Source organism: Thalia democratica, chromosome 5, assembly GCF_965202585.1.
Source record: "Thalia democratica chromosome 5, ktThaDemo2.hap1.1, whole genome shotgun sequence".
Lineage (NCBI taxonomy): Eukaryota > Metazoa > Chordata > Thaliacea > Salpida > Salpidae > Thalia > Thalia democratica.
The window spans coordinates 38,180,509-38,245,490 of record NC_139169.1 but is presented as its reverse complement, the minus strand read 5'-3'; the positions used below and the strand labels follow the sequence as shown (position 1 = coordinate 38,245,490).

General features: G+C 26.9%; 2 protein-coding genes across 2 annotated transcripts; one reads left to right on the top strand and one right to left on the bottom strand.

Moving 5' to 3' along the window:
• Window positions 1-4,320: 4,320 nt before the first annotated feature.
• Window positions 4,321-26,729, bottom strand: LOC145835519 (protein virilizer homolog). Its single transcript, XM_082943163.1, has 18 exons — window positions 26,498-26,729; window positions 18,757-18,897; window positions 16,468-16,724; window positions 15,918-16,255; window positions 15,259-15,512; window positions 13,036-13,641; window positions 12,568-12,712; window positions 12,198-12,299; window positions 11,365-11,591; window positions 10,587-10,906; window positions 10,109-10,312; window positions 9,401-9,787; window positions 8,551-8,921; window positions 7,976-8,148; window positions 7,212-7,522; window positions 6,684-6,860; window positions 6,031-6,205; window positions 4,321-5,638 (listed from the first exon to the last, which is right to left on the bottom strand). Exons 1-18 carry the CDS (start codon window positions 26,662-26,664, stop codon window positions 4,465-4,467), a joined length of 5,529 nt encoding a protein of 1,842 aa, XP_082799289.1. The 5' UTR covers window positions 26,665-26,729; the 3' UTR covers window positions 4,321-4,464.
• Window positions 26,730-37,204: 10,475 nt separating this feature from the next.
• Window positions 37,205-53,618, top strand: LOC145837113 (2-oxoisovalerate dehydrogenase subunit alpha, mitochondrial-like). Its single transcript, XM_082944879.1, has 8 exons — window positions 37,205-37,291; window positions 37,608-37,781; window positions 42,476-42,671; window positions 43,368-43,528; window positions 44,291-44,436; window positions 45,132-45,335; window positions 51,137-51,311; window positions 52,837-53,618. The coding sequence occupies exons 1-8, from the start codon at window positions 37,211-37,213 to the stop codon at window positions 53,011-53,013; spliced, it is 1,314 nt and encodes a 437-aa protein (XP_082801005.1). The 5' UTR covers window positions 37,205-37,210; the 3' UTR covers window positions 53,014-53,618.
• Window positions 53,619-64,982: the final 11,364 nt, after the last annotated feature.

The window sequence follows — 64,982 nt, the reverse complement described above, 5'->3', positions numbered from 1 at the left end:
TATTTAAACTAATGTATTAAAGTTTTTTTTTAATTCGTTGGTTTTTCTTATATTGTTTTTAACATTTTCATTTAAACTTATCAAACTGGGGAATTTTTTTATTTAACAATGTTAATTTGCAGCACCCCCTAAGAAAAAGACCACACGACGCCACTGGTTATAACTATTTAATATTTTTGAGAAATTTAATACAAGAAATTTTTTTTTGTAATTGTTATATTTAGAGAGAAGCTTTATTTTTAATGACCAATTTTGAAACCAATGCAAATTTGACGGTGAACTTACACACAAGCTAAAAAATACTTTTAAAATGCTATGAAACAAATATGTTTTAAAAGTTTAGAAAAATAAGTACTTGAATGAAATTTTTGTAAACATTAAAAAAGTTATAAACATAATGCCGGCAGCTAAAAAATGTTTATTAGAGTGAGCAAGTACTTAAAAAAACTTTAGCAAAAAATAGTTTTCTAATCATGGATCGATTTAAGATAAACTAGATGTAAAAAAAAATTCAAACTAACTTTTAAGGTACAGTGGAGATGCTAAGGCCTATAAAAAATTTAAACAATTACGTTTCTCAATTATTGCGTTTTATAAAAGTAAACTGGAAGTAAAAATAGTAGAAAACAGCTTGCCACTAAATCTTGCTACCTAAGGTAAAAAAAAAGCTTAATTATTAAATTATCCTCAACATTTTTCTTTAAAAAAATCAAACGTTAACAGAACACGACTGAGCTGCTTTTGCGAAAGTTGCATAACAGCGTTTAGTAAGTGAAATACCTAAGTACTTTAATCTGCAAATTTAAGGCTTTACAGAAACCAATCAAGGTGTATCTTTTGTTTATTTTCTATTATTAATCTACTATATAGTTTATTGAGCGACAAAAAAAGCGCTTAAAGTACTCGGTCCTTGGACGAAAAAGTGAAAAGAAGTGAAAGAAAACGACTTGAGTGGTAATTATTGCGATTACGAAACAATTTCCGTCAAAGACCGAGTTGCACCTCATTTTTCCTGTAAAAAAATAATCGAAAAAAAGTCAAAAAGAAACGAAATTTCCCAGTCTGAGATTAAACAAAAGTTAGCTGACAGCAAACATTTGAAGTTTTTTTTTCAAAAAATCAGTTTTCTGTGTGTTTGAGTAGCCACAAAGAAATCATGGATGACAATATACATTTAATTGTTACCGCTTGCGGGCACCCGCTGTGTTGCAAATAAGCCGGAATGATTCTGGTCAGCGAAAATAATGTGTGTCCACGCTGTAGAAAGAATGCAACTGCTGGTTCTATTGATCTCTTGAGGTTCAATGCAAGTAGTTTTTTGTAGCGTTATAAAGTATACATTAATAAATTATAAAAGGGTTGGTTTACTTTTAATAAATTTTAATCAAATATAAATCTTGCTTTGTTTATTAAAAAGGGTTTCAATTAGCTTTAACATTTCAAGTAATTAGTTTATATTTGCCGTAGTGATGCTTTTAAAAATAATACGCTAAACGTAAAACTTTTTTTCATTAAAACAAAAAAATCTAAAATGTTTTAAAACTATAAAAAATATAAGAAATTTGCTTTAAATATCAAAAAAAAAATTTTTTCTATTTTTTTGATCTGTTCATCGGTTTATAAGTGTTTTTAATGTTTATTAGTACTTATAGAATGATAGACTATTTTAAAACTTCGCAAATAAAATTTTTAATTTGTGTTTTATTTTTAAACTACATCTAATTTTTAATACAACAAACTAAAAACTAATCAGTAGTAACATGCGTTTTAGTGTAAAACATTAAATTATATCCTAAAAGTATGACTCGATAACGGAAAAGTTTTTTGTATACCAGGTTTTTAGGCCAAACTTTTTTAGCTCTTTACTTTGTCGTTAAATAAAAACAAACTAGTTAGTTTGATTATTTTGTTTTTAATAAAAAGTAAACATTTGTAAAACTTTTTTTTTTGTAAAATTAAGTTGAAATTCGTAAAAAATAAATAATGGTAAAAGCTAAACACTTAATAAAATTTTGATTTGTATCATGAAAAAAATATGTTTAAAGAGAAAAAAATAGCATAAGAAAAAATAATTCAACCAAAAAAAAACTATTCATAACATGTCATTTTTTTGCACTAATATTAAAAATAACTTTTAGCTACAATTCAGTTAAAAATAGATAATAAATAAAAAATAGTAGATTTAAGGGTTTTTATTATACTTTTACTGTATTAACATTGTATTTAAAAAAAAAATAATGTTTTTTTTTAAAGCTCTACTTATTTTATAGTGAACTTTAACTGTAACTGTTTCTTTTAGTAATTGATAGGCAAAAACTTTAAAGCTATAGATAAAACGTTAAAGCAAAGTTATTAAAAAAGTGTTCCGTAATGTTAGCTTTGATCTTTATTTTTACTTACTTAACTAAATAAAAATATAGATATAGTTCAAGATGGGAACCATAAATTCGTGATTAGTAGATAAACCTTCAAATTAGATATTTTGTTTTGTTTTTCAGCGTAAAAAAGTACACTTTAAATTTTATGAAGATATATTTTTCTTTCTAACTAAACATACTTGTTGGGGGAACGGTTCAAATATGCACGAAGGGACATTTTTGCACGAAGACATTTTTGCAAAAAGGTTCATTTTTGCACGAGAGTAAAAAAAAATATATAAAAAAGTATAAATAAAAACTAGAAAAAAAAAAAGATGAAATATAAAAACATTTAAAAAGAATCAATCTAAGTTACTGAACGAGAGTAAGGGTTGAGGGTAGCAGTGATAATAAAAACGAAAATTAACAGTAAAAACAACTAATAAAAAAACAAGAAAAATAACTAAAACAAAAAAGAATTGACAAAAAGTTACCGACCGAGGGTAACAGTGATAGTAAAAATAAAATACAATCACCTCTCGCGAATCTACGTCGACAGCGAAATTGAGTAATTAAACAAGAGAATGCAACTAAACGAGAAGTAGCAAATATTCCTACTATATTAGCTGTTTTCTTGTAATGCATTTGATAAATACGGTTTAAAGACATTCCCACTTTATCTTTTTACAAAAGTATTATTCAAATAAGTAGTACACAAATTTGATAATTTTTTTTTTACCTTGTTCCTTGGTCACCAAAGATTAAACTTGTCTTACATAGTATAATAAAAAAATATTTCTCTAATACCATGTAAGACAAGTAAAATCTGTTGTGGGTAAGGAAGAAATTAGTTAAAAATAAGATATTTATTGAGTTGAAATAAAAACTTATGCCATAAATATTGTGGGAATTGAACAAGGTATTAATTGACTAAAAAGAATAAAGGGGGGCTAAGACACCTAAGATATAAAGATCAAAGTTCAATACGTTTCCTTATGGAAGCAAAAAGCTAAAAATGCAAATAATTTTTTACCAAAGTATTTACTTTAATTAAATATTAATTTTAACTTTCAATACTTTTGCCAAAAAACCTGGAATGCTGTTAAAATCAAAAATAGTTTTCAAGTTATAATTTTTATATTTTTGGAAAACTCTTTAAGCATAACTAAACGAAAGTGTAAATTCGCGAGAGATGACTGTAAATAAAAAATCAAAATTAGTGAAAAAATTATATATAATAATTTTTTTCAAACCGTGCAAAAATGTCCCTTAGTACAAAAGTGACCCTTAGTGTAAAAGTATCTTCGTGCAAAAGGTCCCTTTGAGCATAATTAACACCTACCCACTTTTTAAATGGTTGTAATGTTTGTTTAAAATATATAGATACATTTCAACCTTTCTTCTATTACAATAAAGCAGCAGCAATACTTATGTTTATATGTCTTTGGATTATATCAGTTTATATGAAAACATTGTAATGAAAAAAATGTTAACAAAAGAGAATTCAATAATATAGGCTAGCATTGTTTAATTTTATACAGAATATGATGATATATATTTAATTTCCGCTAAACAAGATGTTTAATGTCTCTTTAATCTTAAATTTAACTGGTTATTTAAGCACTACAATTGTTTCAAAACTAATTTGCTAAACTTTGTATTATTGTTTTCAGTAGAAAATAATTTTGATAACCGAAATATTGACAGCCTAATACTCATAAGTATGCTTTCAATGTCTTATTAAAAGTCTTAAAAATTATAGACATTTTAAAGTTGAAATAAGTGTTGAAAGTATTCTTTTATTTCTTAACCAATTCTGTGATTTAAAACTGATATATTCAACACAGATTGATTTTTTTTAAATGTTTATGTTAAATTTGAAAAAAGTACTATATATTACTGAATTTTCTAATAAATTAATAATAAAGTCCAAAATTTAATAGTCTATTTTATTATTACGCATTGTATAAGCAAAAAGAAATTAAAACTAATTTTCTAAATTTGACACAAAAACACTCAAACGAAAAACGAAGTCGGAAAATAATGGAATATTGTCTTTTTTAACTAATTAAAACAAATTAAATTATATAGTCGATTATCATTGGTTTTATCTGGTGAAAGTTCTAGAATGCTTGTTTTTCATTAGCTGTTGGCCTCTCTGGTTGCCAGGATACCTCTGGTGCTGGGAATCCCCGCTGCGTCGCGAGTGCGGGAAGTATCCCTTGGAGTTTCCGTGGTAATTGTTGCGGTGGTCCGAGTGGAACTTGTTGTTGCCATGAAAGTGCTTCTGGGGGCCGCCAAACCTCTGATGCTTTTTGTTGTAACTTTCAGGGGATTTTTCCTTGTCGAGTTTCGAGAAGGGGTTTTCCCCCGTTTTGCGCGCCGAGTCGATGAACTTGGAAATTTGGTTGAAATTTTCCCTTTTCTCCTGCTCCTCGTGGTCGGCCCGGACGAAATCGTCGACGTGCATAGAAGGGGGTCGGGACGTGTTTTGCTTGCGGTGGCGAAACAGGTCGAACGGACGGTCGTGACCCATTCCCTGGGGGTCTTTGCGGGTCACCAGGTGGTGAGACCTTTTGGCGAAAATGGTCTGCTTCTTCTTGGCTCGGGCCGAAAACGTGAGGACCTCGTTTTTGTTCGGTGAATCACCTTTTTTGTGGTCGTTGCTGTTCTTGACGGACGCGTCAAAAATCACGGTGATTTCGCTCTTCAACACGAACTTCTGATTGGTCAGGTTCGTCATCAGCTTTTCGCCCAACTCCTGCAAATCCACTTCGGCGTCGCAGTTCTTAGTTGGGGGAATTCCGGTGTCGAAGTTGTGTTCGGGCCGCTTGGTGGCGACAAACTGCCGCATCTCGTGCTGTACGTGGGATGCGGTGAAGGCGGGCAGGCACAGCTTGACGTTGGTCGTCGTTTTCTCCCCTTTCAGCGACCTGCTGCACATGAGCTGCCTCAGCGAAGAAACCGAATCCAGCAGTTTCTCCAAGCACCTCTCGTTCACGGGGAATACCGGATTTTCGACCAGGCCCCTCACCCGCTCCTCGAGCTTCTGCAACTTTTCGCTGCCGAAGTCGGCCAGCAGGTACTTCATTTGCGGCAGGCCGATGTTGGAAACGCCGCAGCTGTTGTAAGCGAGCGCTTCGACGGCGTTCAGCAAATGTACGAGCGCTTCGATTGTTACCGGGTTGTCACCCATGTTCTGGCTGAAAATGAAGTTGAAGCCGCTCGTGAGATGCTGACGGTTTTCAAGCAGGCTGTTGTGGAGGAAGGGCAAAGTGAGCCTGTTGAAATATGTAACAGTTGTTTTATCTGCAATGTATATATTAACTTATCTGTAGTGTAAAAATGTTAAGTTGTGTTTAAATCGGTTTTTGTAAGTTATATAAATGTTTAATCGTAACATTATCAGCAAATTAAATTATATTTTTTGTAAATTTTACTTAATTAAGAGCAATATTTAAAATGAAAAGTATATCTATAATCTAATACACAGTTAGCCGCTTATCTTAAAGCAGTCAAGTTGCGTTTATTTAATTAAAACAACAAGTGTGTTTGTAACCTAATTACAAGAAATACAAACTGATTAAATACAACAAAAATCTTTTTTTTTCTATTTTGTATGATTTTTTGTAAACAAAAAATAGTACATTAATTATAATGCGATAATACAAACTTGTCACTTGACAGAAAATCTGCCATCTTGCATAGATTCTTCATCACTTCGCACATTTGAACACTAGGTGGCCCATCGCAGGGAGATTTTCTCACCACCTTCCACAGCATGTTCATCTTGCACAGCGTTATTGTGGCAATCTTTTTGAACACTTCAAGCGGAGGAAGATTCGATCCTGTTTTTTGAGGTAAGAATTGTTAGAAAGTTACATATGAATCTCAAAAACAATTGCTTTTAAATGCTATTTCGATCGCTTATTTTTCAAAACTTTTTCATACCATATTTTAGTGCTAAATTTTATTTGTAATTTAAATTTTGCTAATATACCAAACTGTTAAAAACGCTTAGTAGAAATTATAATTTATATAATAAGAAAAGACCAATTGTATTTATCAAACTAAGAGGTTTTATTTAAACAATTTGTAAGCTATCTCAGGGCTAAAAATATTCGTTTTTGTACAACATAAATTAAGTAGTGATAAAACTAGACGCTAGTTTCTAAAAGCTGTTATAGATAAGTACAAATTTAGACTTATAAATGCAAAGTTTATAAACACATGTGTTCAACATAGAATAAAAACGTAACAAAGTTAGATAAATTTAAATCAACTTACTAAAAACTTACTTAAATAAAACTATATTATTTCACATACCTATCCATTTATCTGCTTTCTTGCATTTTGATTCGTCAATGAGACTGGTTTGCACGTCGATGATTCGCTCTATCAAAACCAAGATGCATTCAAGCGTGTTCAAGCATGAAGTTGAAATTCCCGCGCTCAATAGCTCGCTGAATATTTTTCCCACTTCTGCGCCCTCTTTACTGCCACCTATTGAAAATGCTATTGCAAGAAAAAATATAGAAAATTGTTAAATTGAAATAAACTGTAAATTCATCAGCAAAATGTTTTCAAGAAACTGGAATAATGCTAACAAAAAGTATTTAAATAGTGTGAAAACTATTTCTATTGATAACCACTGTCCGTATAATTAAAAAAAACCAAATTAAGTAATAGTTACAACAAACACACAAAAATTTTCTTTAAAATATTTTGTTTTATTAATATTACAGTATCTTATAATACAGAGTCATTCAAAGTTCAGAGCGTTTAATCTGTAGTATATTTAATTTAGTTAACCTAAAACTTACCTAACAAAAAGGTTTATAATAAATTCCAAACCTGACGAATATTTATCGTGATGGTGGTGCATGAACTCCAACGCGGCCACCCTGCAGCTAGGAAGTCCCATCACCATTACAACGCACCCAATCAACTTGCGGGAATCCCCTGTAAAAACCCCCTTCTCCTTCAAACTGGCCTTGAAAGCGTGCATGAGCAGCGACACGACTTCCCCGCTGATTTCTCCCGAAACGTCAGACATTTGCTGGAGAACGCAGACTGCTGATTGGACCGTTTCGTCGCATTTTGACGTCATAATGTCGATCAGAAGCGTCGTAATTGGTTTGTGGTTATCAATGAGAATCGTTGACCTGTAATACAATTTTGTTAATGTTTTTGATATTCATGTATATTTCAAAACACTCTATATTGTTTGCAAAAAACTTAAGCATTCAAAAAAAAAAAACTCTTAAAGCCACTTTATATAAAGAACAAAATATTTAGTTAATTCATTAATAACTACATTTCAAACAAAAACTTCAAGTATTAAATAAAACAAATATAGCTTTAATAAAAATAGATTCTACATTCAAAAATTTTAGTTCTATGCTATTCATGTATATCATAAAACACTCAAAAACGTTCACAAAAAAAATTAACCACTCAAAAAAAAACTAACTCTTAAATTAAGGTACTTTAAATATTTTTTTTAGTTTCTTTTACACTTTGAATAAAAGTTTTAAGTATTAACTAGAATGAATAAAGCTTTAATAAAACTTGATGCAAAATATCGAACTAGTTAGGTATGTATAATAAACACTGACCAATCAAGAGCGGACTTGACAGCGACTTTTTCAAACTCTCTCTTAATTTTAACATCTAGTCCTTCTCTGAGTTGTATTGGGAGTGGGACTGGTAACAAACTGGAAAGAAGGTAAAGGGTGGGTTGCCACGTTTCACAGCGACATCTAGCGTGAGAAACTATACTGTTGAACACCTGCAAAATAAATAAATCATGTTTGATAGTTATATTGTTGCAGTAAAAAATAAAAAGTTTTTTTGTTCTACCTGTACAGATGATCAATTAAAGATTTACTCTAAAAAGATTTCATAAAACATTATAACTTTTACATAATAAAGCAAAGTTTTAATGTTTTCAAACTTTTTATGTCAGGAATTTTTTTTATTTAGTTTACATTATGTGACTTTTGCTTTTTATATATACAAACTGCAGATATACAGAACTAACAAAAGTGCAAGAAGAAAAACCGTTTGATGTTTTAACGACTTATTCTAACAAAATATAATGTAAACAAATAAGTTGTAACATATAACGACAAGCTCAATTTTATTAACGGATTAAACTACATTACTAATATTATTATTCATCAACAAAAACCTCTTTGTGTTTCCCGGAGTGGCACAAAATAGACAAGCACGAAACGCAATCAACTGTGACCGTGTTGTGGAAACTGGCGGGGTCGTCCCCTAGCAACGCGCTCAGCAAAGAGTGCATCTCCATAACGACCTCGCAAACCCTCACCGGGTTTACGATGTAATCGGCAACATCGGCTGCCACTAGATGGCTAAGCGAGCACTTTAGAAGGCGGAGGAGGGACATGAATGTTGGGAGGAGAACTTGCAGTGAGGATTGGGGCGGTTGGAGGCGCAGTTGGGAGAAGTGGAGATGTGAGGAGGTGATTTTCTCCATGAGGAGTAGAACGCACGGATGCCCTCCGCTGCTTATGAAGTTCATCACTTTCGATTCGTCTGAAAGAATAATGTCTTATTGTATAGTTTGAAAAGCTAAATTTAGTCAGCAATGTTTATATTATCATTCAAGTTTTTTTTATAGTACGTATAGGCAAATAAAGAAGTCCTTGCTGTTTTTAGTTGAGTCAACAGCTGTCATAAACATTGTTAGTAAAAACAACACAAGTTCAAACAAAATTTAGTTTTAGTTCAGCAATTATGTCAACTTAAAATGTATTTCTGTATTTCAAACACGATCAGGTTTTAAATAAGGTGTTTGACTTTATACTAGAAAACACTAGTTTGTACAATAAATATCTTAAATGTCAATTTTAGCTGATTTCTTTGTAAATTTAAACTTACTGTTCTGAATATGGAGTAAGCTGAACAGAAATTCAAAGGATTAAAATTGTAAAAATTAGCTTAGTTAAGTAGGCATAAAATATTCAACGAAATATGTAATAAAGTACTCATGGACTAATTTTAATAAAACTTACTTGCCACAACTTTGCTTTTAAGGATTTTCAATGCCGTACAAACAGTAGGCAAATTAGTAATGACTGAAGAATTTTTCGAACAAGCTTCCTTCAAAAGCAACACAACTTCTTTGAAATCATCACAACTCATACTGATTTTCTCCAAAGGTTTCAGCCAATCTTTAAGTTCATCGAAACCTTCTAACTTGAATATTTGTCTCAATTTTGTTGACTCGAAAACAGCTGTGATATTGTCGCCGTTTCGAAGCATATTGACCAATAAGATTAGAGCGTATTCGTTGACTATTTCAAACTTAGCAACCTTTTTGTCTTCTATTTTATCCGCTTTCATATCTTTTTTGTCTTTCATTTCTTTTTTCACATCTCCAGTTTTTTCCACTTCTTTCTCTAAAGTTATTATTTACATTATTATGCAGAGAAAAGGAAAAGCATTAATAAAACTAGTTTTACATTTTATTTGCAGCATTGAATTTAATTTAAAAAATTAAAAATATCAATAAACATATCAAGCGAAATGATTATTTACTTTAAAAAACTTTTATAACAAATCACACTTAATACATTAAATTTTGTACTTTTGTCACAGTACGTCTTCGTAGTTTTTGATAAATCAGATTAAACATATATTTTTAAAAGCTTTTTCAAGTAATTTATTATGATACTTATAATACTCAGCAAAAACAAATTTATTACAAATTATAAACTCACTGTTCTCAGTTTTAACTTTCTTTGACTCTTCCTCAACTTTCTCATCCTGTTTTTTGTCTTTTTCAAACAGCAAACATTCAACAACTAATTCAAAATTTTCACTCATCGATGTAACATCAGCAATCAATTGTTTACCCCAAGGAAGCAACATTATTGAATGCAAACTTTTCAGTGCTTTAACTATTTCAAACTCATTTTCGGCACCTGATAGTTTTTGTAAATAGTATAAAAAGCAAAAAAATACTCAAAATGTTTTAATCTTTACCATCAATACTAATTAAATTAACGTATTTAAAATACTTAATAAAAGGTAAAAGGCTGTTTATTAAACACTATTATACGTTTAATAAACCAATGTTTAAGATGGTTTTAAAGAAATAATGTAAATTACATAGTTTCTTATGTAGAAACTACTATGCTATTAGTTTTAAGTCAACACAACATGGAAGCGCAAAGTTCAACAAAAAAAGCATCTTACTCTTTTCATTCGAGCACCGGCCAATCACGTCGAAGCACTGCGTCGCCCGCATACCGCAGCTCATCAACGCCCCCATGTGGCCGGCAGTATTGGGCGTGTTGACGTTCAAAGTGGGCTGGGAACAGATGAGGTTGCGGAAGAGCTGGTCCGCGCACATCCGGGAGTTTTCGGTGGTGAAGAGGTGGAGGAGGCCGCGGTGAGTGGTCGCGAGGTGGCGCAATATGCGGTACGATGTGGAGAAAATGGGCTTTTTGGCGGAGAGGTGAGGGATGGAGGTTAGGAGGAGCATGGATGACATGAACTGCGTGTTTGATAATGATCTGTTGAAATATATTGTTATATATAACACTTTTAAGTAAATGTTGAAATTATTTACACTAGTATAGTTGTATTAAAGTATGTGTTTTAAAAGTACAAAGTTCTTTATTTTTAGTTTACTTGCGATGATACAGCTACCAAACAAAATTGGAGCTTCAACGATACTTAAATTAAAATTTAATGCAGCATTGAAAAACATTATAACTTAATAATTTTAGTAACAAAACTACATAACTTAATTAAAACCTCCAGACATTATTTAGTAACGTTTCCAAATTCTAAAGAAAAACAAATTAAAACGTATACATTTTTCAAGTAGACCTATTTCTACAATCTTCAATTGGCAAAAGTCGTCTTAGTATTGATTAATCTATGATATATATCTGTCATCAAATCAAACACTTCAAGCTACTTATAACAACTTACTAAACTTAACTTAAAAAAAATAACAAACCCTTACCTGAAAATAAACTTAACAGTTCTGTCTTTATCAACACCGAGGACTTCTTTTTGTTCCGCCTGATCGGTTTTGACGATTGGCAGCTTTGTGATTGGCGGAAGACAAACACGTGACGGATCTTCCAGCACTTCCCGGATGTTCTTCATGTTTGCCGCCAAAATTTGCAGCTCTCCGTTTGAAAAGTGCAAGTTTTGCCAGTCGGGCTGAAATTCCGGTTGATCCATTGGCTAATAAAATTCAAACGTTAGAAATATTACAAACGATAAATTAAATGTTTTTGACAATGTTTTTAATTTACAACTACACATGTACTTAATTATAATAATTTATTAACTGTTTTTCATAACCTTTTTCAGCGATTACAATTAATTTTACATAATCAATCTAGTAACTTAAAAGAATTATATTTAAAATATAAGTTTGTTAAAAAATCATTGTTGAGAGCAGCTTAATGCCATATTTCAAAGCTTAATACCTTTAGTCTAGCTATCTCTAAGTAAGTAAAACACTATTAAACTGTTTTGCTATTTATACTTTATAATATATTTTATACTAAATTACAGCAGTGTTTACAAAAATATCTTTCTGTGCACCGTAGTTTGTCTAAAAATAAACTATTTTCCTTTCTTATTTGTTTAAGTTTTATATTAGTAACAATCCTAATAACTTTTTTTTTTATTGTGAGAGACATTTATCAATAACAACATATTTCTTATTAAAATAAACCATGCTAATCTAGTTTGATTTTAACTTTTGATAAAATTATTTTCTGTTCAGATTTCATTTAGAGAACCACAGCATTAGCGTAAAAACAAATAGCTAGAAAAAAAAACCTCATGAGTTCCATTAGTTTGATGTTTAACTTCTTCGTTGGGTGCTTTTCTTTTTCTTGATAACTTATCAGTAGAATCATTTGAAGATTTTGATTTATTGACCTTAATTTATTACCAATTCAGTCAAAAACTACCATAATTTGAAAGTATAATATTTTCGCTAACTAAAACAAATATGTGTACAACTTAAAGCAGCCTAGCTATTAGATTTTAATAATATTTAGCAATAAAACTTTTATCTAACTTCAAAAGTTTGCTAAATAGAAGTTAACATAATAAAAAAACTACAATTTAGTAAAAACTAACAAAAGAAAATTGTAAATTTTTGTTTAAAATACTAAGAATTAAATATGTTAAATAAACTACAAACCTTTTCAAAAACTTTTGAATTAGCTACATTTGAAGTAAAAGTAGCAATTTTAGTGAGACTTTCATAGAAGTGAATTTTACAGACTAATTTTTCAACTGCTTGGCAAACCCTTGCATTCTGCTTTTCACACATAAAATCCACCAATCTTGAAAATATATGCACTTAAATCTTTATAATAATCAAGTAGGCTTTTTTAACTATTGACTTAGTTATTTAAAAATGTCCTTAGAAAAAAGTTGGAAGAAGTTCTACAACAAATGTGGTAAAAATGTTGTTGGTTTCTTGAAAAGTTTTAAAAAATATTTTTATTCTTAAACTAACATAATTTTCAAAATGTAATCATTTAATTATTAAAAAAAAAATTTTGTTTAAAAAACTTAATTTTATTTTTAGTCTCCAAAATGCACTATGTATTCATGGTTATAAGTGCTTTTATATGTAAGCAATCAACAAATACACTAAATAAACCTCGCATATCCGTTCCACCCTTGTTTGCTGAACTCGATTATCGGACCACACCAGTCGGTTATCGCGTCCAAGCAGTGAACGACGGCTAACTTGACGGTTGACGCAGTAATCTTGGACCGCAGCCACGAGAACAGTTCGTCCAGGCAGCCGAGGACCAACAAATTGGTCACGTTCTGCTCCGTGGTCCGCGCCACCGACATTGTCAACTTCAGTCCGGCCTTCAGAGACCTGACGTTGAGACCGGCTTTTTTGGACAGCGGTCCGTTGTGCAACACAGCTGCCACGGACCAAAAAGCCACAGTCAGTCCGTTTTCTCGTCTCATATCAGCTTTGTGGGCGGGAGAAGCGTCTGGGTTGAGACCCGAGTGAGCCAGAAAGCAGTTGATGTTTTTGGCTACTTCTTCCAAACAGGCGACCCATTCTATTTCACGGTCCTCGATGGTTTGGTAAAAATGGACAAAATTGTCCTCAATGTTGTCGGGATCAATTTGGTCCACACTAAATTTTTGAAGGAACTCTTCTATGGTCACCACTGCCTTTTTTTCTTCTGAGGTCAGTTTTTGTGGATTGTTGCAAATTTTTTCGTAAGATGATTCTTCAGGAGATCTTTAATTTTTTTTATGTCAATAACTAATCTATTTTAAGTAAATAATGGAACAAACGTTTATTTTCTATAAAGTTTTATAACTGAAAGCCTTATAAACAAAGATATTTCAGTAAAGTTCACCCAATATTTTTCTAATACGTTAAGTGCACAAACTAAGTTTTTAACTTTATAACATTCTTACAAAATTTTGTTATAAATATTTCTACGATTGAAGCACTATTTTTAATGGTTTGATAACTAATAAAAACATATAAATAATTTTTTAATGATTGAATTTTCTTAACTACCACTGTATTAAATACTTTCTGATATCATTACTTATGCTCTAATATTACGCTTTTTGTATTTTACTAATTTTTTTATGTTTATTTAAATACTAACTAGTAGTTATTTAATTATTATTCTACTCTACTAGTAAAACAATGAGAAAAAGTAGTGAAGTATATTATATGAAAAAAAAGAGTTTGGTTATAAGCGATTATATTGAAAATTAAAATAGTTAATGAAAGTATTCTGTTAATTATTTTTGTAAAAGCCACCAACAAACTACTTCATTTAATTAAGTGTCTTTACTTTAAAAACAATGTAAAAGAATAATATATGGCAGTAGCACTCAAAGCTTACATTTTCAGATAGTACAGGTACCTTTAATTTTTTAGTGGGTAGCTATTGCTTTAAAATCTTGCAGAGTAAAATTACCGGTCTCGCGATTTTAACTCAATAACCAAAAAACTAATGGCTAGAGCTTTTTTTAACAAAAACAATTACACTAACCTCTCGCATCTTTACGCACTCTATTTAGTTACGCATTTTAGAATTCTAATAATCCAAAATATAAAAAATTTAGTCTTTTTTAATATTGCACAAATTAGGTTTATTGTATTGTTTTATTTTGAAACATGTTTTTAAATGCTATCTCAGCTCTCTATATCTTTAGACTTTGTAAACATATGTTCCTTGACTGGTTAATAAACATTTAGTTATATCTCAGTATACAAATATTATGTTTAAAATAAGGGATTAAACTAAAATTCTCAAAGAATAATGTAAGTGTAATGAAATAATGACAGTATAAAACACAAATAAATAATAAAGCATTCTTGCCCTTTAAAAAACTAAAGCAACACAAATTTTAATTTAGACACCACACCATTTCTTAATTGTCAACAAATACTTAATTATAAATTTAATTTGCTAAGTAGGATATAATATAAATGTTTAGTATCAAATAAGTCACATTTACATAAAAATAATATCTACTTATTATAAAAATTAGTAAAATTTATCTACAAGTATTATTATTTTAAATAATTTTAAATACTTTTTTTTTAATTTATGTATAGTTTTATCATTTCTTTTCATATTTATAAATAAAGTAAACAAATTGTCAAAAGTGTGAAATACCAAAGTATACTTTTAACTAAAAGCAATATCAAAAAACAGCCATTATAGTAAGTATATTTGGTATCTCTCGTATCTTTACGATCTCTCTTATCTTTACGCACTTTTTCGGTGGACACAATGTGCGTAAATAAGCGAGAGGTTACTGTAATTATCTATAAATTTCAAGTAACAGACGCCCCTCCTCAAAGTCTGTCAAGAAAAAAAAAACTTACTTAAAATACTGAAGAGGCTCAATTTTCATTTCAAAAGGATTAAAAGTCTCGGAAGATATCGGAGTGAGCATTTTTGCTGATGTCTTGACAACCTTTTCCTCTCCTGCGACGTCATCTTCTTCTAAGACGTGGATGTGGTCGTACTCCTGAGCCTTTTTCGGTGCAGGTTTCTTAGGTTGATTGCCATGCAACTTGTCTGGTTTGTTGTTAGGAATTTTTTTGTTTTCTGGTTTCTTTAGTGGTTGCTGTTTTTCCTGGATATTTCAATTTGGTAAAAATGTAAATTTGATTATCAACTCTGTTAACAACTTACTGAAATGCTTGTTTTTGAGGATATAACATAAAACCCGATGAAGCAGTAAATACTTAACAAACAGTACTTCATCAAATTGTATATACTTATAAATATTACAATATATACTTTTAACTACGTGGTAGTAAACAGTTATTTAATCTTTAAGCTTCTATCACTTTTTAAATTTTAAACCATATCATTACTTACCAATTAATTGTCTTACAATTTTTTTTTCTATTAAAATGTTTTGTGTATTGCGATGTCTACACGTTTTTAGCTTCAAATTATTAGTTATTTTGAAACGCTCTTTTAGATTTTTATTTATGTGTAAATACTAATACAATATTCATACTAGTAAACACACTTGTTTAATCTCTTTTTTTTCGTTTCTGTTCAACTGGGGCGGCGGCATTCTTGATGAGTTCCAGCCTCCGTGACTTTCGCCTCTCATCCCACTAAAAGGTACCTTGAAGTCCATCCTTGGCGGGAAATTGTTGAAGTTGCTTCTCGGTGGCGGCCCCTGGTGGCGGGGAGGAGGCATGAAAGGGACATTCCCCAAACTGGGAGGAGGTCCTCGCATCATGTTGGGGGGTGTGGGAGCCCTGATGTTCGGAGGGGGAACTTGTATATTAGGCGGTGGAATTTGAGGAGGTGGTATGGAAACTGGAGGAAGCCTTATTTGCGGAGGTTGAAGCATGAAAGCTGTTAAAAAATAAATATGTTGTTAAAAATAAGAAAATTGAAACCAATACTGTCTTAAATTTTTATTCAGCATCTAAAAAAAATTATTTTATGTATCAAATCTATAAAAATGCTATTTAAAAAATATTTTTAACATCTAAATTTAAAAACTAGTTTCTAGTTAAGATGTTCTTAATGCAAAAACTTATGAACAGTTAGTAATATTGTAATACCTCCACCAGGAGTCTGTGGAGGAGGAATCGGGATCTGCGGAGGCATGGTGACGTCATTCATCATGGTGACGTCATTGCTCGCCCTCACCAGTATCTCGCTGGCGAAGTTGTGGCCGTTGGACCTCCCCTCGTGTATGAGGTGCAATCCCTTTGTGTCGCTCTCCGCCACCCCAAATATTGCGATCGTCATGGACTGGTATTGACCCTTGCACACGAGCCGTTGCAACTTGAAGGGCAAGCGGGGAAGAACGCAAAATCTGATAAAATTTGATTCGTTTAAGTTTCGTACATAGATAATTATTTATTTTTTACATACAACAAAAACAAAATATATGTTTTTATGTTTTAGTGTTCTATATATGTCAATGAGTTTGAGTCAATCATATTAGTATAAAAAAACTTTATAAATTTAAAGAAGTAAAAAAAAAATGATGAGAACCTATCTAAACTGTTTACTTAGGGTACAATATACAAAACAATAAGCTTACAAATAAAGTTTTTACAACATTTAAAACAAAATAAAATTGGTTTAACTTAGTTTACAACGTTTCAGCACACTAAAATGTATAAAACTGCTAGAAAATAAGAACTGCTTTATTCAAAAAATATATTATTTGAAAAAGAAAAATAAACATACTTTACAAACTTGTTAGAAAGCTTTGGAAAATAAATTAGTTTATAAAATGCTATAGCACACTTAAACAACTGTTTTTTTTTAATATACTATGTTGTTTGTTTTGTAATGTATACTTAAAATAGTAAACTACGTAAAGCTGACCATATTTTATGGGCAGTAAAGCATCGTTAGAAAAATAAATTGTTTGCATACAAAGAATGTTTTGACTTTAATACAGACTTTGCTTATTTGGACCTTAAGGATTAAATTAGGGTTGTCACTCTTTAAGTCAAAAAATCTTCCCTGAGTGACCAGAAACTTCCCTGAGTAACCTTAAACTTCCTTGAGTTTCCCTGAGTTTTTTTCAAATCTTTAAAAATTTTATTATTCATCAAAAAAATAAAATGTTAATTCTAAGAATATTAAAGAACCAGCCGCAAGGCTTAAAAACTACTAAATAAGCACTTAAAAATAATTAAAATTAACTTTTTTGAACAAAATATTGAAGCTGGATTAAGGCCATAGGGGGGTCCGACATTTTTTTTTACAAAAATTAACTTTGTCTTTTATATGAAAGCTTTAAATACAAACTACAAGCCTGTTTTTATAGAATTCAAAATACCATTTAACTTTTGAGATATTGTAACTTAAATACAAAGTTTCCAATACAAACGTATGGACCGCTAATTTTTTGGGGTCAATTTTCTTGGAAATTTAAAAATTCACTAAAAATCTATCTCTTCCTTCATTTCTCAAGCAATCTTCTTCAAATTTTCAGGAAATGTTCCTTATATTAAAAGGAAAAAACGTTACTTTAGAATTTTAATTATGTAAAAAATAAAAATTTTATCACAAAAATTAAAAAAAAGTGTTTTTTTTTTCAAAAAAAAAGATTTTTATAATTTTTTTTATTTAACTTTAAAGTAACGTTTTTTTGCTATTGTATAAAGATTAGACTTTGAAACTTTGAAGAAGATTGCTTGAAAAATGTAGGAGGAGATAGATTTTAAATAAAATAGTCTTTTTTCGCTGCTTTAGTTTTCCCTTTCCATAGGGAACCTAATATGCGGCCCAACTTTGACTAGTCATATCTCAAAAATAATTTGATTTTTTTTAAACGATAAAAAGCATATTCAAGCTTAGAAAAAACTCTATAAAATAAGATCAACTTGTAAAAAACATGGTTTACCCCCCCCCCCTAAGGCCTTAGAAAAAAAAATCCCCGAGATTTTTTTAAGAAATTTTTAGAAAAACCAAAACTGCCCTGAGTTTCCCTGAGTTAAAAAAAAAGAATCAAAATTCCTTGAGTTTCCCTGAGATTTTCTATAACTTAAAAATTCCCTGAGTTTCCCTGAATTCTCTGAGTGTGGGGCAACCCTGTTAAATGCATAGTTATTACGCTATGTCTGATTTAATTGTGTAAAATTTTTTTTGACACTGATTGAAAACAAATCCTTGTTCATAACTTCACTTGTTATAACTTAAATATATGTGTGACATTTTAAACTTAAGCTGTAGTTACACTGTTGTGTTTGATTTATATTTATTCAGACTACGTATTAAACAAAATGTTAAGTTTTGACTTTTTCTTCTATCAAAGCTTTGTTTGAAAAAGATTAAGACTAAAACAACATTTTAGACTATTTCATTTTTCAATCTATAGATTTACTAACCTGTTTTGCATTTCATTGTACTCGATCTCACACAACTTCTCGTATATACAAGAAGGCTTATCATCAAGTTGCTTGCAAGAAGTGTCAATTGCAAAAAAATCAACTCGAAATTGTCTTGGTGAGGTCCAACCATTTCGTTCTCTGTTTAGTAAGTTTACATACAATTAACAACTGATTTCAAGTTTGCCAGTTTTCATTTTTTTTTTTATTGAACTTTAAAGTGTAAGAATAAAAAATATTAAATTAGGGTCAATACTAAATAAGTAGATTCAATAGTAATTTATAACAACTAAAAAATGTCTTAAAACAAAATCAATGTAGTAGTTTATATTAAACGTTAAGACAGACAAAAAAACAACTTTTAAATTAAATAACAATTATCTGAGCTTGTAGAACTAAAGAATACTTTAGTAAAATTTTGTAAAGTTTGCATGATCATAAAACATTATTTATTTAAGAAACAGTCACCAAAGTGATGTGAGTTTACAATATAGAGGCATAATAAACTTAAGTTCTAGTTTTACTTTAACTTATATTTACAATAACATAGTTATACTATTAAATAGTTTATTCAGTATGTTGCTCTCTTGTACAGTGAAAAAAAACATAATACTTGTTAACAATACTAAAACTAAACAGATTTATCTTAAATAATACTACAATTCTGCTGGTTAAACTAAACGTTTTTATTACTTAATTTATACAGCATTTCAAGTAATATGTTGTTTGTTAAAAGTGTATAGGCTGTGATTTAAATGTACAGTACCTAAATTTCTATATTAGAGTAGATTTAAGGTATGAACAATAAAGTTGAAATATGTACAATTTAGTTTATATTTAACTAACACCAAACTTATTACAGTATATTTTTAGTTAATCTCAAATTTACAAATATCAAAAAAGTTATCAAAAAAATACAAAGTATTTTACATTTTAAACGAAAACTGTGAATATACTTAAAAGTAAATTTTAAAGACAATTTTATTTACAAGTCCAGTATTATATTTTTTAGAATTTTAAAAATCTTAATTTATTTGATTGTGATGCGATAACTTTTGGCTATAAATCTGCATTATGTGGTTCTTAAAATGATTACCTTTTACTCAAAAAAAAAGTTGTTTTAACTAAATAATTTTAAACAAATTTTTTGTTAAACCTTTATAGAAAAAATTAATAATATAAAAACTGATTGTTGAAGTATGTACTTTTATAGTTATTTAGAAACAAACTTAGGTAAACATAGTTAAAAATTACATGCTTTTTGATAAAGCATAAGTCAAATATATAGCTATAACTTAAAAACAAACAATTATAAAATTTGTAAACAAATATGTACAACGCTAAGTCTTACAATTTGTTATATTATAACAGTTATTTTTGATTAAAAGCAAGTTTAAAAAATATAATAAAATAAGACATTGAAACATATAGTTTCTTCGTTGAATAAAAATAAATTGATTTAAGTAAAAAACTAAGTATTGAATGAGAAAGTGAAGAATTTATTACAAAAAAGTGAGTGACAAATTTCATTTATTTGATAAAATGGTGATCTTAAAACAATAAAAATATGTTTAAGTTTTGTTAAGTTTTATTTCAACTTTAAGCACTTGAATAAGTTTTACACTGGTAATACACTTACAATAAAGTTTCTTTGAATATAAAACTTAGAGTCACGTTAGAAAACTTTAAACAAGTTGTGGTTAATTATTTACTTTTAATTATTTACTATTTGGCTATTATTTAATTAATTGAAATTGTAAATAAATCTTATAATAAATTAACTTACTTTTAAATATTTGTAAACTAGTTGCGAAAATTATGGTAGAAAGTTATTACATATTTCCAAACGAAAAATGTACAACTTAATTATAATTAATAGTTTAATTTATAAAAATAACTTCAGTTGCAAATAAATAAAACATATAGTATAATTTACTTTATAAATAACACTTAATGTAGACTAAATACATCAAAATAATAATTCTTTTGAAAACTATAATTTAATATCTACAATTTTTTTTACTTCAGTAATAAACAACTTTTATTGTATAATTTATTAATTATACATATACTTAAACCTACCTTTAAGTCTTAAATGTGTAAATATTAGTTATAGTGTTATTTATATCGATAAGGATCATTATTTATAAAGCAGGTATTCAAGTTTCCTTATAAAAAGATCAAATGAAAGCCATATAGAGGTTCAAAATTTTATTTACATATAGTAAGATGACTGTTAAAAATTAAACTTTAAATAATTCCTACAGAATGAGAAACTTTAACTAACTTTTGAGATCAGTCGATTTTGTAAAAGTTTTGGACACAAACATATAAACTGCATTGTTTTTATTATAAGTTTTCTTTAAACTTACTAAAATTTATCTACTTACTTTTAGCTTTAAACCTCAAACTTGTATAAAACAGTACTTAAAGATAACTAAAACTTTTTTAAATGCCAAAAAATAAAAATTTACAGTAAAATATTTAAAAACAATGGTTTTTTTAAATTTCTGGTTGCTAAGATGAAACTTTACAAAATAACATTAACTTGGAGAAACAAGGTGGACTTAAAAACCAATAAATAAAAGCATTTTTGGATATTTTTCTTAAATAGATAGTTTAGGTTACAAACAAACTTAAGTACAAGAATTAATAAGTAATATTTAAAATCAAGTAACCTGAATTTTAAGTTATCTTCATTAATTAAGCATAAAACTTGATAATGCATAAAATAAGTTTAACACATCTTAAAATTTAATTGGAAAACAAAAAATGTGTTTTAAAATTTATTAATAATAAACTGACGAGATTTACTACGAGATAAACTAGTATTTAGACTTTATAACTAGGTTATAAATGCTGACTATATATATTTATTCTAATAGTCCTTCTATATTACAGCAAACAAAAACTTGATTCTATTTAGAAAAAAATGTAGTTAATGTTCACATTAAACCAGGGGTCAGCAGGTCTAAAAAGGAACGTTTTTTATGTGCTTTTAAAAACATACTTAAAAATAATTAAAAAAAAAAAGTTTATCCTTTAAAGATGAAACTAAAACTTAATTTTTGTTTTCTGAGAATACCAATATATTTAACTAGTTGTAAAAAAAATAATATGGCCCGCCGGCCGCAGTTTACCGACCCCTGCACTAAACCATAAGAGGTATTATTTTTGGTTTGCTTATTTTTTAAATAAAAACTAAGTTAAAAGTTGATTTCATACTTTTTAATATAAAAAAAATAAGTTATCATAGTTAGAGAATTCAATAGGTTTATAATAGTAGGTGCAAGCTAAAAGAAAAAAACAGAGCTTTTTACTAAAAGATTATCTCCTTCTACAGTTTTTAGCAACTGTTTTGAAACTTTCTCAGTTTTATCTTAAACATTTTTTAATAACTTTTAGCCAAAAGTTTTTTTTTATAATTTAATATTTTTTTTTTAACTAACAAAAAAATTGATTGTTTTTAAAACTTTTAGCCACTAAAAAAAATCTTCTAAATCTGATTTCTACAAGTAGTTTAAAAAACTAAAATGAACATTTACTAAAAGTTTGAAGAAAGATGCTTTAAAAATGGAGGAGATAATTTAAGTAAATATCTAAAATTTCTAATAATGTCTGCAATCCATGACTTTTTCTACATATGGTTGCATTGACAGTTTTTAATATCAAAAGTTGTTTAATTTTATTTTTATTTATAAAATGTGTTCTATAGTATATATTTTAAGCTTTCAAATACGAGCCAGTGTAAATTTTAATGAAAGGTTTGGATCCTATGGCCTTAAACTTTATTAAAGCTCGTCATATTCAAATACACAAAACAAGTTTAATATATATATTGTAAATATAGTTTTTAGATTCGTAAAACATTACGAGTAAAAAAAAATCAGTAAAATTATTTCTTTACAAGACTATATTTGCAGAAACTTAAAATAGATTTTATTTAAAGTTTTCAACAACTTTCATACTTTAATTATACAATCGATTTTATTTGCTGATGAGGTAGGTCTTATTTGGGGTCAAAACAAAAAATATGAGTAATTTGCAAAAAATAAATCCAACATAATCATTCCTTTTGAATACAATCTAATTAGTATACTATTAGTAACAAGATAGTAATTTGAGTATTAAATAACAAATACTTTAAATATTTGGTCAACACCTTTTAACTATTCTAACTAGGGTTGCCAAATAATTTTAGATTTTTTCCAGGTTTATTGTATTCTTCCAGGTTTTTGAAAGTACAAGATTTTTGTATATCTTAAGTAGAAAAAAGGTAAAAATATTTCGAATATTATTAAAATATTGAAAAGATACTGGAATTTTACTTAAAATGTGTTCTATTAAAAATAAAATTCTAAATAATATAAAAATTTTGTTAATGATAGATTTTTGTTCCTGATTAAAATGTCTTCATTTTACATGTAATAACTGTTCAAAATTTCTTTTTTTTTATTCTACAACTCCAAGTTTTTCCAGATTTTTTGCCTAAATTGTTAAATTTAATGTTTTTTCCAGGATTCAAGGTTTTATGGCAACCCTGTTTACTGACATACCATTTTTTAAATTTATCAGTTGAAATAAATAATCATAATTTGCAATACTGTGATATTTAAAATCATCACATGACAGCCTTTACTTAAATAAATAGAAGTAAATTTTTACATAACACTTAATTTTTATTTTTCACATAAGTAATTCATTGGTGCAATAAAATCATGAAAAGGCAATAAACAGTCAACTACGTTCAAATAATTGTTTGATTACACTTTGCTGGGTGATTACTTATGTACTGCAAACGTTTTTTCAGCATAAATTATAAATGAAAATTGTATCAAAACAGGCTATTTTTCTACAACATTTGTTTAAAATTTTTTAAATTTAAAATATTATACACTGTTTTAATGTGTTAGCTCAAACTGAGTCAGAAAAACACTTTGTTTTTAAATTAGCGTACTAAAAAATAACAATACACATAAATGTTTTACGCTTACGAAATATGACTAATTGCATGAAAAAAAACACTTCACTCACTAAATTTATGCTGAGGTTGCCTACGTACACAGATAAAGAATTTTGGATAAAAATAAAACAAAAATATTAACAAAACAAATAACTTTATTTATCAACACTATTTATGCTTGTGAAACTATTGTCTACTTGTACTGATGTATATTGGAAAAAATATAAAATAAATTATTAAAACTTATTTCAATGGTAGCATTAACCACTTAGCATGTTATAATAAACAACTTCACATACTGATAAAAAATATTGAGCGAAAAATTTAATGTAAACAAAAGGAAATATTTAACATGATGTCAGCAATTTAAGTACTTTACAGTAGTGGTTTTGTTTACTTTATAAGTTTTCAAAACATGATTGCTTTAATGTTTTGCAGTTTACTGCTTCAATAAAATTTTTATTTTTGTAAATTGGACATACTTAAATATTCTCAAACGCTTAAAAAATTAACTTTTAGCTAATTGAGTCTTGGAAAACTTTTAAATTATAAGATGCAAAAAATTAATGAAAAATTAAATTAGCTTTCAAAAATTTATCTAAGTCATTACAGCTTATAATAGTACAACTATTAATTAAAAATGTTTATGGCCCTTTGTAAATTCTGTTAAAACTTAGCAAGTTAATTTCATCTTTTAAAACTTTTAATTTTTGAAACTTTTAAGTTGGTTTTAAGCATCATTTAAAAATAAATACAATTTTCAAAGGCAAATACTTTTTAAACTTGTGTAAAAATTTTTAATAAAATTATTTCACTATGAAATATAATTACCAATCACATATTTAAAATCTTCAATTTGTACATGCTATAAAAAAGCATGCGTAAGAACTTTAATGAAGAATAAAAAATGCTACTGTAGTTTTTAATTATTTCAACATGTACTTTTTATGATTTTATATCACATATACTATATAAAATTGTTTTATTTAGTTATTTATAATCTATATTTCATCCTCAGAATAACAGCTTTTAACTCCATCTTTTAGTTTATCTCAAACAGATTTTCTTCAACAGCCTTGCTGTTTATGGTAATTTTGGATTTGTGTAGTTATGCAATAACTTCAGTTGCATCGAAGTGAAAGAAAGTTTACACTTCTAACAATTGCTTCTACCTTTTATTTGCGGTTTATCTTCAAAATCACTAATTCTTATATTGCTAGTGGAACAGAAAACATTATGTATTCTTGTAGCATCAGGACAGCTTCTTACAAAAGAAAAAAGGTCAATTTGTTGAGTTGGAAGGAAATAAACTCCAAATTTCTAAACTGGATTCAGTTGGTTTTCGTCTTGTTTAATCTTTTTTTTTTACAAAATTCATCACTTCATTGTTGGCAGCTCCACTAGTAAGATTCAAAAGTATTGTTATTCCAATTCTAGCACCCTTCATCTGATTGTAATGAAGTATGATATCAACTTATCTTCTAGTTCCAACAGTAGTTTTCCAAGACCATAGCTTCAGACAAGGAGGATTTTGGAAAAGCAATATTTGTTGTTTTAGACTGTTTAATCATGATAAAACTTGTCAAAAACAGCTGAATTTAGCATAAGATCTGTGAAGCATGTTGAAGCTTCATAAAATTCTTGTTTAAATTTCCAACAACTTTTTTTTTGTTTATAACAAAAATTTCGTTATATGATAGTAATATGCACAAATTAGTAATAAAACTAAAAATAGAAACATTAAATGATAAAGAAATTTTATTAATATATTTACAGAACATAATTTGCTATCTGACCTACTGTAAGAGTTTATTTATTAAAAGTTAAGCATAAAAATGTGATAAAAGTGATAAGTAATTTAAACTTTATTGTATTGTAATTAAAAATAAGACAAATGTTTGTTGCAAGAATTTAGGCTTTAAACTGAGAACTGTTTTATTACTTTTAGGATGGAAAATCAGCTACCAAAACAGAGTAATCAACGTAAATTAAATTAGATAGAACTATTATTCTTATTTTAGAACTAGATACTTTTAAAAGGTTACAGATATCTTGAAAACTATTTTTATTAATACTTATGTTTATGGAAAAAAATATAAAATCACAAACAAATATTGCATTAGTTAAAAAGTCAAACTTAACCATAGCTTTTACATCTAAACTAATGACTTTAATATTAGATACCAATTTTTACTAAGAGTATCTTACTTGAGTTAGTATTAACAAACTTTTTAAAACTACAGATGGTTATAAGTATTGTATGCCAGTAAATTAAGAAGCTTTATAAATAAAAATAATATTTTATATTTTATTGTTTAATTAACTTTTGACTTAAATTTGTTTATTGAAAGACTATGCAGTTAACTGGACTAGCATTCATCCATTATTTAAGTTTTGCAACATTTTCAGTTTATTAACAACAATTAAAAAACATGCAATTTAGATTGTATCCACTAATATGTGATAAAACAAATGATGAATGTTGAAGTTATTTATAAATAATCAAACACACAGTTTGACATTTATTTGTACAACTACTATAACATTTTATTTATTTTTATATTATCAACTTTTACCTTATATAATTTGAAAAAATAATTTAATATTTTACTTTAATTTTATTCATGGTAAAGGCTGTCATGAGATATGTGAAGTAAAATCCTTATTAGTTTTGCTACTGGTCCTAATACAAGTATTGCAAATTATTTGATATATTCATGTTTGAGTACTTTAAAATTTATCAAATTTCCATCTAAATAACAAGTTAGTGGTATTCACCTTCCTTTGATTGGAACCCTGTCAGATATTTGACACCCAGTTGGTACAAGCAGAATTTCAGCAATGATGACGTTGCAAGGGAAATCTATGACCGTAGTTCCTTCAGAATTGACATAATTATCAGTTCTATCTTGCTTGTATGTTTCAAAAAACAGCAGTTTTGCCATAATAAAGTCTTCTTTACGTTGAAAATGGGTTGATTCCAATGATCTTTTTATACAAATTATTTATTTGTAAAACCTGTTAAAAATTTAAATAATTAAAATCAATTTAATATTTGAGAATGTAAAAAAAATTGAATTATTAAATAAACAAACTTTTCAATAACAACTTTAAACAAGAGTTAGGTAAGTACATAATAAGCTAAAATACTGCAAATATTTTGACAAGTTATTTTATAAACTTTATATAAACTACTTTTAAGATACAAATCACAAAATAAAAGTTAAGTAATTTTTATATAATAATTACAATCTTTTTGAAATTGCAACAAAATTAAAACTTAAATTTAAAAAATTAAAGTTTAGAATCAAAAATTAAAGACAAAAATCTTGAAACCAAAACATATAATAGTAACAAAAATTTACATAACTTAATAAAAATACTATGAGCAGGGGAAAATTTTATGAATTTTTTTTACAACATTTAAGACTAGCTGTTATATGAAAACTTCAAGTAGAAACTATAAGATATTTTTAATCAAAAAACTATGTAATTGTTGTAATATTATAAAAAATAATTAATTAAAATCTAAAGAGAGCAATTTCTCATTGTGAACTTTCTCAGAAATTTTATAATTCATTAAAAGTTTATCTCTTTTTTTAAGTGTCTTCATGCTTTCAGAAAACATTCCATATAAAGTTTTAAAATTCTCAAATTCAAAAATAAATAAAAACAACTATTTTTAAATTGCGCAAATAGAAAAATTAAAATAGGTGGTTTATTTTTCAAAAAAGTAATTATTAGAAAAACGTCCCACACTTAGATGAATTAGATGTTAATAATGGACTTGCTGAAAAAACTTGTAAAATACTAGTTAAAAATGAAAAGGAAGAAAGATTCCTAATGAACTTTTTTTTACCACTTTTGATAAGGAGCCTATTTAACACACTTATATAACAAACATAATAAATGTACTGATTATATAAAACTAAAAATAATATGTAAAAAATTTAAATACATAGATTGATCTTTTTATTAGCAGCATAGAACAACCAAAAATCTTAAAAAGTATGTAACCTTCAAAAAATAGACTTTTAATAAATAAGCTAAGTTGTAATTGTTTTGCAAAAACTAATTTTGCCACTCTTTAAGCAGAATAAAAAGCATCCTAATTTAAAAGACTTAGAGTTAAAGAAAACTAGCCTGAGATTTAGGAAAATTATCTTGATAAGCATGAGTTTTGGAAAATTAATCAAACAAACCTGAGTCAGCCTGAATTTTTCAAAAAATTATAACAAGTCTGAATGTGTGGCGACCCTGTTTAGTTTAATTTTTAACCAGCCTCAACTATTAGTTAGAATTTTATATACCAAAGTATACCAAAGTTTTTCATGATTTGAAGCAACATAATCAACCTGAGTTAAACTAAACTATCTTAAGTCAGACTGAGCTAATGATAAAATTAAAATTTAATAGTAAGAGCCAAAAATGTTTAGAAATACTGTTATTTTTGCTTACTTAACAACATCATAACTTGATCATTACTAAAGCCATTTCTGTATATTTAAACAAGCCTCAGCTAGGTAAAAAGAAAGAACTTGACTATACTGTTGGTTATATAAGAAAAATCCATTTTGTGCTAGTTTAAATTAAATTTTTTTTTGGTAAACTTTAGGGCATAGGGGGGTGTAACAACCTTTTTTGGTTTTTGATCTTATTTTGTATAGTTTTTACTAAGCTACAAGATGCTTTTTACAGATTTTAAAAATTTAAAATAATTTTTGATATATAGCCAGTCAAAGTCGGAGGCAACAATAGGATCCTTATGGGAGACGCAAACTAAAACATCAAATAACTAGAAATCACTAAAAATCTATTTTCTCCTACGTTTTTTGAGATAACTACCTCAAGTTTTCAGGAAATGTTCCTTGATATATTTATAAAATTCTGTCTGAAAGAATTTTTAAAAATTGGATATAAAAATTTTATAATAAAAAACTAAAAAAAAATGTTTTTTTTGTTTATTTTTTATATAATTTTTTTTTTTTTTTTTTAATTCTTTCTGACAGAATTTTCTAAATACATCAAGGAACATTTCCTGAAAACTTGAGGTAGTTATCTCAAAAAACGTAGGAGAAAATAGATTTTAGTGAAATAGTCTTTTTTTGCTGTTTTAGTTTGCACCTCCCATAAGGAACCTATTGTTGCCTCCAACTTTGACCTGCTATATCTCAAAAATTATTTTGAACTTTTTAAATCTGTAAAAAGCATCTTGTAGCTTAGTAAAAACTATACAATATAAGATCAAAGACCAAAAAGGGTGCTTCAATAATGTTACTTCTTTAATTTTAAAACAGGTGGAGGAGGGTTATAAAAATAAATAAAATAGCAAATCAACATTTTAGTACTAAATATATAAAAGTAGTAAAGAAGTTTAAAAAAATATTATTGTTCACTAAATTTAACTTATAAAATTACACACACATTACATTACTAAATTCATCAGAACAACTTTGATTGATTTATTTAAAACTTTATTTTTACATCCTATGCTGTTAGTCTTAGCTCCACTAGTGATTAGTAATTTTTAAGAATGTCATTTTATTTCATTTTTAATTTACTTCAATTTATTCAAATACATTTTTATTTCCAGATAGTTGCTGATTGAAGTACCCCAACTTGTTATGATAAGAGATAGCTTAGTTATAAAAGTTTAGAAAATTTTTTTTTTTTAAAGAAGTTATTTAACACACATGTGGTTCCAATCAAATATAAGTTTTTATCTTATTTTTAGATTACTTACCCCTTAAGATTATATAAACAAACATTTTTTTAACATTTAGTATCTTTTATCAGGGTTGTCAAAGTTTTTTGAGAAAATTCTTCCAGGTTTTCAAAAGTATAAAGTTTTGGGTATATTTTAGTAGGGAACAGGTCAAAATTGCACAAAGATAAAATTGCATGAGGGAACTAAATTGCATACAGATAATTTTACACGGAGATATTTTCTAGGCAATCAAGACCATTTGCCTCATTTTACTTAAATTGATATCATCTGCTTCCTCTACACTTGTCAAATAAAAAAAAGATGCTCAAAATATTTGGTTCTAGGACCTGGTGCACAAAAAACCTTTTGATTATTAAGCTGCACATCACAGATATCTTTTAAGCCTTGTCCAGAGAATTTTTTGGCTAAATCTAGCTATAGTTTGTGGAATTCATTTCTTTTCTTTTTGCACTCATTTTATTAATTTTTACTAGATGAAGGCATTGGAAATAAAGTAATTTTGAAAATTTCTAGGAAAATTTTTGCAATTTTAGTCTAACTTTAAAGGATTTTTAATAATTTTTTTATCATTTGAAGGTTTTGTGAAAACAAGGAATTTATTTAAGTTTGAACTAACAAAATTTAATGTTTTTTAAATATTGTCAAATTTTATGTATTTTACTAAACTTTATCATTTTTTTTTAGTTTTTCCTGAATTTCCTTGACTTTCCTGACATTGTGAAAACCCTCAAAATAAAAATATTATGGTAGTAACATTTTTGTACCAATAAAAATTGTAAAATGAAGATATATTGTATGTATCTTGTTAGTTTTCTTAGGTTTTATTAAGAATTATAAATTAAGAATAATTACATATGCAAACACCAGTTTTTTATTAATACAAAATAAAACCAATTAAAATTTAAGTAGTGCTTGGCAACCAGTAACCTATAAGTAGTGTATCTTAATTGTATATACTAATGTTAGAGATTATATTTTCTATAACTAATAAGTTTTTTGTTAATAATTACTATAAAAACCAGTAGAACTGCTTCATTTAAATTAGACTTTATTCATCATTTAATGTTATTTTAAAAAGAGTTATTGACTTCAACATTGACAAATTTTGAACATAAGTATAACTATCTGCTTGTTAATGTAAGCTCATAAATTTAAGCTAGAAAATTTAACTTCAAATTTTAGAGAGGGAAGTGAAAATACTACTCATGAAATAAATTCAGAGCTCTGAATCAGATACAAGTTAATGAACTTAAAGCTTCTAAATAGACTTCAGAATATTGACTTTTGCAATAAACCAAAAACATTTTACTTAAAAATTAAAACCTAATAGATTTTTTTTGATAATTACAGACTTAATTATAATCTTAACCCTAGGTTTTTGATTGTTGTAAACTTGAAAGTATTTTATAATAAAAAAACTATTAGTTTAAATTTTAAGATAAAAGTTTACTGAATTAATACGAAAACTTGTTTTGTTTAATATTAAAAAAATATTTACAAGGTTAAAAAAACTAACAAGACTGTCTTAGCTGCCATAAATTTGGTTTTTATAAAAGTAGCTGTTTTAAATTTCACGGACTTATAAAATTAATTTACAAAATTAATTTTATTGAAAACTGACGCACATTTCGCTTTATTAAACTAATAACCCGTTTTCACCGAGTTCTGGAAATATCATCAAAAAAACTTATAAAAAGTATTGTTTATATTATAAATTTATATTTTTATAAATATATTTGTCCTGGACATCACGTTAAAAAGTATCTGTGGTGTGCAACTCGATAAACGAAAGGTTCTTCGTGCAACAGGTACTAGGACCAAATATTTTGAGCGTTATTTTTTTGTCGTTCAATAAATAATAGTTTTTTTTTTGCTGCTAACAATATTTTACATTTATAAAATAGAGTATGAAGTGTAGAAAATAAATGTTTGTATACTCTATAACAACAATTTACAATAACTATAAATAATAGCAGCTCAAAATTCGTGATAAGTAAGCTTCAAATATAATGATATACATGTTACATAATAAAAAACATATACAAAATATTAATAAAATAGTACAACACTTGCTTGTTTTTAATTTTTTTTTATTAAATGACAAAAATAGCTAGAAATTTTGATTTTAGGACCCGACTCCCGAGGTACAAAATAAGCATTTAGAATAGATAAAAGACTTATATTTTTATTAACAACCATTTATAATTTCTGAAACCATTCAAACTTTGAATTTCAAAGTGATACTAGTATAGAACACAGTTTACCAAAATTGCCAATGTCGGTCCTTAGGGGGCGATTTTGGCCATCAGGGATCAATAAATAATTTTATAGAGAGAAAGTAAATAGTTAAAAACTAGTAAAGGGGCAATTTTTCTATATTTTCTTCCCAGGGTCGACCACTTAACGAATTTGGGGAACCACGGTCTAGATCAAATTTATCATAACAAAGAAATATGAACAATTGACTAATCTAAAGTTTAACTTAATAGCTTGGTAGTACTTTCTATACTAACAATTACATCATAGTAACAATCGATATTTTTTTACAAGTAGTTTGTTTTAATTTAAAAATATTAATATTTTTTAAAGTTCTTTAAGCTTCTTAAAAACAAAAGCCCTTATTTTTCAGTAAGAAGTAACGAAATAAGTGTATGTGTTGTTGTTTTATAAAGCTTAAAATATTATACTTTTCGGCGAGTTCTCGTTAATTTATGTTGGAACAAAACGAGGCTTTTTTGTGAATTGGTTTGAGGGTTTAAAAAGTACTTGTAAAACAATACATTATTACTATATGTTTTGGTTTTAAGAAAACAAATAGAGAGATCTCAACTACTGTAGGAGAAATAATAAATTTATTCTTTCAAAAATTTATTTTACAAACTAAGTTTCGGTCAAAGACCTCGTCAGTGCTTAAATAAATCTAAAAAAGATATGTGACAGTCATGGAAAATAGCATTTAAACAATTAAATTAAAACAAAATTAAATTTTTACTCAAAATTTTTTACTTAACAAACTAAACGAATCAAATTTTGATATTAAGACTGAGTTTTAGGTGAAGTTTAAATTTTAGTTAAGTTTTAAAATCAATATAACAGCAATAATAATAAAAGCTGTATGTAGCTTTATTTTTTCTAGTTAATTTACAGAGTAAAAATTACTTAAGCAAAATTTTAATTAATAAAGTGAGCTTAAAATTGAGTTGAACTTAATGTAGCTTATTTTAATGGTGACGTAACTATTGAAAATTTAAACAATATTGTGCTTGTAATCGCTATGAAAATTTGAAATCCCGCTCAAATGCTTTGTATAAAAACTTTTGGTTAAAACAAATTTTTATTTAAAAACAAGTTAAATTATAATACTAAGTTTGAATTTGTGGCAAAATTTAAATTTTAGTTAAGTTAATTTAAATTAAAACTAAACATACAACTAAAAATATCCATTATTGTGTGCGAACATAAGGAGGTTTTTATCGTAAATAGTTTTTTTCATACCAACTTTCTGTTAAACATTACTGTGTTTTTTGTAAACTCATCAATTTTGAAATATATTTAAACTCAGTTGATGTACTTTTTACGTTAAAGATCACAATAAACAATAAACTGTAACAGGGACGTAGCTAGCTCAAAAAAGTTACGAATCTGCAAAAACTAAAACATCTGAAATAACACGTCCTAGCGGGAACACAGCAATTTAAACTACCTCTAATATTATTGAATTTAATCTGAAATTACGCAGTTATGATAATACATCAAAAATGGAATGTTGAAGTACGAGTGATAACTGTATACAAGGCAAATTATTTTGCTATACACCCAATTTGACTCTTTATGTCATGCCACTTGTGTAAACCCAGAAAACATTCATTAAAAAAAATCACAATTTAACTCAAAAACATTAATATTGTTTTCATTCAAACATTTAAACGTATAAAATCAAACATTTAACGTAGTCAATAGTAACAACAATTTATGCAAAATTTTGTAACATAAAATTGTATGATTTTGATTTTTGAAGCTACAGCTTCCAATGGGTTTAATTTTCCATTGTAGTTTTTTGACAAAACAAAGGTTTAACGCGCTAAATGTTACAATTTGGATGTATATAATTCGTTCAATTTTTTACGACACTAAAAATGATAAAGAGTACATATATGTCAAAATTATCTCTCAGGAGTGCATAACTAAGCATAAATGAATACTTAAAGCTAAAAAATCAGAGTATTTTCAAGCTGAAATAAAAGCAAGTTTTTTCGCACATAAGTTTACGTTTCTGTAGATTTGCAAAAAACGTACCAAGCCAAGTCCCTGAAATGTAATATTAAAACCAATATAAGTAACCGATTTCAAAGTTTCAAATTTATAATATTGTTAGGTTTTTTGAACAAATTACGTAACGACACGATAGATTTTTTTTTAACAATAAAAAAGCAGTGATTTATTTTAGTGTTTTGTTTGTAAGAGTGTTTTTGTTTTTTTTTGTTCACAAACTTTACAAACCTGCTAATTGTAAGTATGATTTTTTTAGAGATTTTAAATTTATAATGTTATCAAGTAGCTCACATTTTTCTAACCTTAACATAAACTGACCTTATAATATAATGATTTTCTTTAGTTTATAGTTTTTAACTATAAGCTTTATTTTGTTTGTATATTTACATAAGTTCCATTTTTTTTATCAAGTTTAGCCTAATGTCTACTTGCATATTTACATTTAAAAAAATAAAAATTTTATTCAACTGATGATCTTATTTGATTTAGTTTAAACGAGTGAAACATTGTTCTGTTAATAAAATTAAAATTTAAATTAAACTCAATTTAAGGAAAGTTATGAAACTGCTTTTGAAAAATATTAATAAAAAAGTTTCAGATAGATAACAATTCTTCTAAAATGCCTAATAATGAAGTTTTATAGAAACTAGTGTATGAATGGTACAACAAGAAAGCGTTCATTTGGTCTCAGGATCTAGTATCGTACGAAAAATATTTCGGTTATGGAGTCGTAAACTTTTTGGATACAGTTTAACGTCTTGTTTAGAACTCTAGAGTATTAGCTTTTATACTAAACTTTAATCGGTTTTACTCTAGCGTCTAATCTTTAAGAAATAAGACAAAAAAGTAAAAAAAAAAAACAACTAGATAAATTGTCATTGCGGTCTGCTTTGTAAATAAAGGAGAAAGTGCCAAAACGAACTAAATATAATGTTTTTGGTAGTTAAAAAGTTATGTAAGATAACGCACAAACAAAAAAAAAACTGTGAAGTTGTAACTAAATAATCTTTAAATTTATGACAAAAACTAAAGCAGATAGGTAGTTATGTGATAAAAATCATATATTTCACATTAAAATATTGTGTAAACAAATATATTTTTGAAGATAAAAAGTTAAAAATTGCTTTACTGCAATAAATTAGCTAAATTAGTAATAATCAAAGTATTTAAAGATATAAAGTTTTGTAACGATATAATCTTAATTACTCTAAATTTAAAATCTAAAAAATGATAATTATACTCATCTACAATATTCCCTCAAAAATAGGTACTTACCCTCAAGTTGAAAATCATTTATTTAATAGAAAAAAAAAATATCTATTGCAATGGAAAATTTTTGGCAACATCTCTCAATGCAGCAACCAAGCAAACCTTAAATAACAGCCAATAAAAATTCGATAAATATATTAATATTATCAATACCTATTGGCATTAGTTTCTAAAAAAGTTTCAATGCCTAGACAAGTGGTTTAAAGGGTGTGCTTTGTAGTGTGCATAGAAGTTATTTTGTTGTTCACAAAAAGTTGGTAAGGTGAAAAATAAGGTTATTGAAATTAGTTTGTTTTGTTTATGAGTCTACTATAAGGTTTCAATCTTGCAATGTTTAACTCAGAGAGTTTTTAAAGTTGTTTGTCATTAGGATCCTTCCATCATTATTCTGTTGTAATTTTTAGAACAATAAGCAGTTATTATTTTGTTTAAAAAATTAGATACTTACAACATTAAACATACTGTTTTTTATAATTTTCTTTTTTTTCAGTGTGAACAGTACTCATTTTAAATTAATTTGGTGTGTGCAGCTTTTGTAATGTTTAAGAACTACTGGCTTAAAACTATTGTCCTGGACAAGACATTACAACAGTTAATTCAACAACAAAAAAAGCGCTCAAAAAGTTTGGTCCAAGGACCTGGTGTAAGAAAAAAGCTTTTGGTTATAAAGTTGTACACCACGGATACCTTTAAACATCTTGTCCAGGATAGAACTGTATATAAGTAGTGTGCAACCCGCTAACCAGAAGGTTTTTACATGCACCAAGTCCTAAGGACCAAATGTTTTTTGGTAGCTTTTATTGTTGTTCAATAAGTTGCTATATTTTACTTATAAAACTTTTGTAAGTTTTTAAAGTTTGCCTTCTGGTTTTGAAGATATTTTTTATAAGTATTTTATAGTTAGCACTAAATTAAACTATGTTTTAATTAAGAAACATATAGTTACTTATTTACTTTTAAGTATAATTTTACAAATGCTTGTTACTTATTTCTTTGTAGTAAAACTATATCCGTTTTAAACTTTACCCTTTGCAAAATTATCTAGTCAAAAGTGAGTGTCTTAAACAGTTTTTAGTTTTACCTTGATGCAAACTATTTGATTGCACTTAAATTGTCTAATGTTGTAAATTCTTTTTCTTTAAGCTATTTAGATGTTTATGAAGACTAAGTCCAGTTTACATTTTTTATTGATAAAAAAAGGTCATCAATCTAGTAGCTCAATTCTCTAAGTAACTATGTACTTCAATAAGTAAACATTGTAATAGTTGAACGTTTTAAGACAGAAAACACACATACATAATAAAAATCTTTGCATATCACTTGTAGTTTTATATACCTATATTAAAGTTATAGTCTTTTTTTCACTAGGCAAAGTCAAACTGGAAAAAATCAGACAAAGTGCTTTAAAACAAACAATTTTTTTATGTAAACAATTCAAATTTTGCAGACATGTTCGTAAATTTACACTATATACTCATGATCTCATTTGTTTATTACTGTTCTAACTATTTCATTAGAAATTTTACAATAATCTGAACTTAATCTTAATAGGAAACCTATATTTGTTTTTCTAAGTATAAGCCATTTCCCAAAGCACTTCAACACAAACAATTCTTCATTTAAACAGTTAAAATTTTGCAGAAATCTTGTTAAAAGTACAGTTATAAATTGATTTGTTTTTATTGTTCTAAAAAATGCATAACCAAATTATCACAGTTTGTGAATTTTACCTTGAGAAAATCTTTATTTGTTCATTTAAAAAACAACTATTAGTATAATTAATAATTTAACTACGTGTTAGTTATATTGAATAACCCTTTATTTGACAAATAAATACTTACAAGGTCAAAATATAAGTCCAAAATAATATAAGCTTATATGTTCATCAGCAATACTGCAAAATTTAAACTTAAATACTGTGATCTTGGCCATCTCAGTTAGCTGCTTTGGTGAGTACATAAAAAAAGCATATAATATAGCCCAAAACACTAGTCATAACAAGCCACAAATATGAACAATTTACTATTTTTGTCTTAAACTTTTTTTAAAGCTTATAAACTAAACTTTTATTAGTTGAGAAAAGTTTTTGTTTCTTGAAATACATTGAAATAAAAATTTGTAATTAGACAAATTAAACTAATTGTTATTATGTATTCATTTAATTATCTTATAAAATAATTGTTAATAAATTTATTTATAACATTGTTTTTAGGATTATAATTATGTTAAGTAAACGTGTTTTGTTTGGTGTTATTAGCAGACCATCTCAAGTAACTAATAAAATTTCAGCATTTCAAACATTGGTTTGTTTTTAATTGATTATTTTAGTTTTACATTAAGTTTTTTATATATATTTTTAAGTTGTGGTTTATTCTTTATTTTTTCCTAAATTACTTGTTACTCATACAACATAAAAGTTGTATCAGAAGTTATTTTATCACATCTGTTAAATATTTTTATCAGTAATTATATATAATTTACAAGTTTAAAATTTTTGGTTAGAAAAATTAATCTGAAATTCAATAATAACTACTTTAAGTTTTTTTTTTAATTTAAGGAATCTATTGAAATTAATGTTGTTAACAATTTCAAAAATAAATTTATAAAACAACATAACAGAAAAAAACATTGTCTACTAGCACTGTACTGAGAAATCAGCAGTATGTGTTTGGGGGACCTTACAAAACAATCAGCAACTTGGAGTTTCTTGAACCTAAAGTAGAAGATGCAATTCCAATTTACCAAGTTCTCAAACCAGATGGATCTCTTATAAACACTTCACAGGACCCACAAGTAATTTTAGAAAGTTTTAATTAGTTAAGTAAATGTTTAAAATATTCATATCTTTTTAAACTATGTATTAGTATAAGTAATTTTCTTTAAACTAATGAAACAAGTAGTATGTAAACTGATTTTTTATATTTTTGTAATATCTTCTTTAATTTTTTTTCAATATAACAAAAAAAAATTAGTTATTTTTTGTGATGTTGTTTTTATTTTAAAACTATATTTGATGCTTATTTGATGTAATATTACTTACTGTTTTAATGCTTACAAAAATGGCAAAATTATTTTTTGTGAGTGGCAAATAAAGTATATATTATGACAAAAATAAAAAAGAAGAGCGATAGAAATTTTTATTTTGGTTCAAAAATGTATACTAAATAAGAAGTGCGTACTAAAATACGTATTTGTCAAAGTATATGTAATCAATATATGTACTTATTTAAGTATATGTACTCAGAATGCGTATCTAAGTAAAAGTGCATACTTAAAACGCGTACCTAAGAGGTAGGTAAAAGTCAGGCTAAATCGGTCAAGATCTTGAAATGTCCAGCTAAATTTACAAGATTTTGCGTGGCAACCCTGTCATTAGACATTATAAAAGTGTTGTTGTAGTCTATGATTGAAATCAGTTATAAAACTTTGAAAATTTTTTGTATATCAGAATATTTCTTTGTACTATTATAGGAAGGTTTTTAAACGTAATACCATTTGCAACTAAGTATGTAGAGGTTACTCATTTTTTAATATTTTATTACACAAACGTTTTTAAAACTATACTAGTTTCTTTCTCAAGTGGTAGATGTTAAATGAGTTTAAAAAAGATTTTGCATAGTAAAATAGTTTAAAAAATAAGTGTTAATTATGACATATAAATAAATTCAAATAAATAATATTTTTTAGAGTTTAACAAGTAACTTTTAAGTCAAGATATGTTAATTAATAAGTTGTTAATAGTTTTGCTTTTTCATTTAATGCTATTTACGTATTTAATTTAAACTGTTCTTCCTCAATCAGTATTGATTCCAGGCTTTAGAGTTCGCTTTGTTAAGATTGTTTCAAAACTTTAAAGTTTTGAACTATGTCAGAGTTTTTACAGCGTGTGCAATTAAAAAGATGGTCAAATATTGCGCCGTTTTTGTCTGTTTTGCAGTGGTCTGTAATTCTTTGGAAGACCTCTTGTGGTTTTTCTCTAATAAAGGAGATGCTCTGATCTGCAGAGAAGGTGTGTTTATAAATAACGTTTCCGTCAAATACTTCTGAGCATTTACTTTTGTTGCTGAAGTAGAAACTTTTTTGCTGGTGAAGGCCGGTTTTATAACAATAGATGTTTTTGGAATCATAATAATTTTTTTTTGGATTTGTTATAAACAATTACTAACGTAAACTGCTGTGAAACAAGAACAATTTTCAATGTTTTTTTTTTCATTTTTTGTGTTAATCTTTTGGTTTTGTTTGAATGTTGAGATGTTGATTTTATGAATTTCAAGGAGTTTGTTGATTATAAACTCTAGAAGGATTTTTAGATACTGATTCCGAAGTTATAAGTTTTAAGTTTTTGTAAGTTCTTCTTTGCAAGTGGTGAAATTTGAGCATATATTTAGCGCTCTGTTTAGATAAAAGTTTATCAAACTAAGTTTCCAAGACTTTAGACTTAGATAGTGTATTGCATTATTAGGCCTGTGTCTATTGGTTTTCTGTAAACATTTGTGTGTATTTGGTTTGATACTTGTTTTACTTCAGTGTCATGAAACGGTAGTTTTTCTACAAAAGATCTTTCTAGAGTGAATTCTAAGTTTGGGTGTAGAGTATTCATTTCACAACAGAAGTTAATTTAATCAGTGTAGTTTTGTGTGACTACAAATATATCATCTACATATCTTGTGTAGAATCGAAATTCTGTTTATGAATTTTTTTGTAGTTGGTAGTTTTCTTTTGATGCTACAAACTAATGGGCGACCCATTACAACACCGTCTATTTGTTTGTAGACTTTTTCACCATAAACAAAAACACTTTGGGAGCACAACTGTAAATTTTTTTGTAATATATTTTTAGTAACTTTGTTTTCTTTTAAAATTTATTCGATATTTATTTTATAAATTGTTGTTAATATGTCTTCAATTAATTCTTCCAATATGATAAGCTTTTGATGTCTAAACTAGCAAACTGTTTGAACTCTACAGCCTGGAATCAACAGGGTTGCCACTTAACCTGGAAACCTGGAAAAACCTTGAAAAACCTGGAATTTGACAATTTAGGCTAAAAAAACCTGGAAAAACCTGGAATTTTTAATAATTTTAACATTTTCAGTTGTAAAATTTTGATTTGATACGAAAAGTCTATCATATAATTAATAATGTTTTTATCAAAAAACACATTTAAAGTAACTTTACAGTATCTTTTCAATATTTTTATGCTATTTAACACAGTTTCTTAAATAGAAATTAACTTAAAACTAAAAATAGACTAAAAAATATGTACTTTTAAAAACCTGGAAGAAATTTGGAAAACATGGAAAAAAAATTGAAAAAACAAGTGGCAGCCCTGAATCAATATAGATTAAGGAAGAACGACCTAAGTTTAATACGCAAATAACATTAGATGTAAAAGCAAAACTATTAACAATTTATTAATTAACATATCTTTACTTAAGGTTTACTTGCTAAACTTTAAAAAAATTGTATTTGTTTGAATTTAATCATACATCATAATTTAAACTTAATTTTCAAACTATTTTGATAACCAAAAAAAAAAAAAAACATTTAACATCTACCACTTGAGAATGAAACTAGTATAGTTTTGAAAACGTTTGTGAAACTGTAATAAAATAAAAAATAAAATAAGTAACCTTTACATACTTAGTTGCAAATGGTATATTAAATATTTTTATTAATGTATAGAACATTTTTATACAAACATTTTACGAATAAAATATATTTATCACTGATATAGTTCTACATACAAATCTAATTTTTATTTTCTACTTATAAACATTATAAATAAAATTGTAAAATTTTTTTATGTCCTACAGACCAAAAGTTTATTAAATGTGTGTTTTCAAGACAAGTTTTATTTCATGAAAAATAGACTTTAAAGAATAGTACCTGCTTTCAATACTGTTAGGTTATACAATGGGATACAATAGAGATAATACAGTAGAAAAATACTTGATAAAATACAGTAGAACTTTTGTATTTTCAATATAGTTTATTGAAATTTTCTATGGCAACATGTAACTATTTTGTTATTTTTTTTTGCATGGTTTAAGTTTTTTAATAATTTTAATAATTTTATCATTGATATATTATACTTTTCAAGGATGAGAGCATAACATGAAATAATATTTTTAAATGAGGCAAAATAAATGTATATCAGAAAAAGTACTAGTATTATCATTTACAACTATAATTTATATTTTTAGAAATTTAATTAGGTGAAAATAGAAATTTAAAGCTAAATATTTTTAGTATTTTTTAGTTCAAAAGTTCTAGCATTAATTGTATCTTAAATTTAAAATTCTTTTGAAAACTTAAAAAAATAGTGACAATCTTGTAGCCTTAAATGTTTTATGGTATTTGTTTAAAAATTTATAACTACCAAAAATTGTTATAATATTAATAATGTCAGCATTAAACTAGAACTCATTACTTGAAAACTATAGTTTTTTATTCTTTTTTACTAAATGTTAAGTCTTTTTCAGATATAAATATTGTACTTGTAGCAAACTATCATAATTATAAGTTATATGGAAACCGCTCAGTTCCCACCCGCGATCAATCCCCAACCGCGCACAATTCCCTTACAAACCGCTTACTGAACAAGGGTAAGGGGTAACAGTGATAGTTAAAAATAAATTAATACCAAAACAAAAAAGCAAAAAAAAATAAAGTAAGAAAGTTATTATTTCTGGGTTGTAATTGATCGCGGGTGGGAATTGTAAGTATACCAAGTTGTATAATATGATATTAAACTTAGCTATGACTAGTCTTATATATAAAAAGGTAAAGACTATTGCTAAATATGAATTTTGAATAAATACTTAAGTTTGAACAACCTAAATCGTTACTAAAAAAAACAATTTTTAAAATGAGATTTTAATAAATCATTTCATTAACACTACTTTATGAAGAACAACACCAAAAAATGTTTATATTTCAGTTTTTTATGATAGCATAATAAAATGATTAAATAACAAATTGTCTTTCTGATATTCATTTGTTTTTATAAAATTTAAAACTATTATTGAAGTTTGAAAGTTAGATAGCTTAGTTCAGTGCTTCTGAACCTTTTTTTTAGTGGCGGAACCCTTTTCCAAAGTTCAACTTTTCCGCGGAACCCCTAATTTTAATTTTACATAAAATGTTTAATAAAATAAATGTTCTTATTTAAATTTCGAAAGGCTTCGCGGAACCCCTGAGAGGCGTCGCGGAACCCTAGGGTTCCGCGGAACCTTATTTCAGAAGCACTGGCTTAGTTGATAAGTTTGCTAAACTTTACTAAACTTACTTATAAACAATTTTGTTTTATATTTCTATATGTACAGTAAAAATTCAATTAAAGTTTCAGTATAATCTTTTATCAAATAGGGCTTTGAAATTATTAAAAATCGTCATAAAATGCTCTCTTTAGACGTGCACAACACAATCACTCAAAAATTTTACGAACCGAACAACAGTATGAAAAAGTAATTTTAAATGCACAGATACCGGACGACATGCTGTTGAAGATGTACAAAACGATGGTGCAGCAGAACCAGATGGACGACATCATGTACAACGCGCAGAGGCAGGGCAGGGTTTCATTCTACATGACCAACTACGGCGAGGAAGCGGCTCAGATAGGATCGGCTGCCGCACTGACCAACGATGATCTCGTGTTCGGGCAATACAGAGAAGCTGGTATTTTTATTTTTAAATGTTTGGTAAAAAAATCAAATGGTTTTATATTAGAGCATGGTTTCCCAAAATTTCTTTCACAACGCCCCATTTAATAAAATAAAAAAAGCTGTGCCCTCCTCCGGCAAGTTTTTTCAAAAAACTTCCTTTAAGACCTTGTTTTGCTCTTTACCATCAACTCCAGAATATCTAGTGTAAGTTTCAAATTATAGCCTCATGCCTCCCCTCTTTGGCCTTTTGCTGCTTATGGCCCCCTAAATTTCCGTAATGGCTCTTTTTTGAAAACTCTGTATTAGAGTATTTTAGTTTTTAATGTATGTATTTGAAATAAGTATTAAAATGAACAGATTTTAAAGAAACTTAATTATTTCAAGTATTTTGAGCTTCATCTCAATAACAAAGCTTTTTGCTGTTATATTTTAAACATCTATAATCAATCTTGTGCTGCTGTTAAAGAGCTTTTTTTGTCAAATTTTGTCTGAGTTTTGTATCAGATAAAAAAAAAGATATTTTTCAAATTTTTTTGTATAAGTTTTTAAAGCTATGGTGTATTTTTCAGCTAACAACAATTAAAAGAATATTTTATCAAACGATAAAGTTGTAGTTACTTTATTATACAGGTAAAATGTTATAAAAACATAAGTTTTTTCAGTATGCAACTAATAACATATAATTTCTGTAAAAAACATTTTTAAACAGGAGTTTTAGCATGGAGAGGGTTCAGATTAGACGAATTCATGGATCAATGTTATGCAAATAAGAACGATCCTGCTCAGGGTAAACAAATGCCTGTGCATTATGGTTCTAAAAAATTAAACTTTGTTACAATTAGCTCCCCACTTGCTACTCAAATGCCTCAGGTTTTTATTTTAATGTTTTAGTTTACTATTTAGTGTTAAGAAAAATTATTTTAAACTGTATTTAAATGTACGTAATTAGTAGAAATTTTTTTTTTATATAGGGTTTTATACTTATGTTTAAATGATTCTATAAAACTTTGTTAAATACAAACTGAAGTAATTATTTTTAAATGAAAGTTTATTTTCTTCAACTAAATTTGGTTTTGTAATACTTGGTTAAGAAAATTAAAATAATTTAAACGTTTTCTTTTGTTATCTTTATTTTTTTATCTAATGTTTTGCAAAAGCTGAAATTTGTTTTCACTAAGAAAAGAAAACATGCTCTAACTTTACAAAGTTATATAGCTTATATAAACAATATCAAATAAATAAAATTTGACAAAGATTATGACAATTATAAGCGTTAAAAAAGACTGTAATCGCTAAGTATTTATTATTGAACCTCTTAGCTTAATGTTTGTTATAAATAAGTGTTTAAAAGTCGAAGTAAGTATAGGTATTAAAATTTATCTATTTAAAAATCTAAGAGATTTGTAAAGTTTGTAATTTATTTCAAGGTAATATATATAAATAACAATCTTATCAATTTTATGTTGTTGCAGTTTTAAATGAAAAAAAAAGTACACATAAATTTGAAAAATTGAGTTTTTGAAAAATAATTAAGTAACAGATGTGACAAATGTCTGGCTGGTAAGTTGATTAAAAAAAATCTTAAAAAATTCTATCAATGTTCATATTATCGATACAACGAAATAATTGCAGGCGTCGGGTGCAGCGTACGCCATGAAGAGATCGCATCCGGGCTCCTGTGTCATCTGCTACTTCGGCGAGGGGGCCGCTTCTGAGGGTGACGCCCACGCCGCCTTCAATTTCGCTGCCACTCTCGATGCTCCTTGCTTGTTCTTCTGGTTGATTGTTTATTAAATAAGTTAAGCTTTATTAGATCAAGTAACATTTTAAATATTTTTTAATATTAAAACACAGATAAAATGTCATAAAGCCGCACTTTTAAATGCTTTTAATCAAAAATAATGTTAAGATATGGTATGTTTAAAAAATAGTTTTTCAAAAATATTAACTTTTATTTAAAAGTAATAGTAAATCTGTTTAACATTGAAACAGTCACAATAAGGCGTTTGCAATATTTTTTTTAAAGTTTAGGTCTGTTTTTTAAGTTCGATCTCTTTCAAATAAGCTTTAAAAACAGGGTTGCCACTTTACCTGGAAACCTGGAAAAACCTTGAAAAACCTGGAATTCGTCAATTTAGGCAAAAATAACCTGGAAAAACCTGGACTTTTAACAATTTTCGGATGTTCTGTAGTAAAATTTCGATTTGCCCCAAAAAACTCTCATATAAATAAAACAAATTTGTCCTCATTAAAATTTTTTTAATTAAAAAGCATATTTAAAGTAGCTTTATATTATCTTTTCAATGTTTTTATACTATATAACACAGTTTCTTACCTTAGACTTAACCTTAAATCAAAAGTAGACCCAAAAATGTGTACTTTTAAAAACCTGGAAAAATTTTTGAAAAACAAGTGGCAACCCTGTAAAAAACAAATTACAAACAAACCTGCCACCAACACAACGTTGAAACAGCCGCAACAACGGTTACGCGATATCGACTCCGGCGGAGGAGCAGTACAGGGGGGACGGCATCGCTGCGAGGGGGGCGGGCTACGGCATGCTGACGGTGAGGATGGACGGCAACGACGTGCTGGCGGTGTTCAACGCCGTCAGGAAGGCCAAGAAGATCGCGTGCGAGGAGAACCGACCCGTGCTCATAGAAGCCATGACTTACAGGTATGTGGTGTAGTAGGTGCAAGTACCGTTATGAGTTAAAAATTTATAGCGAGTATGGTTAGAAAATCTTAAAAGTACAACAAGTTGATACTTGTATCGTAACAAAAAGGTCGTTTATACCAAATTGTAGACGTTGTTGGATAGGACTTTTTTGAAGCGAGTTGTTCAAGTATTATTACTTTTCTGTAGTATGAAAAAGTAGTTATTTTTGTTCTTTGCAATTAATAACAAAATATAATTGACTCTAAAATGATTGTCATAAACTCAAGAAAGTTTTTTGTTTTGCAAAATTTCGAAGAAAAATTTCAAAATTTTAATGTTATCTTGGAAATAATAAAACAGTTGTCAAACTTTTTAAACGATTTTTCTTTTAGTTTTGTACAGAAGTATATAATAAAAACAAATGTTTAAGCACTGCTTTGGTTTATTACCGGTTTCGGTGGGCCTTAGCCGACCTTTTCAAATAATTTCAAAACAGTAAATAACATTTAGACATTGGCAGTAATGTGAATCTGAACTCATTGATGCGTAAAAAATAAATAAACATTAACTATTCAAATTTTAATGAAAAATGCATAATTAGGTGAACTAAATATTGGTATTAATTAATAAATAAAAATAAAAGAAATTAAAAAACTAAATGCAGTAATATAAACGGAAACACAACAAATTCTTAACAAAATTCTGAAAAAACTAACGGATGATTAAAATGCTAAAAATATTTAAATTATTAGGTTTTAGACTCATTCCAATAGAATAATAAAAATTTGTTTCTGTGCCTGCAGAAGTACAGAAGTACAGAAGTATAATAAACTAATATCTATTTTTCTACATTCAATATTTTTAATGAAAATTTGTAAAACATTTTATATCCCACGTTATGTGTAAAATTTATTGTACAGAAATCTAAGACAAAATTCATTCAAAAACATCTTTATTAAAGCAACAAACAAGTAAAATCGATTTCGGCTAACGCTTTTCAATTACTTTAGTTAGCAACTAATTTTAAGATTAAATTTTGAGTATATAAATAGTTAGAGGTTACATCAGAAAAATCAATTAACACTAATTAGCATAATTGAGCAAAATTAATTAGACATTCACTATTCATAAATGCATATATAAAAACAGTTTATCAGTAATTTAACTAAGATAAACAACATTAAAAATAAAAATAAAAATAAAATAAAAATAAGCGACAAAATTCAATTAAAATCTATAACAACTTATAAAGATTAGATTTATAAACGTATTGTTGCTTACACAATTTAGGTTTACATGTTTTTATAAATAGAGATTCTAAAACACTAAGGTGATAATCGTTACGAGCTTTACTTAAAATTGAAAAGTTACTATCACTATAGTTCTTTGCGCAATCTGAATTGTTTAATAAGTGTTCAGCTATCGCTGATGATCTATTAGATGGTTTTTTTAAACCAGTGTCCATCCATCTTCTGAGGGAATTAAAAACATGTTGGTCCCTTCTAATATGGAATCTTTGAGACGTTCTGCCAATGTACTCACTGTCACAGTGGCACTTGTACATATAAATAATTTTGCTTTTTCCCTGATCGGCAGTACGGTCTTTGCAAATTCCATTTAAGGGCTTTCTTGTAGCATGACTGATTCTTAGTTGTACAGAGTTAAAAGTGGAGTTTACAGTGTATTTTACAGTCTTTTCTAGAGCAGTTGCTACTTTACCAAGATATGGCAATCTCAAATATACAGGGCATTTTCTAGGACCAAATTTAACCGGTTTTTCAAATTTTGAGATTGTATTGTTAATTGTCTTTCTGACTATATGCGATGGATAACCAAGAGCTTCAAAAATATTTTTTATTTTATCTAATTCCTCTTCAAACAACTTTTTCGAGCAAATCTTGTATGCTCTGAATACCAAACAAGAGATTAAACCGAGTTTTTGAGATAAAGGGCAGAATGACTGAAATGGAATATATTGACCAGCAAATGTAGGTTTTCTGTACACAGTGGTAAGCAACTCGGAAGATGTACGCAACAGATGTACATCCAAGAAAGGTAAGCAATTGTCTTTTTCTTTTTCAATAGTAAATTTTAAATTTGGGTGTAAATTCGAAATTTTGCTAAATAATTCATCAATGTTATATTCATCATTGTAAGACACAAAAATGTCGTCAACATACCTAATATAGTTTATTGGTTTTTGATACTTGGAAAAGAGCAATGTTTCAAAGTATCCCACAAAAATGTTGGCTAAAATAGGGCCAAGTGGACTAACCATCGCTACTCCATCTATCTGTTTATAAATATAAGAATTAAATCTGAATTCAACATTTTTTACTGCCATGTTTAACATACTAAGACAAACATCTTTTGGAATAGAAGGAGCTGTAAGACCAGAATTGTAAAGTTCATTAAGACATATATTTATAGTTTCATCCACTGGGACATTAGTAAAGAGGCTTTTTATGTCAAAAGAACACATGTTACTTGGTAAAAAAGCATTTTTTCTTATGACTTCAACGAATGAGAAAGAGTCTTTTATACAGAAAGTGGAATACTTACTGGAAACTGGTTCGAGGATTTTGATTAGAAGCTTTGAAATTTTATATTGTGCAGAACTACTCATATCTAAAATAGGTCTTGTTGGAACACCGTCTTTGTGAGTTTTAGGTAGTCCGTACAGTTTCGGACACTGAGAACCTGAAGGTCTAATAGACTCATACAAATCCTTAGAAATATAACCTTTGGCATACCAACCTCTGAGCTTAAGTTGAAAAGCTCGTTCTATTTTAACAGTTGAATCAAATCTTTCAAAAGGACCTAGTTTAATAAATTTATCTTTATCTTCTAAAATATCATACATTTTCTTTAAATAATCCTCTCTATTTAACAAAACAAAAGATGAGCCCTTATCAGCCTTTAGAATTGCTATATCAGGATTAGATTTCAGAGACTTATAGGCTTCATTGCAGTCTTTAAACATTCTAAAATCAGAAGAGTTACATTTTACATTAGTAAAAGAATGAGACAAACTGTATAGCTTTGCATTACAACCGTCTAACTTCTCTTGGGATATTGGTCTGTGATGTCTAAGTTGTCCTGATAAAATTTCAAACTCAGAGAAAATTTTTTCACGTTGCAGGTTGTTAAAGGGGATAGAGAATTTCAGACCATTTTCTAATACGAACTTTTCATTAACATTCGGTACATAGTCAGAGAGGTTTAATACTTTAGTAAATGTTGAAGAAAAATTACCAAAACGTTTTGTCCTGAGGTGTAGTAAACTTTTGTTGTTTTTATCCAGAATCTTTTTATCATTTCTTTTGATAAGTTCACTCAAATACTTAATAAACTTTAATCTATCTATCAATGACAAAAAAGTGACAATAATTTTAAAACTACTGATAAAATTCAGTTTAATATATTTGTTCATACTGCACAGTCTACCAATTTCATCTTTTATAAACATTTTTTCTACTGATGGGCTTTGCTTAAGTTTTGACCTTTTTATTCTGTGATAAATTACATTTGGACATACACGAGACTGGATACAATCATTTAAGAACTTGACTTTCAATACATTATTTTGTAACTTCAGTTTACATTTCTGAACTTTGTTCAACAATATCAATTGTTCTTTGTTGTACTTATGTCTTAACTTAGCATATAACTTTTTAGTACTACATATCTTGTACAGAAATCTAAGACAAAATTCATTCAAAAACATCTTTATTAAAGCAACAAACAAGTAAAATCGATTTCGGCTAACGCTTTTCAATTACTTTAGTTAGCAACTAATTTTAAGATTAAATTTTGAGTATATAAATAGTTAGAGGTTACATCAGAAAAATCAATTAACACTAATTAGCATAATTGAGCAAAATTAATTAGACATTCACTATTCATAAATGCATATATAAAAACAGTTTATCAGTAATTTAACTAAGATAAACAACATTAAAAATAAAAATAAAAATAAAATAAAAATAAGCGACAAAATTCAATTAAAATCTATAACAACTTATAAAGATTAGATTTATAAACGTATTGTTGCTTACACAATTTAGGTTTACATGTTTTTATAAATAGAGATTCTAAAACACTAAGGTGATAATCATTACGAGCTTTACTTAAAATTGAAAAGTTACTATCACTATAGTTCTTTGCGCAATCTGAATTGTTTAATAAGTGTTCAGCTATCGCTGATGATCTATTAGATGGTTTTTTTAAACCAGTGTCCATCCATCTTCTGAGGGAATTAAAAACATGTTGGTCCCTTCTAATATGGAATCTTTGAGACGTTCTGCCAATGTACTCACTGTCACAGTGGCACTTGTACATATAAATAATTTTGCTTTTTTCCTGATCGGCAGTACGGTCTTTGCAAATTCCATTTAAGGGCTTTCTTGTAGCATGACTGATTCTTAGTTGTACAGAGTTAAAAGTGGAGTTTACAGTGTATTTTACAGTCTTTTCTAGAGCAGTTGCTACTTTACCAAGATATGGCAATCTCAAATATACAGGGCATTTTCTAGGACCAAATTTAACCGGTTTTTCAAATTTTAATATAAACTGTTTTATATATAAACATAAATAAAAATATAAAACAACAGCTTCATTAATTTAGTTGTCAGAAAGGTTAGACTAATGTTTAAACTAAAATATTTCTTTTAATTTATTAATGGTAGTTTACTATTGAATTTTCATATGATATTTAAAGTTTAACTGTCTCTAAAACTTTGAAGTTTATAGTCATCTGTAAATTTATTATTTAAAGTTGTATTGCTGGAGTTTTCAGAGACTGTTTGTTTTAAGTAACTTAAAGTTTGGTACCATTAACCGTTAAAAAAACCTTAATGCAATAGTCAATATAACAGCTCGAAAAAATTGATATAATTATAAGGAACAGAATGCTAGTTAGACAATATGGGAATAAACCTGTTTAGAGTATTTGATAAGTTGAAATTTAGAAATTCAGTATCGATATAGTTGTTAACCTACACTGTTAGTATGTTTTCTACTTATTTTAATACTACTACCAATAGTTATTTATAGCTCGTATTTTTTAGTACTATTTAAATTTAATCTTATAATGAATTTTTAGCAAAACCAGAATACTTTTTTTAATGTCATGTATTTTTCCAAGATTTCCAAGCAAAGCTTTATATTAAGATATAAAAATCTTTAGCTGTGCTTGGCTTATTTTCTTTCTAGAACACTATCAATACTACTGTATATATTAGTTTGGATGTGTTTATGAAGTTTGAAAAAAAATGTTAAAAATCTAAAAGATAAAAAAAATCATAATGATTCTTTTTAACAATGTGTTAAGGCCTTAAACTTGAAATTAAACTATTGAGACTAGGGGTTATTTATACGAAACGGGCGATTTATCCACACAAAAGCTGCTCGTTAGCAATTTATAAAATGAAAAAGTAATCTGAGGCCGCACTTGTAAAAATCTAAATACTTTTCTAGATCAAAAATGTGGTAAAATAATCAAGCACTAATAATTACTAGCTACTAAATTAATAATCCAATTTTAAGTTTTCACCATAAAACCTTTTTGTTATTATAGGTATGTTTTTAAATGAAAATTTCATCGCGGGCCGAATATTTTTACTTTGCGTTAGTTTTTCTAACTCCTGGTTTAAGTTTATTATGCTGTAACAGTAGGAGATACTACAGTCAGTAAAAAGTAATACTATTATCAAACGTTACAAAACTGCTTATTCTAACGTTCCAACAACTAGTTATGTTTGATGCAATTGTAGTTGATCGTTGTTTGATTACATAAGTTTTTATTCAACCACCAACAGAATAGGACACCACAGCACGAGCGACGACAGCTCAACGTACAGAACACCGGATGAAGTGAAGTATTGGAAGGAGAACTTCGATCCGATCACCAGAATGAAGAAGTATCTGATGAACACGAGAAATTTGTGGAGTGACGATGAAGACAAGAAACTCATCAAATCGCTGAGAAAAAATGTTGGTTTTCTATTTAAAAGTTTATATATTAAGCTTACCATATCAACTTTTCTATTTGTGTATTTACTTTTTTTGAGTCTTTAATATTAAAGAATCTTCCTTTCTTTGAACATTTAAAATGTATGATTATTTAAGAGAAAATATTTATTCATTTGAAAAAGTTGTTAATACTTAAAAAAATTAAAATTGAGTTTAGTTTAAAGTTTTTTTTTTCTAATTTGTTCTTAACATTTAAAAGAGAAAACTAAGGTATTGTATGTAGATTAATATAGTGGTAAAACTTAATATTCAGGTTTGTTAGCCTTACAATTTGTTTTAACTAAAATTTATCGAAGTTAAACTTTTTATGTCGATATAAAACTAAAGAAAACGTCGGCGAAAGTCATCAGAACCAAAGCCTTTAATTTCATGTGCCATCAGAAAATCTCGAAATTTGTCAATGAAAAGTTTTAACCATACCAATATGAAACTAATAGAGTATTGTGGCAATTATTTAAAAACAAAATGTTATAAGTTTCATAGGGTTAGAGTTCTACATATACAAGAAAAATCATAAACGTATTTCCTCGTTTGAATTTAACGTAATGCTTTTCAATATAAACTTTAAACTAGTAATAAACTTTATATTAATTGTTCCTGAAATTTTTAAAAACTGTTCACAGTTATTTAATAGTAGTAAAAGTAATTTTACCTACTCGAGACTATTTCATATTTTTTCTTGAAAATTCTCGTGTTATAGTTTTTTGATTTTAATAGTGTTAAGTACATATTTTGAAAATTTTAGTTATCAAAAAAAAAAATTTCAAGTAGAATTAGTGAAAACATGTACGTATTTTGAAATAGTTTTATTGTTCATTAAATGTTTTGTATGCCCGAACATTTTTCTGTTAACTCCACTTAACCATGGTAAAACTTAATAAAATTTATGCATACAGTTTTATACATTAATTTAAGCAATAAAATATAATTTTCAACAACCATTTACTTAAACTTTTTACCATATATAGTTAAATTTTTTTTCTGAATTTTAAGCTTTATTATCTGCTATATACTCTAATATACACCTATATATCCTCTACTTACTGTAAAAAAATCTGCTGATGTTATAAAACAAAAATCTTTGGTGTTGTAGTTTTATTTTTTATTAGCTCTCTACCATTGCAAAAATAATTTTTAAAAGAACATTTTGTGCTCTTTAGTCATCTAAAAATTTATTAAGAATAGATTTTAAAAAAGTAAGACTTTTTTAAAGTGGTCGAAGGAGATATGAATTAAAAAATAATAAATTTTGCATTTTAGTTTGCTCCTTCCTTCTACGATATTTTTTAAACCACAACTGTTGATCTGATACATCTTAAAGTATAGTTTTATTATAGTTTTGATAATTTATACAAAAGCTTGAGATCAGGAATATTTTGTAAAAATTCGACCACAGTATACTCTTAATATTTTATGATAGTGATTACTATTAAAAGTTCAAATGATTATAATTTTCAAGAGGGATTAAAAAGTTCTTGTTCCACAGATACTGTCGGAGTTCGGGGCGGCGGAAGGTCGGTTGAAGCCCTCACCGTCGAGCATATTCGAGGACGTGTACTCGCAGGTGAACGCCCACTTGCGGAAGCAACACGAAGAGTTGAAGGAGCACATCGGCAAGTACGAGCAGCACTACCCGCTCGACAAGCACGAGCCCATGCATTAGTTGAAATGTTTTTTATAAAGATAACATTTGCTGTAACTTTATTTTACAAGACTTTAGTTTATTTCGGCATGTCAAATACACAAGAGTTTTTATAGAACATCTAGCTGGCTTATAACTGGGTGCAAACTTTTTTCAACTTTGGCACTATGCTTACCTTTTAAATTATAAAAGATTATCATTACGCTTCCTTGTTACAGTGCTTTTAATTTGATTAGGTAAAATGTACGGTAAAAAACTGTCAGTAAATCATTTAGTCTGTTATTGTCGATTAGTTACTCATTTTTACTCTTTAATATGTAGTAGTTTTAGTATTAAAGTTCATCATTTTAAGTAAAGTTATCTGTAAATTTAATCAATTACGGTTTTTCAAGTTCAATAATATGTATTTATTAATCAAACAATGATGCTTTTAAAATTTTAAAACAATTAAAAACATGTACTGTGTATTAAAAAAAAAGATGTCATGTTTTATAAGTAATAACGTTTTATCAAATTTTTAACATCACATATAAAATACACTATTAGTTAGCTGCTTTTTATAAATGTATTAGATAAAGTTTTTTTCTTTACAAAATTTCATTTTAATAAATGTTTAAGTCCTTGTTTATAGTTGTTTTATAGTTACTCTGCGTTTAAATATTTTAAATACACAGCTGACATTGAATTACTGTGGTGTAAAAAAGTTATCATAAAGTTATTTTAATTTAGTAAATAATATATATCTACTTAACTTTTACAAGAACATATTTAAATTTTTATTTTGTACCTTAACGTTAGATCACTAGTTTTTTCAAAAAAAATTAAACTAGATGTTCTGGAGTTTTTTTTATATAGCGCGAAAGAAATCTCAAAAATTCTTGCGGGGAAATTTGTTAACTTTTTGAATTTACTTTAGATATTCTGGAAATTTTTGAAATTCAATCTAGATATTCCGGTAAAATTTTGAAATTTAAACTATATATTCTGAAAATTAGATGTAACTGGAAGATCCGGGTCATTTATTTTAAAATAAGAACTTTGGATCCGGTAGACCACTATTTGTGAGCTAAATAAACTGTACTGTAAATATCAATATAAATATGCCTTGAGCATAAATATTTTTAAGAAAGTTAATCATTAGTATACACCTGAAGGATATAGAAAATTTTATATATGAATTTACTCGCGTATTTTACATTAATAAGACATGTTTCTAGTTATTGTAGAAAAAACTAACAAAATATTTTAAAGTTAACTTTCTACAAAATAATAAATAAAACTTACATTTATCAAAATTTAAAATTAATACTGATGCTGACATAGCTTCAGCCAATAATAAGTTTATCTTTAAATATGTCCAGTGCTTTTGTTAATATAAAAAGCGACATTTTTCTTTATAACAAAAATTATTTTTAGATGTATCATAAAAAGTAAAAAAAAATCAGGGACTTAATACGATTTTCTTTGCTAAAAATGAGTAAAACTTTCTAATACAAACCGCAGTAAATTACAGCTTGTAACTTAGTAACTATACCCGTACAAAATCAATACTTAATCTTGCTAAGTTTTTCTTTTTGAATTTTTTTGCTTTGGTATTTTTTTTTGAATTTAGTTTTGTATAATTTAAAGTATTGAATGTTAATAGAAAATACTTTCTACATATAGAATTTCATAGTAATGTTTCGTAGTTGTTTGCCAATTAAGTACATTAAGTTCTAATTTTGTTAACTACCTGAAAATTTTCTTGTTTTATAAATAACTGTAGTTCTAGTTTATATTGCCATGAATTGAAATTTTATTTTAAGTGTTAACTCAGCTTAATAACCTACTTAAAATACTAAAATATTTATAAAAAGATTTTAAAGTGTTGAAATTGCTACAATATCGTGCTCAAACACAATTGTAAATTATTTTTTTTTAATTTTTATCAACATTTAAAAATTCGAACTTTTAAAGACGACATAAAAAAATTAATTCTATTCTTTCACGAGTTATGAAGTTTACAAATCAACCAGTTACAAATATGACCAATAAAATAAAGACAACGTTTTTATCTCTTCGCAAAATCGATTTAAAATCATTACTTTGGTTTGTGTTGATTTTCAAAAAAAAACATTTTTGGTTCAGTAATAAAAAATACTTCAAAAGATTTTACTGACTGATATAGGCACTTCAATTTTTTTTTAATGATTGTAAAATTAAACTGTTGATTTTAATGATATAACACTCAGTTTGGCTTTAGGCCAGTGGTTGTTGAACTGGTGCCTGCGAGAAATGTTGACACCTACACTAGTTATTTTGAAAATTAGTGAAAAAAAAGAAGTCTTAGGTTCGCTAAGTTCAAAAACTTAAATGAACTTACGTGTTATGTATTGTGGAGTTTGAAAGTAAGAGTAAAAATAAAAGCTGTAACTCCGACCAGCTAATTTTTCTATTATTTTTCCTGCGGCCACTAAACTTCAAACGACTTTGCTTTATTCGAAGTTCTTACTAGTAACTATTTTTTGTGTATACTGGAAAATAAACTTAATATGTTATATAAAATAAACTGTAAGTTTGGAAAAACTGTTGGTTTGAAATTTTAACTTCTGTTTAAGAACTTTTTTCTGTTTTAAATCAATAAGCGATAAGTTTTTAACATAAAAAACACACTTGATTCATAACTTTTAGAACCAACTTTAGGGTTGCCCCACACTCATATTGTTTTGAAAAACTAAGGCTATTTTTGTCATGTTTTTAAAATCTCAGACTAGTTATTATACTCTTTTACTTAGAAGTTGTGTATATAATACTTTCATTAACCCTTTGTAATCATTTTAGTATTTGCAACACCATGAAATGATTAGTTAAAAATATTTTATTGTAAATTTAGCTCGTAATAATTTTTCATTTCTGTCTTGTTATAACTTCAGGTAAACTCCGGCTAATTTGGTTTGACCAAGGCCTAGTGTTTGCTCACTCACTTTTTCCTCAAAGATTCGAATCCTTGCAACTTGCACCAGTTACAAAATTTATAAATTAGTTTTAATATTTTGTTTTAAGCAGCTTAAATTATCACAGAATAACTCTTTATTTCACTATTAGTTTCTTAATAAGTCTTACTTAAAGTTTTTATTCTTAGTAGAGCATAACATGTAACAAATGTTACATATTTTTTAGTCTGACTAGAGTTTTAGATTAGGTTGTAAAGGGTGGTGTCATCTACTTAGCAGGATGGTTGAAGTGAAGTCAATTAGTCGTAGGATGACAACTGCCAACTGAAAAACGGCTAAGTAGCTATCAATTTGTTTTTACTAAGATATTGTCTTTGTTTGCTTTTAAAAAAAATTAAGTTACAACATGGGTTTAATAAAGGAACGAGTAAAATATACACGAAGAAACTTTTGCACGAAGGGTCAAATATGCACGAAAACTTTTTTGCACGAAGGGACATTTATGCACGAAGAAACTTTTGCACGAAGGGTCAAATATGCACGAATAGACGCTTTTGCACGCAGGGACATTTATGCACGAAGGGAAATTTATGCACGAAGAAACTTTTGCACGAAGGGTCAAATATGCACGAATAGACGCTTTTGCACGAAGGGAAATTTATGCACGAAAACAACTTTGAGCGAAGACACTTTTGCACGAAAGGTCATTTTTGCACGAGAACAAAAAAAAAAAAAACGAAATAAAAGTATAAAAAAACATAAATAAAATTAAAAGTTACCGATCGAGGGTAAGGGTTAGTGGTAATAGTGATAGTAAAAATGAATAACAAAAAATTAAAATAGCAAAAAAAGGAATAAAAAAAAGCTTGAAAAAATAAACACAAATAAATTAACAAAAAAAAAAAAACAGTTACCGACCGAGGGTAAAGGTTAGGGGTGACAGTGATAAAAAAAATCTATTAAAAGCTAAAAATCTATTAATAAAAAAAAAAGACAAGAAAATAATAAAGTTAATAAAAATGAAAAAAAAAAAATTTAACCAGTGCAAAAGTGTCTTCGTGCGAAATTGACCCTTTGTGCAAAAGTGTCTTTCTACAAAAGTGACCCTCGTGCAAAATTGACGCCGGGCAAAAGTGTCTTTTTGCAAAAATGTCTCTTCGTGAAAAAGTGACCCTTCGTGCAAAAGCGTCTTCGTGCATATTTGACCCTTCGTTCATATTAGACTTCTACCTAATTTAGAGACAGATATATTTAATTTGAGGCATAAGTCTTTTATTGTTTTTATTATTAAATTTTTTGATCGATAAAAATTACTACCTAATTGCTTTTAGCAATGCAGATAGCAGAAGCTTTACTGATCTAAAAAAGTAGTATTAGAAAAAATTTAATAAATGTAGAAAAATATATATCACTTTTGGAGAAAATTAGTTACTTTATTTTTTTTTTTAAATACAAATCTTTAAATAATATTTAAACTAAAAAAAAACAAATTAGTTTTGATTTTTATAAATGAAAATAATTTAGTTCTAAAGTGTTTAGTTCTAAATTACATCGCTTTGTTTTTCATTATATAAAATAAAGCTTGCTTAAAATAATGATTAAAAAAGTTATTTACCAAAAAAGATTTATGACTTAAACTATTAACTAAAAGATAAACCATTTATATAAATTATAAAAAAAAGTTAAACTTATTATAAATAAATATATTATTGACTTTAGAAAACAAAAAAATATGGAAATAAAAAAAAAATTAACAGAAATACTTAAATCAGAAAATTTTTATAATTCTAAACTAACTTAATTTTGTAAACGACACAAAAGAAGCTAAATTGTAAGCTTATTTAAAAAAAAAACACATTACATGTGTTAAACAGACCAAAACACCAATTTTGCAGACAATAAGAAACAGTTATAACAATACTAACTTGTGTCTTATTTAAAGGTTTTAAATAACTTAATACTTAAAGTTAAACAAATCAAATAATATAACAGTTTGTGAAAATGTACTTTAAAACATAATTTGATAACTTATTTGAAAAACTTAATTTTATCACTCTTCCTTTGATTTCTTAAATAATTTTTATAGATTTAGACTAACATGACTACTAATATTTGAAATAAGACTATTATATAGACTATTAGTTTTAGAAATTTAGTTTCTTATTAACTATATCCTTAATTTCTTCAGTTATTTACGATAAAAAACATAAAAATATTGCTAGCAAACTTACAAGTTATACTTATTAGAAATTATTAGAAATTAAAGTATAAACTTAATGTACTGTTAGTAAAAAAGTTATAACAGTTTAAAATTTGTAGTAAACGTTGTTTTATACCACAATACAAAAAAAAAAAGTTTATACATACAGTTTAGTTGCACATGTGTGCTAAAAAAATTAAATTTTGTATTAATATTTATTGTCAAATAATTTCTGAAAATACGTTTTTTAATTACTTTATTTTGTATACTATCTTTCGTTTTTAAACCTAGAAATATAAACGCAGTCAATAAAAATTTTAGACATTTTGAATAATTTGAACTAGTTTAAATAAATGAAAAATTCGTTACGTTTGTTTTTCTTTCCCACACTATATAACAGTATGTTGTTAGAAAAAATATACATATATTAATTACATAGATTTTAATTTAACAAAACTGTAGTCATTATGTTATGTTCTTTTTATCAGTAAAATTTTTATTTTTGCTTTGTCTAACTGCCATCTGACAATTTAGTTTTGTAGTTTTTTTTTTCAATATTTATTCTTTTAAATTTAAATTGGCACAAATTTGTTTACTCGTGAGTTCATATATTGAACAATGCTTTACTCAACTAATAATTGAGTTTATATTTTTTCAAGAATAAATAAATTTTTAGTTCTTTTTCTTGGGTGCAAGCTTAGAACTTTGATTGTTACTCTTAAACTACATTAGAAGTATACAAACTTACATTAACACTTATTAAAATATTAGAAAAATTTAAGGTTATATACATTACCTGTTTCATGCATTTTGATTATAATATAATGTTTCAAAGTGTATGAAACCTTTTTATTGGAATTAACAACCCTTTTTTCATTTAAAAATTTTATTGAGCAATGCTTTTAAATTTCACTGTTTTCTTTTTAAAAACGAAACAAAAGCTAACAAATCTAATTAATAAAACTAAGTACAAGCAAAATTAAGGAAAATTATAAAAAACTAATCAAATTAATTAGAAAAACTAAAAGTTTTAATCAAAACAAAAACTGAATATTTAAAAATACTAAGTGTAATTAAAGTTCCTTATACAGAACCTAGTTGATATTTAAGTTGTGGTTTAACTTTTTTAGTCATAATAGCGGCAGTTGCTAATAAACTACTTTATTTTTTACTAAATTTATATAGATCAAAGTAGTAAAAAGTATTATGATAATTTTGAAAAAAAATATACATTGTTCAATATGAGAAAAATACTTCACTGTTTGTCGGCTAGTGTGTTCTTTATTTCTAATAATCAGTTGTCGCTCCTTTTCTCCAATATATTGGGTATTAAGGTCAACTGGACATTTAAACATATAAACGAGGCAAGTTCTGTAAAAATTTTTGATTTGATCTTTCAATGAGAAATAGTTTCCAACTTTTGTTGTTCTGAAGGCTGCTGTAATATCAATATCAGTTTTCTCAAACGTATTTTTGTATATTTTTACTTAATTTTTCTTAAACCTTTTTAATGTAAGGTACTGTCGTTTTTGAACGATTTAAATTTAACTTATACTTTTTTAACATTTCAATTTAATTAATTATAAACTTTATTGGAAAGAAGATCCTTTTTTTACTTATTTCTTTATATTGTAGTTACTTATCTAAATACAAAACTTTCGCTTCTCTTGAGTAAGTACTTTACAAAGTTTTCATCTATGATCGTGGGGTTCAACTTGAACCGTTCAAGAACTAAAATTAAACCAAGTTCAACTTGAACCGTTCAAGAACTAAAATTAAACCAAGTATAAACTAAAATTTAACAAAAAACCAAACAAATATTTGGAAAATCTTTCAATCTTTTACTTGAACCAGTTTTTTTCTGACTTTATTTTTACTAAAAAGCTATAACACTCGTATACTTATTAATAAAGCATCGAATAAAAAAGTAAATCTGTTCATAAAAGAATATTTTTTTTAAACAAATTTATTTAAAATAGAATTAAAAGAAACTTTAAATAAAAAAAATAAAGAAACCGTTTTTATCTTTTCATGATACTTAAAATAACTAAAACTAAAAGTTAACAAAGTATATATAAAAAAACACAAGCTTTTTATAAAATTCTAAAATCAATTAAGAAATTTTGTTGCTTATTTAAAAGTATTTCTTTTATTGTGTTCTTATAATACGAAAAAAAATCTTAATAATAAGTTTTACTTAGTTTGTAGACATTCTAAACATTAAGTTTACAATGATTAATATATTAAGTTACACTTGCTCTTTAAAATATACACATTGTTTAATCTAAATAACTGTTTTTTTAGATAAAATACTAACGAGTAATATATCAAAAAAAAAATTGTCATCATACTAAAAACATTTGTTTTCAAGTATTAGCTTAAAAATCTAGAATAAAAAACTTAAGTAAATATCATCAATTTAATCAAAAAACTTAAACTTTAATTTATTTACTTGTTTGTTAAAAGCTTTCTTTTGCTAAAAATTTTAAAGAAAGTTCTAGTTATGAAAATATTAAAATATAACTTTAAGTATGTACACAATGAAAATAACCGTTTGTAAACGAACTTGTAGATTGACGACTGCAAATTTTACGGTTGCGACTGGCTGACGAGTTTCAATAAGAACGAAATCCGGGTGTTATTCTACTTATAGCTTGTGTTCTTTGATGGAAGTGGTATTAATAAACCTTTATATAAATGAAAAAATATATAAATATCTAACCGTATATGTATTTTATTGACTAAAAGTTTTCTTTAAACGTAGTGTTTCATTAGTTGATTTCTGTGATTCTAATAGAAATATCATTTAGTTATCGTTAGTTTAAGTTAAGAAAAAAGTATATGTTTAAGTATACAAAACTAAAGCAACCAAGCTTTGTTAAATAACAACATTTTTAGAGTAGTTTGATTATAAGCCCTAAAAGTATTGATAATTAGCATAAGACCAAAGTCTTATTAATAGACTGTGTAAGCAAAAATTTCCATTAGTTAACATTATATCTCTGAAACAACCAAAATTACATCGCTTATGTAAAAAGAAAAATTTCTTTCTACAGTTAGTAAAATTCCTAGATTTTTTTACATGTCAAATAATTAAACCATAAAACAGTAATACGTTTGTTTTTGTGACCTATTTAAATTATTTAAAACTGTAAATCTATTTTAATTGTTTTTTATTGATTTTCCCACTTTATAAATGCTAATCAAGAAAATTTTTCGCGTTATTTATGTGAATAGTAATAAATTTTAAAAAAGCATATTGTCTGCGAATATCTGTCGCTTTAAAAAATTATCTTTAATTTTAAACAACAGTAATCTAAATTTTTGGATACTAGTTCGTATTAAAATTAATCAACTGACGGTTGAGTCAATTGCATAGATCTAATCAGTTTGAAATTACACAATTTATTTTTTGCTTTTATTAAAGAAGCATAATAAAACCCTTTTCTTTAAAAGAAAAAGTAGTTTGTAAGTTATTTGGTATATAGCATTCCAATATTATATATGTTTCTTTATTTTGTATCAAATTATGCAATGAAACGTTGCTTATTATTATCAATCGTTATTTATTTTTCTAAGTTGAAATTCCTACTTATTATTTATCATTCAGTTAGGATATTCAAAAACACATATTGTTTAATAAAATTTAAAGTTTACTTACGCTAAGTAAGTTCATTTTAAAATCTAAGCTAGTGTTTGTTTTTTTTTGAAGTACTGAACGCTTACGCACTTTCTTTTCGATTATTGTACAACTTTTTTAAAGGTGTTAAGTGTAAGCACAATAAATTGCATGTTAAACAACTGGCACGTTTTTGAAACATTGAAGATGCTTTTGGATAAGTTTTTGTTGTTAAACGTTTTATTAATGCTGAAAAAAATTAATTTTTTTTAGTTTTTTATTAAGTACCCATCATTTAAATGCACGGCTAGTTTTTATCTTATAAAAATGTTTAGTGAAAATACACGCATAGCTTGCCTCGAAAAATCCTTAAAGTAACGAATGCTTTGTAAAATAAAAAAACTTTGTAAGGTACAGAGAGTAAAGCACGACCTACTTTAGTGTAAAATAATATTCATAATCTACTAGCTAGTCGCTTTGTTTTGTTAGTGTATAATAACATAAGTTATGCCTTGAAAGTTTACTAATTTAAAGGTAAACACATTACAAAAAAGATTTTCCGAACAAACTGATATGTTAAACACTTAATCATTTCTTAAAACATCTTCCTGAAATTACGTTTGTTACATGAACTAGAATTTATAAAAGTTAAGTAAACAAATTTCAGTTTTTCATAAACTCTTTCAGATACCGATCACTAATTTAATTAAAATTATTAATTTGTTTACTTGAAACTAAAATTTGTTTTAATATCCACGCTAATTTTTGTTTTGCTTAGTCTTCACAAAGACTTTTGAGTTTTTGTTTGCACAATGTGCTCAGTGTTTAAAGGACCACAACTTAAGACAATTTTCTAAACTTTATGATTTTCTTTTTCATAACGTAATAACCCTAACCAACTATTCATATACAAAAAAGTAAAAATAATTAAAATGTTTGCGTCAAATGACTTTATAAAAAATTAAAAAAATAAATTTTTTAGGAAAAATTTAATAATGTTAATAGATAAAACTAATGAAATTGAAGATATTTTAAAGGAGTTAAGTCTTATTTTAGTAATTGCTATAAATTAGGCTAAGGTTCTTGAAATGCCATTGATTAAGATTCGTTAAGTATATTAGCTTAAATTAAATTCTAAGATATCTTAAACTACCATTAAGTGTACAATTGTTTTCACTTAATTGTGTTAATAAAATGAATTTTTTGATATACACTCAAAATTTAGTTAAAGTTTATTTGAACTGATTCAATCGTAACGTTTTATTTATATGTTTGTTTAGAATTAGAGTTAGAACACTGCATTTTTCTTTCTATTTTTATTAGTTTAATTGGCTTCTCGATCAACACTAAAATTTGGTAAATACATACTAAAGTACGCTAAACATCAAGTTCTAAGTACAAATAATGTAAAACTGTATAGTTCAAATTTTTAAAATAAAAAACGTAGCTTGAAAACAAAAGTTGACGTTTAAAAAAAAATTGCAAGTATATAAACTATGTTACAATTGTAGTTGTTCCTAACATTACTTGCTTAACTAAGAATTAAAAACTATTTTGTTATAAAACTTTGACAAAAAATACGAATACTCTGGAAAAAATTAAGCTAATTTAATATTATTGTATGTTTAAATTCAATTCACACTTGAAGATCAGTAAAATATTACTTTCTTTTAAAAATTGATTAAGCTTTAAACAAGTTTTTATTAGGTCTTTTCGACTTTGTTTCAAGACTTGGTTTTGATTTCTTGGATCAATAGTAGAAGTGTCTTCGTTTAGTTCAACCTGTAAATCAAAATAAAAGTCTTCAAAATAAGTTTAATTCGAAAATGTAGGATTGATGTCTAGAAAAAGCTTTATTGAACTAGACAAAATGCAATTTTTTTATTAAAATCTTAAATGTTACAGAGAAAAAAATCTTTAATTTTTTTTTTTATGCTAATATTAGAATGTGCAACTTTTAAGTAATTACTTAAAAATTGATTTTATTTTTGTTAAAATTTAGTACATAATTTTCTTTTACTATGTGTAACTATTTATATAAGTTCTTTTTTAGTATACTAAATCTATCAAATAAGCTTCTTAATAAGTCAGGTAAACTACAAAAAAAAGTACAATTTAAAACCTCAGTTCCTTTGAAACTTGGTTGAGTAACCCTCCTGTACCCTCCATTGCCGTCTCTTACCAATTCGTGATGCCTCCTCATTTGTTTGCGGAGGTTCACCATCACAACTGGTTCATCAAATTTATCGCTGTTCACTTCTGCGACTTTTGCTCTGATCGCAGCAATTCGCTTCTCGTGTTCTTCATGTGATTTCACCTTGTTGTGAAAATCTTGCAATGCGTATCTCTTGTTTCTGTATAAAGTTTGTTCTATGTAAAGATTTAATATATAGTGTAAACACGAAAATAAATATTGTATTTTTATATTTAAATATTTACTTCGAACTTTTCTTGTACAAAATACACTTGATAAAATATATACATTTATATTTGTTAGAAAAAAGCAAGTTATAAACATTTTTAAGTAATTTAAATGTAAAAAAATATCGATTTAGATCACCTTGATAGAGATTTTCCTTTGCAACAAACTGATATAAATATTGCAACAAAAATTAGTGTTCTAGTCACACAGCGTATGGTACTAAAACTCATTTTTGATTTTTGTTTTGGCTACAAAACTTAAAATTAACTACTATTTCGTAGAAAATAAAGTGATTGTAGTAACAATTTAACAGCGCGAGAGCTTTTATTTTAAAGATGAGATAAGTAAAAGAAAAACGCGAGGATTGTTTCTTCTCTTTATCTCTTGATTAGTTTAGTTCGCAATTAGGCTTATAGGCTTATATATTTTAGGCTTATATTATATTAAGTACACGACTGGTTTATGGTTGAACATTTTACAATTCTTAAAATACAAGTTATTAAAAATGTTTTTTTATGATTTAAAGAAATTATAATGGAAAAAAAATATTTAAAATGTTTATACACTCTTCAAACTTAAAATTAAAATAATTTTCTCACATACAGTTGTTTATACTAAAGTTTTTTAAAAACTCCTCAAAATTCTAAGCGTTTATTTTAATAACTTATCTTCAAGTGTAAAAATTGTATTATCTATAAAACATTTAGCTTTATATGTATAATTTATGTCTAAATAATGTCTTCTACTGTTTATAGTACCTGTCAAAAGAAAGTTAAAAGATAAAGTAAATACTTCTGTGTACTTTGTTAATTAAAT

Excerpts from the sequence above, each read along its gene's own strand:
- LOC145835519 (XM_082943163.1), bottom strand. The coding sequence starts at position 26,664 with ATGGCAAAACTGCTGTTTTTTGAAACATACAAGCAAGATAGAACTGAT. Across the intron at positions 16,256-16,467 it reads TCCACAGACTCCTGGTGGAG|CTTTCATGCTTCAACCTCCG; the intron begins GTATTACAATAT and ends ATTTTTTAACAG. Across the intron at positions 10,907-11,364 it reads ACTGTTAAGTTTATTTTCAG|ATCATTATCAAACACGCAGT; the intron begins GTAAGGGTTTGT and ends ATATTTCAACAG.
- LOC145837113 (XM_082944879.1), top strand. The coding sequence starts at position 37,211 with ATGTTAAGTAAACGTGTTTTGTTTGGTGTTATTAGCAGACCATCTCAA. Across the intron at positions 42,672-43,367 it reads CGGGCAATACAGAGAAGCTG|GAGTTTTAGCATGGAGAGGG; the intron begins GTATTTTTATTT and ends ATTTTTAAACAG. Across the intron at positions 51,312-52,836 it reads TCAAATCGCTGAGAAAAAAT|ATACTGTCGGAGTTCGGGGC; the intron begins GTTGGTTTTCTA and ends CTTGTTCCACAG.